Source organism: Molossus molossus, unplaced genomic scaffold, assembly GCF_014108415.1.
Source record: "Molossus molossus isolate mMolMol1 unplaced genomic scaffold, mMolMol1.p scaffold_m16_p_21, whole genome shotgun sequence".
NCBI lineage: Eukaryota > Metazoa > Chordata > Mammalia > Chiroptera > Molossidae > Molossus > Molossus molossus.
Genome location: NW_023425357.1, coordinates 20535185 through 20607036, shown reverse-complemented (window position 1 = coordinate 20607036; position 71852 = coordinate 20535185). Strand labels below are relative to the sequence as shown.

The 71852-nt window shown below is 45.8% G+C and overlaps 1 protein-coding gene across 1 annotated transcript; it reads left to right on the top strand.

The window, feature by feature from the left end:
- The first annotated feature begins 41760 nt into the window (after positions 1–41760).
- Positions 41761–65557, top strand: IRF8 (interferon regulatory factor 8). Its single transcript, XM_036275655.1, has 9 exons — positions 41761–41779; positions 45742–45916; positions 51691–51874; positions 54289–54377; positions 56217–56322; positions 57492–57539; positions 62398–62784; positions 64007–64122; positions 64721–65557. The coding sequence occupies exons 2-9, from the start codon at positions 45743–45745 to the stop codon at positions 64895–64897; spliced, it is 1281 nt and encodes a 426-aa protein (XP_036131548.1). The 5' UTR covers positions 41761–41779; position 45742; the 3' UTR covers positions 64898–65557.
- The last annotated feature ends 6295 nt before the right edge of the window (positions 65558–71852 follow it).

Genomic DNA, 71852 nt, shown 5'->3' with positions numbered 1-71852 from the left:
GAAGGATTGGCTGAGGTGAGGAGGATGAGGAGCCAATGGAAAAAGTTTTGCTTTTTAAAAAAAGTGTAATTTTATTTTTTAATCCTCACTCGAGGATATTTTTCTGTTTATTATCAGTTGGAGTGGAAAAGAGGGGGAGAGAGGGAGAGAGAGGGACAGAGAGAAACATCGATGTGAGAGAGACACATCGATCGGTTGCCTCCCAAACAACCAGATCAGGGCTGGGGATGAACTGCAATCGAACCCACAACTCACTGGTCTGAGGGCGGATGCTCTAACCGCTGAGCAAAATTGGTCATGACTCCACTGTTATTTTTCTTGAGCAGCAGTTCGAGTTTGTGACGTGGCATTTAGGCAAAATGTAAAAATGGAGATGTTATTTTGGGGCTCTGGGTTTTGCTTTTGCTCTTTCCATATGAAGCATCCTTTTGGATGACCCGTTATCCAAACAGGAGAGGGTGTCCTCAGCCATTGGCCCTTTGATACAAATGATTGCACATCCCACGCCACCTCCCTCTGGACGATTGTGGTTAAGCCTTTGTCTCATGGTGACATGGTAGCTTGTGCCATCTTTAGGAGGTTCTGGGCACTTGGGTGTGGCAGGGTGGCACTGTTGGTGAGGGGCTCCCTGGTCACCGCTCACACCAGCCTGACCTTGCTGGGGGCTTTTCCCACTAACTTGGCTCTCACGTCTAAGTATGGCATCTTGGTGGCAGGAACTGTCCTGTGAGGACTAAGTCCCACCTCGGATGTCTTTTGCTTTGCACAGGCTGTTGTGGGGGTGGGGCACAGAGGAGCTGGGTGGGCCTCTCTGCCTTGTCCAGCCTGGGGCTTGCTCAGTGGAATCGGAGGACCTGGCCACCACAGCGGTGAGGAAGGAAGTTGGAGCAGCAGGGTGTGCCGGGCCTTCAAGGAAGCATGCGGCTCGGGGACTCCCCAGGTATGGGCATTTGTGGGGACAACCTCCAATGAGGCAACAACAGCTCCTGGTGGCTGGGCCATGGGGCTGGCGCTATCCACTGGGGACAAGCATTCAGGGGAAGGTGCCAGGCCCAGTCTTGGGGTGTACCATGCTATTTCCGAGGGTGAACAATTACTGCCTGGAAGCTGAGATCTGAGCTGTGCACCTGACAATGGCTTTCCCTTCTTACTCCACGTGTGCCATCCTGTGATGGGTCCATGGAGAACCCTTCTTGCTTCAAGACTGCCCTTGTGTAAAGTTCAGCCAGGTGTCACCTGAACATGAAGGATGAGGGTCAGTGTGAGCATACACAGATGACCAAGCCTGTAGGTCTGGGATGCCCAACGGAGAACGCAGCTTGGAAAGTACATGCTGACATGGCAGTTGAGAACCAAAACCCCTTTTGAGCATGTGATCAAATCCCTCTAATAAGAAGAGAAACTGAGAGTCTCAGGCCATGTGCTGGGAGGGCCGCCATGGTCAGGCTACAGGTCTGGGGGTGGGGGAGGCACCAGGAAAACTATGAAAATTCTGCACAGTGTTTTGCTTTCACTCACCTACATTTAGAGGAATCCTCTGGCAAAACGAAACTGAAATCTTGCTTCCCCACTGATATTCTCCTGGTGACTACTTCATGGACTTGCCCTTGAACTGTAGACTCTGATGTTTTTCCAAGGTCGGCTCTGTCAATGTATAATTTATGTATCATAAAATTCACCAATTTTAAGTGTATGATTTGATGAGTTTTAACTGATGTGTACAGTTATATAACCCTCGCAATCACGACATAAAACATTTCCATCATTCCAAAAGTTCTCTCGTCTCCCATTGTAGTTCGTCTCCTACCTCTGCCCATAGCAACCTGGCAACTGCGCATCTCCTTTCTATCACTGTGGTTGGCTGTTTTGTTTTGTTTTATTTTGTTAAGCCTCACCTGAGGATATTTTCCCAATGATTCTTTACATAAAGTGGGAGGGAGGGAGGGAGAGAGAGAGAGAGAAACATTGATGTGAGAGAGACTCATCAATTGGTTGCCTTCTGCATGACCCTGACCAGGCTGAGGATCAAACCTGCAATCCAGGTACATGCCCTTGACTGGAATCAAACCTGAGAACCTTCAGTCTGGAGGCCAATGCTCTAACTGCTGAGCCAAACTGGCCAGGGCAGCTTTTTTTTTTTTCTTTTTAAAAAAAATAATCATGTATACACAGAATCTTACAGTATATAGTCTTTTATGTCTGGCTTTTAAAACTGAATGTAATGCATTTATAATTCATCCACATTGTTGTACGAATCAGTAGTTTGTTCCTTTTACAGCTGAACACTATTCCAAGGGGGTGGGGGTTGAAGACACCATAGTTTATCCATTCACCAGTTAATAGACATTTGGGTTGTTTCCAGTTATTGGAGACTCTGAATAAAGCTGTTATAAACATTTGTTTACAGGAATTAATGCGTTTTCTGTTTTTGTGGTAAGTACTTATACTTTTGTGGAATTGCTGGGTCATATGGTAATTTTATGTTTAATTTTTAAAGGAACTGTCAAACTGTTTCCGAGTGGCTGCACTATTTTGCATTGAATTAATGTTCCAGTTGCTCCACAGCCTTGTCAGCATTTGGTATTATCAGTCTCTTAATTGCAACCATTCTAATGACCATATAGGGGTATCGATTTGTGGTTTTCATTCGTATTTCCCTAATTACCAATAATGTTTTCATGTGCTTAATTGCCATCTGTATATCTTCTTTGATGAAATGTCTTCTCATGTCATTTAACTGTTTTTAAAAACTGGGTTGTTCGATTTTTTATTATTGAGTTGCAAGAGTTCTTTATGTGTTCTGGATACAAGTCTTTGGTCAGATATATCTTTTGCAACTATTCTTTGTGCTTTTCTTGCCTTTTCATTGCCTTAACAATGTCATTTGAAGAGTAAAATTTTGAAAAATTTGATGAAGTCCAGCTTACCAAATAATTCTTTTATAGTTTGCCTAATCCAAGGCCACTTAGATTTTCTAGGTTTAGCTCTTATGTTTATGTCTTAGATCTATTTTGAGTCCATGTTTATATATGATCTGAGTCATGGTTCATTTTTATCACCTATATGGATGCCCAATTGTTCAATTGTTGGGACTACCATTAGTTGAAAAATTACTGTTTTCTTATTGAATTGCCTTGGCACCTTTGCAGAAAATCAATTGGCCATGTATATGTGGCTCTATTTCTAGACTCTGATGTAATTTTACTGGAACAAGTAAGATTTAAGTACAGTGGTTTTCATGAAAACACTTCCACTTGTTCTTTAACAAATAATGTATTTATCTGGGATGCCAATTAGAATACTGATGTTACTACTCTGAAGACTATAGTTTATTTTTGTGCAACTTTGCAGTGTGCTTTGGCCAAAAGCATTAATAGCTGGGCCCAATTTAAATACTGTAACTTACGGAAACACATGGTCTGAATGGTCTGATGACTTTGAGAATGAGATATAACAATCTGAACTGTATACCTCACACCTATTCCTGTCTTTCTTTTTAAAAAAAAATTTTTTCCCTTTATTGATTTTAGAGAGAGAGGAAGTGATAGATAGAAACACCAATGAGAGAGAACATCGACTGGCTACCTCCTGCATGCCCCCCACTGGGGATCGGGCCCACAACCTGGCATGTGCCCTGACTAGGAATCAAACCAGCAACCTCTTGGTGCATGGGTCAATGCTCAACCACTGAGCCACACCGCCCAGGCTAGTTCTGCCTTTCTTTATCTTATACAACTCCTGGTCAATGAGTCTGCAAGAAAACTTCTGACTCAAACTTAGAAGGGAGCTGCTGCTTTAAATACAGGTCTCCATGTCATTGCCCTTGAGTAGCTTTTCCTAATTTCCAGGAACATCTTAAATGTTCTGTGGTGAGCCCTGGCAGGCTCGACTCAGCACTTAGAGCATTGGCCCAAGGACCAAAGAGTCTCGGGTTCGATTCTGGTCAAGGGCATGGACCTCAGTTGCAGTTTGGCCCCCGGCCCTGGTCAGGGTCGTGCAGGAGGCAATCAATGGATATGTCTCTCTCATGTCAGTGTTTCTCTCTCTCTACCTCTCACTCTATCTAAAGATAAATGGAAAAATATCCTCAGGTGAGGATTAAAAAAAAAATTTTGTGTGTGTGGTTATTCAAATGTCAGGCATGAGGCCACCTAGGTGCATTTCTGTGCTTTTGCATAGTAACGAATACAAAAGTTCATCGGTTGTAGATAATCTCATGTTACACAGCTTGATCATTCTCACATTTCCATCTCACACTGGGACATGCACCATGCAGTGTGTAAGGGGAAATCGTAAAAAAATACTTACAGCCCTGGCCGGTTTGGCTCAGCGGTTAGAGCATCCGCCTGCAGTCCGGAGAGACCCGGGTTCGGTTCCTGCTAAGGGCACATACCTTGGTTGCAGTTTGTCCCCGGCCCTGGTTGGTCGTGCGGGTGGCAGCCACTTGATGTGTCCCTTTCACATCTATGTTTCCTTCTCTCTCTCTCTTCCTCTCTCTCCCTCCCACTCTATCTGTGCAAAAAATGGAAAAATGTCCTCGGGTGAGGATTAAAAAAAAAAAAAATACTTACATTCTCGCCACAGGGAAGCCGTATTTCTATATTCTCATTTAGTCTTGATCACGTGTATAGAAACATAGATGCTCTCATATTCTATTCTACTTTTGTTGATGATAAATCTTATCATATAAGATGTTGTCTAGGGCTTCTTTCTCTTTTATGTTTCAAAGACCGGTAGGAAAAACGAAAAACCTGTGTGCATTGGAGAGTTGATACTTTAACTTGGTAATGAACTCATTCAACAAGCCAGTGACCACGGAGTGTCACGCATAAATGAAAGGGTATTTTAACTCCAAATTACGAGACTGTCTCGGATTGGCTTTGTCCCTGAACTGCTACCGAGATTCACAGAAAGGGCAGGGGGCTGGCATCAGACAGTCTCAAGGTGCAAAACGGGGTCTGTCCCTTTCTTCATTAAACTATTTGCTCTCTGAGTGTCCTCCTCTGATGAGTGTTACCCACACTCCATTTCTAACTTGAATCTTCTGACAATGTTTCCTCAGCTTTGGCTCACTAGGGTTTAAGAAAGTCTGAGCATCAGTTCCGTCTGATACACACACCCAGCAGAGGACAGTGTAGTCTGAGGGCACTTACCCTGTGACCCAATCAGCTGACGCTCTCCTGGAGATGAAGGGGCCCGGAGGGGAGTGGGGACCAGTGGCTCAGTCAGCTGCCCTCCACTGGTCCCTCCCTCCCCTCCGGAGAACCAGGCACACGCCTGTCTCCCTAAGTCTCCTTTTCTTCCGCTTTCTCAGGTGCACAGTTTTAAACTCCCTCTTTCCGGACGTCTTTCAAATCCTGCCCATGCATCTGGAGCAAAACCAGCCTCCCCGCTTCGTTCCACTGATGGAGTGGAAGCCCCTCACCAAGCCCTTTACCAGGCCGATGAACTAAGAGAGGGAGGGGTCGCGCGGAAGCAGAGGGAAGCCACAGCATTGGCTGTGGGGCCGTAAAGATGAGCGCTAACCAGTGACAATGACCACCAGCATTCTTGAAAGTTACCAGATGTGCCCTGGCCAGTTTGGCTCAGCGGTTAGAGCGATGGGCGATGGCCCGCGGACCAGAGAGTCCCGGGTTCAGTCCCGCTAAGGGCACGTACCTCCGTTGCAGTTTGTCCCCGGGCCCCAGGTGGGGTCATGTGGGTGGCAGCTAGTTGCTGTGTCTCTCTTACATTGTTCTTTCTCTGTCTCCCTTCCGCTCTATATGAAGATAAATGCAAAAATGTCCTCCAGTGAGGATAGAAAAAAAAAAAGAGAGAGAGAAAGTTACCAGATGTCCACTGAAATTGACAAAGTGGGTATGCACTTGCTTATCTCCCTCCCATTTTCTCTTTCAGTTAGCACTGAATAAATACCGAGGTAGGCAGACTAATGGCCCCCAATGATGTCCGCTCCTTACTTCCCCAGACCTTCAAATGTGTTAGGTTACGTGGCAAAGGAGAATTAAGGCCGCAGATGCAATTAAGGTGGCTAATCAGCTGGCCTTGAAATGGGGAGTTCATCCTGGGTTATCCAGGTGGGTCCAATATTATCACAGGGTCCTTGTAAGTCAGGGGTTCTCCACCTTCCGAATGCCGCGACCCTTTGATACAGTTCCTCACGTTGTGGTGACCCCCAACCATAAAATTATTTTCGTTGCTGCTTCATAACTGTAATTTTGCTGCTGTTTTGAATCGCCATGGGAAATATGTGTTTTCCGATGGTCTTAGGCGACCCCTTCGAAAGGGTCATTTGACCCCCAAAGGGGTCGCGACCCACAGGTGGAGAACCGCTGTCATGTAAGCGGAAGAAGGAGGCAGGAGAGAGAGTCAGAGGGGCTGTGGCCGATTGGGAGATGCTGCGTGCCGACTTGAAATGAGCCAAGCTGAAAAAGACAAGGACAGAGTTTCTCTAGATCCTCTAGAAAGGAACTCTGCCCTGCCCACACCTTGACTGCAGCCCAGTGAGACCCGTGTTGGACTTCTGACCCCCAGAATTGTGAGATAACAAATTTGTGTTGTTTTAAGCCACTAAATTTGTGGTAGTTTGTTATAGTAGCAATTGAAAACAAATACAGTATTTAAACTTTCCCGTATTCATTTTCCCCTGTTTTGTATCTTAGGCTGCCGACAAAATTGCATGGCAAATTCACTTACATTTTCTTTTGGATTCATGTTAGACTTTCCTCACCATCTCTTATCTCTTTCTTTCTCTCTCTCTTTCTCTCTCTCTCTCTTTCTTTCTTTCTCTCTCTCTCTCTCTTTCTTTTTAACTCAACCATTTTTATTTCACCTTTTTTCCCCTTCCTTACCATCTTAAAGATTTTTTCAAACTAGAAGAAAAACTGGAACTTTGGGGATATAACCTGTGATGACGGTCCTTTCACTGAGGAATAGAATTTCTATAGAATAGATTTTCTCTACTTAAATGCATGTAATAATATGCCATGTGTCACAAAAATTCTTTATGAACATCACTACAATTTATTTCCTGCCAATGAATTCACTGAATGTCCCTGAAAAGATAGTTACGTGCTGGCGAGGAGAGCTGTATCTGTAATTACAGAGGACAGACCCATCAATGTTTGAGTGTTGGATCGGACCTGATTTTGTCTCAGTGTAAGAGTTTTCTAACCATTAAACTGTTAAAAAGCAAACTGCTTTACGAGATGGCAAATTTCTTGTTTTTCTGAAATAACTCCAAGGAGGCTGGCGAGATTTTTGAAGAGGGGATTCCTGCAAGGGGTGGGAAGTTACGTTAGGTCACCCCTACGGTCCTTTCCAACACAAAGAGCAAGTGATTTCATGATCTGGAATCACCTGGAATTTCTTCTCAGTTGTCTGTGCTGATGGCCCAACCCCCATCCCAGCTGCCCAGTTTTCCCAAAGAAACAGATATTAGAGTTGAAATTAGAGCTGAAAGCGTCCTTTGCAATTCAATCTGCTGCTCTTACTCAGGGGAGTTGAAGTGTCCAAGGTCACCCAGCTAGTCAAAGCCAGGGACTGAACCAAGAACAGCTCTCCTGGGCTTTCCAGCTGCTTGAGCATCCCGCTCACTTCCACAATGCGGCCACGGTCGCAAACTGTTCTCGCTATCCAAGTCCTTGCCAGCGTTGACATCGTTTGGGGAGTGTGGGGGAATATGGGGCCAGCTACCACGCCCAGTTTCTTTTCTTACTTTCTTCCTGTCTTGTCCTTAGAGGAGCTTGTCACTCTGATCTTTTTCTGTTACCATTTCTTTTAATTCCCATTTTTAAAAATCCTCACCCGAGAATATGTTTTTATTGATTTTTTTTTTAGAGGGAGACGGGGGGGGGAGAGAGAGAGAGAGAGAGAGAGAGAGAGACATTGCCTCCTGTACTCAACCTCATCTGAGATAGAACCCAAAATCTAAGTATATGCCCTGACCGGGAATCGAACCTGAAACCTTTTATAAGGTGTACAGGATGACACTTCAATCAACTGAGCCACCTGGCCAGGGCTTAACCGCCATTTCTGACAGAGAGGTGGGAATGTGTCTGGTGACTGTCTGGGTCAAGGAGATTGTATGTAACACTTGCTAAGTGCTTTCAACCTTTGGACTGCCATCTCGTTGGTGACGGTAACAGTTGAATACCAGTGGCACAGGCGAAGCACAGAAAGCAGGCAGGAGAGAGAACAGACGGTTGGTTGGAGTGGTGGAATGGGGAATGATTTGCTTTCTTCCTTTTCCCGTTTTCAAAGGTGCTGAGTCATTAATTCTTCAATAATGGAAAGTTGTGAGAAATACAGACATATATGTAGACAGGCTCCATTCTCTTCTTTTAGTTCAGAAAAATGATAATGAGGGCAGAAGGCTGAACGAACGGCTGTTTCATCCACATGGGGGTGAAACTTAGAAAATAAAAGTGGAATTACTTAAGATTGTTTTGAGGTATTAGTCATCGTAGTTAAAAAAGGGAAGTCATGCGTATAACCACTGGAATAGAGCAGTCCCTGTGGGTGATGTAAGCATGTGTCATCACGTTAATTAATAGCTGATATTAATACCAATAAGGCAGATTCAATGAGGCGGCCAGTTATAAAACCAGTATTCAGACATCTGTCTTTTTTGTTTAAACCTCTAAAGCTCACTTAAAAATTGTAGTGAAAAAATGATTTAATTCACAATGACAAAATGCATTAAATAACCTAGGAAAATTTTCACAAAAAATGTCTAGGCGCCAAAATGAAAACAATTGAAGATGCTGTAAAAATGACTTGTTGTTGGATAGAAAGACTTATCACTAAAACTATGTCAATTCTTCATAAATTATCTATAAATTCAATGCAGTTCCAAGCAACTTTCCCATGAGTTTCTCTCTTTTAGTTAAAAAACACGATTATTCTATAAAGTTTATCTACAAGACTATATAGATGGAGAGATGGCCAGGAAATGTGTGTTTTGCTGGTTTCTAGAAAATGTATTATAAAATTTGCATATGATGAAACTCACTTTTTTGGTGTGCAGTTCTTGACGCTTTGACAAATGCAAAGCTGTGTAACTGCCACCTCACCAGGACATAGTTCCACTCCACCCCCAATTCCCTGTGCAGCTCCTTTGTAGCCAGGTTCTCCCTCCACCCCTAATCCAAGGAAACCACAGACCTCTTCTCTCTCCCTTCAGTTTTGCCATTTAAAGGACATCGCACAAATGGAATCATACAGAATGTAATCTCTGTATCTGTCTTCTTTCACTTAATGTATTTGATATTCATCCATGTTGTGTGTAATCAATGGTTTGTTCCTTTATTATTGCTGAGTAATATTCCATTGCGCGGAAATATACCGCATACCACAGTCATATGGCAACATACTATATACCGTACCATTGTATAGAAACAAGCATACCACAGTTTATCCAGTCATCCATTGAAGGACATCTAGGCTGTTTCTGAGGTTTAGTAATTATGAACAAAGCTGCTATACATTTTGTGTACAGGTTTTTAGAAGGATATACATTTTCAATTTAGTACAGTGAGGGTGGACATGTTTGCTTCATTCCTTTATGAGGAGGAAAGCATGTAGTTTTTCAGCATTAAGTATAAAGTTGGATGTAGGTTTTTTGTAGATGTGGTTTATCAGGTTACAGAAGTTCCCTTATATTCCTAATGTGAGGATTAAAAAAAAAAAATCAGGAATAGATGTTAGGTTTAGTTAAATGAATTTTCTGCATCTATTGAGACAGTAATGTGGTTTTTATTTTTAATTTGTTTAAATAGTGGATTACATTGGTTAATTTTCTAATCTAGCATTTCAGGGAGGAACTCTACTTGGTGGTGGTGTATTTCCCTCATTGCTGGATGTGGTTTGCTGATATTCTGATGGGGAATTTTGCATCTGTGATCCTGAGGAATACTGATCTGCAGTTTTCTTTTCTTGTGTAATGTGTCTCTGGCTTTGGTATCGGGGTAATGCTGGCTGCATAGAATGACTTGGGAAGTGTTTCTCACCTTTTATTTCCTGCAAGAGGGTGTGAAGAATCCATATTATTCCTTTATTAAATATCTGGGTTTCTTTCTTGGAGAGTTTTAATTTTCCCTTCAGTTAAGACAGAAGAGATGATTTATGGTATATGTTACATTCAGCCACAATGGAAAACAGAACTAGTCCGAATGTCATAGGTCCAGGGCGAAGGACCAAAAGGGACAGTTTCTGTATGAGCAGGGTGGGTCTCTCAAAAGGTGGCCTCGGAGATCACATGGCATGTATGTCTAGACCCATCGAGAAGTTCTAGAAAGCAGGTATGCAGTCTAACCATCTGTATCAGTGTCCCTGGCCTCTGGTGTCCCTTATTTCTGCTCCCGTGGCCTCCACAGGTGCACAAGCTAGTGGTTCACTTGGACCTCTGTCTCATCTTTCTTTTTTTGGGCTTTAGCCTGCACTCTTGTTTACTCTACTTGGCTCTCATGGTGCAGAGGTTTCTAGAAAATGACACTAAGGCCGAGAGCTCTTGGAGGTTTTAAAACCACAAACTCACTTTAACAGATATGGGACTATTCAGATGATCTATTTCTTCTCATGAGTGAGTTTTGGTAGTTGTGTCCTTGAAAGGGTAGATGAATTTCATCTAAGTTGTCAAATTTAACATAGAGTTGTTTTTAATACTACTTTGTTCTCCTTTTAATATTTCTGGGTCTCTGCATGTAATTTTTATCTTCCTTTTTTTTCTTGGTCAGTCTGGCTAGAGGTCTAAGCATCTTCTCCATCTTTTTAAAGAACCAGCTTTTGGTTTTATTGATTTTATCTAGTTTTTTTTTTTAATTAGCACTTGTTCCTATCTTTATTATTTTCTTTCTTTGGGTTTAACTCACTACCCCCCACCCCAGTTTCTTGGGTGGAAGCATAGATTATTTATTTGAAAACTATCTTTTTTTCTAATATAAGCATTTAACACCTCTCAACTTCCCTCTAAGAACTGCTTTACTGGCATCCAACACATTTGGATGAGTTGTATTTTCATTTTCATTCCATTCAAATATTTTATAATTTCCCTTGTGACTTACTTTTTGACCCAGGGATTATTTAGAAGTATGTTGTTTAATTCCCAAACATTTGGGGGATTTTCTAAATCTCTTTTTGTTGTGAATTTGTAGTTTAATTCTGTTATGGCCAGAGAACATAGTTTGTATGATCTCAATTATTTTAAACTTGTTAAGGTTTGTGACGTGACTCAGGATACTGTCTATCGTGAGGAAAGTCCATGTGCTTGACAGGAAGCTGCATTCTGTTGTTGGATGGAGTGATCTATGAATGTTAACTAGGTAAAGCTGGTTGCTGGTGTTGTTCAGGTCTTTTATATTCTTGGCGATTTTCTGTCTACTTGCTTTATTAATTACCGAGAGAGGAATGTTCAAGTCTCCAAGCACAATTTTAGAATTTGTGTATTTCTCTTTCATTTCTATTATTTATTTCTCCATGATTTTGATTCTTTGCTGTTAGGTGCCTACACATTTAGGATTGCTATGTCTTGATAAACTGACCTCTTTTCCACTATGTATGCTTCTCCTTTATTTCTTTTTCTTTGCTCTAAAGCTATTTTGTATGATAGTAATGTAGTCACTCTAGCTTTCTTTTTAGAAAGTAAACAGCTTTATGGAGCTATAATTCACCCACCCTAACATTCAGTTAATGTATATAATTCGATGCTTTTTAGTAATATCCACAGTGTGTCAGAACAACACCCTGACCAATTTGGTCACAGTTTTGTACTCCCAAGAGAAATCCTATACCCATCAATAATCAATACTCATTCTCTGTTCTCCTTCTCCCCTCCTCTAAGCCCTAAGCAACCACTAGTCCGCTCTCTGTCTCTATACATTTATTTATTTTTGACACTTCATATAAATAAAATCATACAATTTGTGGTCTTTTGTGACTCTCTCTCTCTTTCTTTTTTTTTACTTAGTATAATGTTTCCAGGAGTCATCCATGGTGTAGCCTGAATCAGTACTTCATTCCTTTATATGGCTGAATAATATTCCATTGTATGGACATAGCATATTTTATTTATCAGTTGATATGTATATGGGTTGTTACCACTTTAATTTTTTTTTTTTAGAGAGAGAAAAACATTAATGAGAGAGAATATGGATTGACCGCCTCCTGTATGCCCCCCACTGGGGATTGGGCTCACAACCTGGACATGTGCCCTGACTGGGATTTGAACTGGCAACCTCTTGATGCATGGGTCAATGCTCAGCCACTGAGCCACACTGGCCAGGCTGTTACCACGTTTTGACTATTCTGAATAATGCTGCTATGAACATCCATGTGCAAGTTTTTGTGTGGACATAGGTTTTAATTTCTTTTGGTTGTATACTTAGGAATGTAATTGCTGGGTTATATGATAACCTTGTACTTGACTTTATGAGTAGCTTTTTCTAAATTAGTGTTTTTAGGATATATCTTTCTATTCTTTAACTTTTAACTTATTTATGTCATTATATTTGAAGTAGATTTTTTTTTTTTTTTTGTAGATAGCATATAGTTGGATATTTTAAAAATCCAATCTGATAATCTCTATCTTTTAATTCATGTGTTTGACTATTTACATTTAAGGTAAATTGCATTTAATAATTATTGATATGGTTGAATTTAGTTCTACCGGTTTATTTGTTTTGTTTGCTTCTCCATTTTACATTCCTCTTTCTTCTTTTCTGCCTTATTTTGGAAATTTGAATATTTTAGTATTCCTTGTTAATTTATTTACTGGCTTTTGACTATATTTCTTTATATCATTTGTAACTGGTTGCTCTAGGGGGTTACAATATACACACCTTAGGGCTTTCCACAGACTACTTTGAATTAATATTTTATTGGTTCAAGTACAGTGTAGAAAACTTGCCCTGGCCAGTGTGGCTCAGTTGGCTGGAACATCATCCAACTGAAGGTCATGGGTTCCATTCCTGGTCGGGGCACATACCTAGGTTGTGGGTTCATTAGGGGCATGTACGGGAGGCAACCAATCGGTGTATCTCTGTCACATCAATGCTTCTCTCTCTCTTTCTTTCTCTCTTCCTCCCTCTCTAAAACTCAATTAAAAATGTAGAAAACTTATGACCATAGATATTCCTGCAATTCTCCTATGTTTTACTTGCAGAAGTGTGATATCTACATACATCGAAAAACCCATGAGAAAATGTTGTATTTTTTCTTTCAACAGTCATTCATAGTTTACAGAACCTAAGAAGAATAATTCATTGTATTTACCATTTTCGTTGCGTCTCCTTTATTCCTGAAGTTCCAAGTTTACCTCTGTTACCATTTTCCTTCTACCTGAATAACTTTCTTACCTTTTCCTTTACAGAAGGTCTATGGGCAATGAATCATAGTTCTGCTTTGTTTGAGAATGCCTTTATTTCATTTTTATAGGCTTTAGAATTATGGGTTATAGTTCTTTTCCTTCAGTGCTAAAAAAAAATGTTGTTCCACTGTCTTCTGGCTTCCAGTGTTTCTGATGAGAAATCCCCAGTCCTTTAGATCACTGTTCCCCTATATGTAAGGGATGCCTTTTCTCTGGCTGCTTCCAGTAATTTTTCCTTTATGTTTGGTTTTCAGCAGTATGATTACGATATGCCAAGATGTGGATTTCTTTGGATTTATCTCTTTTAGGAATTTTGTACTTCTTTAATCCATACATTTATGTCTTTCACTAAATATGGGAAGTTTCCAGCCATTATTTCTTTGAATCATTTTTCTGCACCGATTTCTTTTTCCTGACCTTCTGGGACTCCAATGACATGAATGTTAGACTTTTTTATATTGTCCCACAGGGATCTGAGGCTCAGGTCATTTTTTATAATTATTTTTTCTCTCTACTGCTGAAATTAGATCTGTCCAATTGACCTATTTTAAAGCTCACCAATTCTTCTGTAATCTAGTCTGCTATTGAGCTGTGCATTTTTTATATCTGTTATTGAAATTTTTAGCTTTTAAATTTCTATATGATTCTTTTTTTTTGGTTGGTGATTACTGAACTTATTGAATGGCATAAACTATGGCTTGACTAACAAGCATGAAACAAAATACAGATCACATTGTGCATAGGATTTGTATAATGATAATGGATTTATTTGGAGTATGTCTCAATTTGTTTAGCTTAGTGTTTCAGAAAAAAAATGTGGACTATGTAGCCATGATAAATGCCAAATAAATAAACAAACAAACAAACAAATAAATAAATAACAAATGTTTTTTCTTTTCTTTTTAAAAAAATCCTCACCCGAGGATATTTTTACATTTATCTTCAGACAGAGTGGGAGGGGGAGAGAGAGAGAAAGAGAAAGAAACTTACATTGATGTGAGAAAGACACATCGACTGGTTGCCACCTGCATGACCCCAACCGGGGCCACAGATGAACTGTAACCAAGGTAGGTGCCCTTGGCTGGAACTGAGCCCGGGACTCCCTGCTCTGCAGACTGATGCTCTAACCACTGTGCAACCGGCCAGGGTTTTTTTCTTTTCTTTTTGATCTTTTCCTTAGTTATTTCAAAAGTGCTACCATTGAGAGGAAAACTAATCCGACAAAGTTCTAATACATGATGTTTTAAATGGATTCTATTTCTTTGCTGAGAACTTCTACCTTTACTTTGTTCTGAGAGTTCACCCTTCACGGCACATGGTTTCCACGACTGCTTTGAAGGCTGTGATAATTCTAACATCTGAGTCACCTCAGTATAGTTTTTGAGCTTTTGTTGATTCTTTGGATATCAAGTCATTTTGGATTGTATCCTAGACATTTGGAATATTACGTTATGAAACCCTGGTTTCTGCTAAATTCCTCTGGAGGACATTTCTTTTTATGTTTTAGCAGATTGTCAATCTGGTCAAGGTCAGACTGCAAAGTACTGACTTGCCGCCTGTGGGCTGTGGTTCCAAGGGCAGTTTAGTTTCCAAAGCCTCTGCACTCGTAATCTGGTCACTCCACATGTATACTGCCCAGCGGCCAGACTGGGGCATGGGTGTCGGACTACACTGTAGTTCAGTTCTCAACACCTTTGCTTGTGCCTTCAGGTCAATTATACATGCTGCAACTTGGAGGTAAACCCAGGAGTTTGTCCACAGATTCAACACGCGTGCAACTTGGAGGTAAACCCAGGAGTTCGTCCACAGATTCAACACGCGTGCAACTTGGAGGTAAACCCAGGAGTTCGTCCACAGATTCAACACGCGTGCAACTTGGAGGTAAACCCAGGAGTTCGCCCACAGATTCAACACGCGTGCAACTTGGAGGTAAACCCAGGAGTTTGTCCACAGATTCAACACGCGTGCAACTTGGAGGTAAACCCAGGAGTTCGTCCACAGATTCAAAAGACCCCTTCCTCCAGCTCCTGCCTCTCTGGAGGGCCCCCTTCCAGGTACTCCAGCTAGAAAGCCAGGGCGTTAGCCTCCCGGCACTATTGCACAATTCTGGCAGCTGGATCTGCCTCCGGGAGAAGCAACAAGAGAAAAGAGAGAGAGAAATAATGAGGAGTCCCCACCGTCTTTGGATGACCAGGACTCCCTTTCCCAGGCCCTCTGGTGATAAAGAAGGCGCGTTCTCTCAGTGTTGGTGTTCTTTGAACTCAAACCGCGCCGGGCAGCGCCGGGGGAGTGCAGATCTGTGATGGGCTTTGCTTTAGGGCAGGGCCAGGACAGTGAAAAGTAAAAAGAAGAGAGGATTTCTTTCACTTTCTGTCTTTCAGGAGGCCCCCTTCCTGATCCTCTGGCCAGAATAAGAGTTTCTCTTAGGGCTTTTTCTGTTCACACCCCGTGTTGTTTCAGGATTCACTTTCCTATAGTTAGGTCAGGAAATAAGGAGGAAAAAAACTCAGGGAGCTCATCACCCTAACAGTTGTCCTTTGACTTTTTATTTCCTTCCTGAATCCACCTGCTGTTATTGACTTTTCAAAGTCCTCACAGATGGGGAGGGCAGTGTGGGGCGGGGAGGGGGGCGGTGTCTGTGTGGAAGAGGTGAAGGGGCTGAGAGGTACACTTTGGTAGTTACAGAACAGTCGTGGGGATGTAGGGTACAGCGAAGGGAATGGAATCAGTACTATTCTAATAACTACTTTTGGCGCCAGGTGGGTACTGGCAATATCGAGGTAGGGGGAGACACACTTTGCAAAGTAGATGATTGTCTAACCGTGATGCTGAAACTAATACAAAGTAATATTGAAAGTAAACTGTAATTGCAAAAAACAGTCCTCACATACTTGCTGCAGGTGTCTGTTCAGCGTTTGGCTGCAGTCAGGGAGGGGAGAGATGGATCCAAAGTCCCAGGAAAGGTGTCTAAAGCCACACTAATCCAAATCGTGTTGATAACAAGGGAGGAATAAATAGACAGAATCAGGAGAAAGAGAGAATGCAGAAACAACTTACTATCCCACGAGAACCATTAGGGGAAGCGTTTTAAGTCAGTGAGGGAAATTAAGATGTTGAGACAACTGGATGAACATTTGGGATGAAAAGTGGGCTCTATACTCTACTTCCTCTTCTTTTTAAATCCTCACCTGAGGATATTTTTCCATTGATTTTTTTTTTTTTTTTTAGATAGAATGGGAGAGAAGAATGAAGAGAAATAGAGAAACATTGATGTGAGAGAGACACATCACTTAGTTGCCTCCTGCACAACCCCAACTGGGGCCGGGGATTGAACCGAAACCGAGGTATGTACCCTTGACCCAGAATTGAACCCAAGACTCTTGAGTCCTACGGCTGACACTCTAACTGCTGAGCCAAACCAGCCAGGGCTATACCCTACTTATTATATCAGAATAAATTCAGGAGAGAATGACATGTTTATATGTAAAATAAATCCTAGAATTACTTGAAGGAAATTTCTATGAATTTTTTATCATCTTGGGGTGAAGGACTCTTATATGAAAATGACATGAAGTACTAAAGAAAAGATTGATAGATTTGATTCCCTAAAAATAAGAAGGTTCTGTACAGTCAAACAAAAGTACCATTAACGAAATTAAAAATAATGACCCGAGAAAGCATGCTTGCACATATGACAGACAAAGAATAAAGGTACATTTTAAAAACCTATAAAATAATAATAATAAAAAATAAATATTCTAGTTGCGAGCAAAGGACGTAAGGAATAAAAATAAAAATAGATAAAATGACCTGTAATTATAGTGCATGAAAAAAATGCTCAGCCTCACCACGACTCAGGACAATCAAATAACCGCAGCAAGGTGCCTTGTGCTCATTAGGTCGGCAGATCCGCGAGCAGCCTCACTCGGCTGCTGAGAGCACAGGAAATGGGGGCACGCTCATTGCAACGCCGGGGGGAGTGTAAGATTTCCACAGCCTTTCTCCAGCGCAATTTGGGAAAATGTTCAAACACTTCAAGTGCAGCCCTGGGCGGTTTGGCTCAGCGGTTAGAGCGCCGGCCTGCGGTCCAGAGAGACCCGGGTTTGGTTCCTGCTAAGGGCACGTACCTCAGTTGCAGTTTGTCCCCGGCCCTGGTTGGGGTCGTGTGGGTGGCAACCACTCGATGTGTTTCTTTCACGTTGATGCTTCTCTCTCTCTCTCTCCCTCCCACTCTATCTGAACAAAACATGGAAAAATGTCCTTGGGGGATGATAAAAAAAAAACAAAAAACAAACAAACACTTCAAGTGCACATTCTTCGACGCAGTAATTCCAGACCTAGATGTTTATGCCAGAGGATACCTGGACAAGTTCACAAAGGCATGCAGGCTAGAATGATCATCACAACATCGTGTAGTGGAGGGAAACATTGAGGCAACTAGAATGTCCAACATTAGGGGACTGGTTAAATATACTGTAGTTTGCCCACACACTGCGATATTAATCAGCCTTTGAAAAGAATATGTAGCCTTGGCTGGTTTGTCTCAGCGGTTAGAGTGTTGGCCTGTGAACCAAAGAGTCCCGGGTTTGATTCTGGCCAAGGGCACATACCTCGGTTGTAGTTTGTCCCCAGCCCTGGTTGGGGTCCTGTGGGTGGCAACCAATCAATGTGTCTCTCTTGCATTGATGTTTCTCTCTCTCTCTCTTCCTCCCTCCCACTCTGTCTGAAGATAAAAAAAAAAAAGAATATATATATTCTTTTATATGTATATAACATTTTTTATTTATTTTATTTATTAAAATATATTATATATTATATGTGTGTGTGTGTGTGTGTGTGTGTGTGTACACATCTTCAGATACAGTGGGAGGGAGAGAGGGAGGAAGAGAGAAAGAAACATTGATGTGAGAGACACACATCGAGTGGTTGCCACCCACACGACCCCAACTGGGGCCAGGGACAAACTACAACCGAGGTACGTGCCCTTAGTGGGAACTGAACCCAGAACTCTCTGTTCTGAGGGCCAACGCTCTAACTGCTGAGCCAAACTGGCCAGGGCTATATAAATATATTTTATAAAAGATATATATATATTTCCCCTACATCTTGCTGAGTAAAAAAAGAGCAAATATAATTGTTTTATTTATATAAATGTAATCTATTTGATCTTATCTTTCTTTCTATCTATCTCTCCATCACTCATCTATCATCTACCTACCTACCTACCTATCTATAATTTTTCTATCCCTCTAGTCTACCTAACCTACCACCTACATCCTTTACAATAGCGAGGGGTTTGGAAAATGTTAGTCAAATGATGATGGTGTTTATATTGGGGAGTTGAATATCAAGGAAATTTTACTTTTTGTTCTTATGTTTTCTACATTGTGGAGATTGCCTACCAGTATCTTTTATCTTTATAAAAATTAAAACCAGTTTTAATAGGGGGTCACCCTAAAATAAATCAATAGCGAAGCAAAGGACTGAGTAAATGAAAACAAGCAGTTCGTAAGAAATTACATGGAAATTGATTTTTATATTTTGTCTCAATTCAATTGAAAAAATATGTTTTTACTGATTTTTTAGAGAGAGAGGAAGGAAGAGAGAGCTAGAACATGGATGTGGGAGAGACACATCGATCGGCTGCCTTCTGCAACCCCCCACTTGGGATCGAGCCTGCAACCTGGGCATGTGCCTGACCGGGAATCGAGGGAAGACGCTCAAGCCACTGAGCCACAGGGGCCAGGCTCCAGGATTGTTTTATCTTCTCAAACTGAAACTCCGTTTCCATTAAGCTCTAAGACACGTGCACCCAAAGTTAGCCACGTGAGATGCTGGCAGGAAAAAAATTCAATAAATTAAAATATACAAAGACTTCCATGGCAGAGCCGTAACTTGTAAACCAAGAATGTTGGTCCTTCTCCAGGGTGAGGAACCCCATAACCTGCTTGTCAAGATCTTGAGAACTTGAGCGGGGCGCTTTGTCTTTTCGTGGCCCGCAGTCGCCCTTGGGGGTCGTATGACTCAGAAGAAAGCACGTTCCTGGGTCAAGCTCGGCCTCTCCTGGGATGTCCAGGAGGGAGCCTACTTCCAGGAGCCACAGTCCAGGTCAGCGAGGTCAGCATCTTTGGAGCAATATTTCATGAGAAGTAACAAAGAGTGTCACATGTGATTACCCCAAACCAGTACAGAACAGATTTCAAAACACGACCCTGGAGATCCCCCCACCAACACCATGCAGCCTCCCCCAGCCTCCTACCCTGAGAACAATCACAGCGGTCTTCTGGGAGGCGGTTTTGCATCCTTGATGATGGGCGTGGCAGTAATAACAGTTTTTCTAAGGGAGGAACTTGGAACCAACACCCTCAATGTAATAAATACTGAATTGAAAATGAATTAAAGTTTTCCAGAGGGCAGTGAAAACTGAATACACGTTGAAACAGGACCCGAAAAGATCGTAAAAGATGACAGAGTGTCTTGGGATGAGTAGACAGTGCAAAATGGATGAACAGTAAGTGATGATGAGGGGCCAGGCCACATCGTTAAGTTGCCGCTTTTGGAATAGTTGCAAATATCCCTCAGTTTCTCCTGGTGTTGAAGATGACCTCTGACCCCCAGTCACTTCTGGGAAATCGTAGGGACAGTGTCCTACTTTTCTACTCTTTGCTGGAGCACAGGCCCATCGCCCTGTCTGCTCCCAGACTGTGTCCAAGTGGAATGGAGACCCAGCGTGTGCCCCCCAGGGGCCGGCTCGCCGTGGCTTTGTTTTGGGTGACTAGAAGGACCTTGGCTTGGACTTACATAGAAAACCGGCATGCTTTACTTATATTAGTCACTCATATGTTTAGGGCTTATAAGAGGCATTTATAAAAACTGATCATGTTGTATGGACTGTAACCTTTCTTTTCTTATAAAATGTCCTTAGATGTCATGGGGAAGGAGACCAAGAATCTCCAAATTTCCCTAATGATTGCTTTATCACTCACTGAAAAGACCCAGTTTCCTGAGATTATCAGAGCCAGTTCCTAGAGTATAATTTGAAGGCTGCTAAAGGTCTTTCGCTACCCCAAAATACTCCCCTAAGGTGATCAGCTTATGGTCTTGTCACCATCCTTAGCCATTTGTTTGGTTCGAGGCATTAGGTGCCCCCTGAAAATGTAAATTTCTGTTGTTGGTTAGGAGGGTAACTCACTAAGCAGTAAGAGAGAGGGCTTTGGGAATCAGATGACCTGGGCTTCCCATCCCGCTCTGCCCTTCCTTCCTGTGTGACATTGACCTATTGACTTTTCTCTGAAAAATCTGTTTTCTCATCTGAAATATGGGGTAGCACCAATCTCACAGGCTTGCCGTGAGGATTAGATGAGATAATACGTAGATCAGCACGGTCCAGTTGAAATACCATGTGATCCACTGCCTAATTTTAAATTTTCTAGAAGGCACATTAAAAAGAAACAGGTGAAATTAATTTTAGTATATTTCATGTACCCCAGTCGATTCATAAAATTATCAGTACAATATGTGATAAATACAAAATTATTAAAGATACTTCACATTTTTTTTTCTCATACTAAGTCTTCAAAATTTAGTGTATTTTACCCTCACAGAGCCTCTCAGTTCATACCAGCTACATTTCAAATGCTCAGTGGCCACATATGGCCAGTGGCTGCCATATTGGATGGAGCAGAAGTAGACAGGGCCTGGAATGAAGGGAGTGCTCAGTACCTGACGCTGTGTGGACTGTTCTTGGCACTTTCCCCCTTTGTGAATTTGCCGGCTCCATCTGGCTAAGCAGTCAACACTCTCCTGATGGAATGTTACCTGTGTCAGTTTCCTATTGTTATGTAACGAGCTGCCACAAATTCAGTGACTTCAAACAGTACCCATTTGTCCACTCAGTTTTGTAGCTCAGAAGTCCATGTGCACTCAAGCAGGCTTTCTGCTCAGGGTCTCACTGACTGCAGTAAAGGTGTTGCAGGACTGCATTCTCATGGAAGACTTGACTGGGCAACACTGCTTCTAGGCTCACAACAGTTGTTGGCAGAATTCAGGTCCTTGAGGTTGTAGGACTGAGGTTCCTCATTTCCTTGATGGATGTCATCCCGAGAGCAGTCTTTATTCTTAGAGGTCACCCACATTTCTTCTCATGCTTTCCATGTGGCCCCAACATGCTTTGATCTCTGACTTTCCTATCTGCTACTAGCTGGAGAAAACTCTGCTTCTAAAGGGCTCACGTGATTAGATTAGATGCACCCAGATAATCTTCCTTTTGATTCACTCAAAGTCAATTGATGAGTAGCCTAAATTACACCTGCAAAATCCCTTTTGCCATGTAATATAACATAATCAGGGCGCGATGTCTCATCACCTTCAGAGTGGCAGGAATTAGGGTGGGAAATCTTGGGGGCCATTTTGGGTTCTGTTCACATCATAACTACAAGTAGAGATGGATGGAGACATGAGGCTCAGTCTGTGGCGGGCTCTCTTGTCTACTTGGTTTGGATGTCACAGTAAGGTTTATGGGGCCTTTTGAGGCCATGGCTCTCTGGAGCTGAGGGATGGGAGAATATTGACAGGGGTGAAGGCATCTGTAGATCCCACACTTCCATTTGAGCTAGTGCTGGTCTGGCCATTGCTCCAGGACATTCTCTCTTTTTCTTTGAACAAATGATCTTCCCAAGTATTTGACCAAGGCCAACTGGTGACTGATCCTCCTGCTAAGGACATAGATCAGAGGACACTGTGATCTTATGCTAACACTTTTGGTCCTTTTGGGTTTCTGAGGTTGAATGTAGTGGCGCTTGTAGGGCAAGATTACCTTGAATATTTTAGAAACAAAAACAGTCAGTATCTGTCAAAAGGCTGGTCATGCCCGGCCGGTGTGGCTCAGTGGATTGAACAAAGTCCCATGGACTAGAGGTCCCAGTTCCATCCCTGGTTAGAGCACATGCCCAGGTTGCAGGGTTGATCTCCAGTAGGGGGTGTGCAGGAGGCAGCCGATTGATGTTGCTCTCTCACATCAGTGTTTTTATCTCTCTCTAAAAAAAAAAATCAATAAAAACATATTTTAAAAAAAAGGCTAGTCATCACAATCTTTTCTTCCCCGATTGTGAGGATTGGATCCCGTTGCAGGGGGAGGAATACTGATCCACAGAGGCCGTGCAGACTCAGTCTAGGCATGGCTAGAATGAGCAGATCCTTATTGGAGGACCACCTGGGCCTCTTGAAGAACCTGGTGTTGGGGTGCCTGTTCCTTGAAATAAATGTGGTATGATACTTTTGTGCCTTTTACATACAAGTTAAATAGAAGACAGCTACCAGAAATGTTTCCTCTTCCTTGATTGCTACGAAAAGTCAGGGATCTTTTAAAAGTCTGGGGCTATACATTTCACTGACGCTAGGCATCGTGTTCTAGTGTGAATTTCCTAGGAAAGAAGCCTCAGGACATTACGGTGTCTGTGGCAGAATGCACAAATGGCCATGAGTGACAGCCCCTCCCGGGCCAGATACATGGGAGTGACTAGACACGTGGAAGCAGGGTTCCTGGGGTGTCTTCTGTTATCAGATAGGGACAAGCACCAAGAAATCCTCCAGCCCTAGAAGTTCTCCGAGCCCTTCACTGGAGCAGTGGTTTCTTTTTCAGTCCTATGCATTTCATTACCTACATTTCAAAAACGTTATTCTCGACGAGGGGCTCATTGGCCGCACTAGATTGCCAAAGAAGTCTGCTAAAGGCGTTCCTGCGGCTGCTGTAACAAATCGCCCAGACTGGGGGGCTTAAAACAACAGAAACTGCCCTTTCATAGCTTTGGAGGCTGGAAGTCTGAAATCAAGGTGTCAGTAGGCTCTGAAGGGAGACCCGTTCCGTTTCGTGCCTCTCTCCCAGCTTCTGGTGGTTCCGCCACCTGGCGCCTTCCTTAGCTCGGGGCTGCATCTGCACATGACCTTCTCCTTGTGTGTCTAAGTCCTCTTCTTATAAGGACACCCTGAATCCAGGGTGACCTCATCTTGAGAGTCTTAACTTAATCACTCCTCAAAGACCCCCCCTTTCCAAACAAGGTCGCATTCCCAGATCCTGGGGTTTAGCACATGAACATATCTCTTGGGAGGGGTCACCATTCAACTCACTTTGGAACCCATGACACAAACAGGTTAAGCCCTCCTATCCCCACCCCGTGACCTTCCTAGAGGATCACTGATTTTTGCTGTCAAAATCTCACTTTTTCGTGAGTTTTTGCCGCCGTCACTTGCTTGCATTCCTGACTTGCAAATTGAAGATAATGATGCATTTTCCGCCTCACCCTGCTCTTTAGAAAACTTCTGAATGGGATTAAGCTGGGGTGGAGCCTGACAGGTACATTTCTTTTTAACTCTCAAGAATCATCTAAGCAGGAAACCGCTGGATGGAGGTGACTTAAAATCTCTCCCATGTACACTCTGCAGGTGACACTGTTTCCTGGCAGGAGGAAACTCCTACCGCACTCGGAGTGATGCTTCTCAGTTTTGGGCTCCTGTTTCACGTAATCCGGTCTCAAGGTTGACACCCACATGCCCCTGCCCACTGCCACTTCTGAGACACTGGAAGCCGCTGCTGGGTCAGAGCTGGCTGGAGCTTGGCAGCTGACAGACCACTTTCACCCACATGACTGCATGTGGCTGAAATGCCTGTTCCCCTCCGGCTCACATGGCTGTTTCTCTGCTCTTCAGGTCTCAACTTAAATGTCACCTGCAAGATGCCTAACCACCCTCTCTGCCCTGAGGTCTCTCGTATTTTCTTTCCTGTTCCTTCTTTGTTCTCTACTGATGATATCGAAATAGCAAGGAGACAGGCAACCTCAATGTTTTTGGATGACATAATTTAAATTTCCTCCTGTCGAGACCAGAAGAGAGAAGTGAAAAACCTCGGGTGAAAACAGTCCTTCAGTACATGTAGAATGAAAGTTTGGTGACTTGAGCTCATTATAATCCGTCTGAAATGGCACAGTAGCTAAAAGTTGACCATTATCCTGGGCATGACACGTTTCCATCCCCAGACCCACTACCGCTATTGTGAGCTTGTTTTTCTTCGTTGTTTTCTATCGAGTTAGAATTCACTCACCATAACACGCATCGTTTAAAAGTGTACGATTCAGTGGATTTTAGTACCTTCCCAAGGCTGCCCGAGTGCTCCCGCAGAGGCAAAGAGTTAAATTTTTTTTTTTTCCTAGTATGGAATCTGTGTAGGGCTTTCGAAGGCACACGGCGCGGAAACCACATTGTTAAATAATTGAAGGTATGAAAAATTAATATTTGCTGTGCAGGCTCGGCTCGGAGTCTGCACGGAGTCTCTATTCGGGGACCCGTGTGTGAGGAGGAGACAGTGGACGGGGCCCCGCCACGCTGGACAGCCAGCCGCAGGGAGTGTGAGAAGGAGAAGTGCTTCTCTGGAAACCCCCAGGTTCATGGTCAGGGACACCAACCACCCACGGAAAACTTTTCTGAATGACATAATACATTCTTTTATCCTGTCGCCAACCTGAGGCTCCCTGCCCCACCGTCTTCCTAGGGGACACCTCCATCCGTGTCCCAGCCCCGCCCAGCACCTTGCCCAGCACCATCACTCCAGGGCTGATGGAGAAAGCCCTTCTCAGCACGGCCCCCAACCCCTCCCAGTGTGTGCCTTACTCTCCTACCTGTAACTTGGACACCAGCCCCCTGTGACTGCGGCTGTCCCCTGCGTGCTTGACACGTCCCCGATCACACTTCTCCTTATGTGCACCGGGTACCGTTGATTCCAAGAAAGAAACCAGGTTTTCCACCCTCCCAGGGGTCTCTGGCATGACTTCTCCTGCTCGGGTCTTTTCTTCCTCTACTTGTAAAAAGCCATTCTCAGTCTTTAAGGTCCATTTCAAATGCTGCTTCCTCCAGGAAGTCTTTTCTGATCGTTTCAATTGGGGGTGGATGCAATGCAGGGGGTAAGCCCCAATTCCTTCACAGCAGAGAACCCGGGTTGTTCCCTTCCCTTCCATGCCTGGTTGGTGGACTCTCATCGTATCTTAGCTTTTGCAAGTGTACAGTGGGGGTGCTGGGGTTCAGCCTGTCTACCTGCCAGACACACTCCTACCTCCATATTATATGCCCGGGGGTCGACCTGCTGGGGAAGAAGCCTGTGGGAAGGAGTTTCACAGGCTTTTTGGAAGCGAACGGCACAAGGACGAGTTCTTTTTCCCTCTGTGTTCCCACGGCTCGGGTCCTGCTCAGATTCTTCTAACCGCGTTTTCTGCTTTGAGTTACAGCAATTTGCGCACCTGTCCATCTGCCTCACGAGACAGTCTCTAGACTCCTGAGAAAGAAGATATGTTTGCCCTGGCCGGTTTGGCTCAGCGGTTAGAGCGTCGGCCTGCGGTCCAGAGAGACCCGGGTTCGGTTCCCGCTAAGGGCATGTACCTCGGTTGCAGTTTGTCCCTGGCCCTGGTTGGTCGTGCGGGTGGCAGCCACTCGATGTGTCCCTTTCATGTCGATGTTTCTCTCTCTCTCTCTTCCTCTCTCTTCCTCTCCCTCCCTCCCACTCTATCCATACAAAAAATGGAAAAATGTCCTCGGGTGAGGATAAAAAAAAAAGAAAGAAAGAAGATATGTTTCCTCTTCTGTCTTCCTCCAGGTCATTCACCATAAACTGCGTGTGTGACTTTTCTAAACAATTAGGTTGCAAGTCAGTCCTGGTTCAAGGACCAATGCGAAATTCTTTCCTTGTCCTGGATGTGTCCCCTTGCAGTATTTGTCTGGTCTCTGTGTTCCCCCGTGAGTGTGTTGATTCTTGTCCGAGTTTCTCTCTTTTCTACCCGGTTCCCACCTCTGCATTTGTCCTGCATCTGATTTCTGCTTTGAGTTGACTCACTCCGAGACACACTCCTACCTGTACATTACGTGCCCTGGGCTCGACCTGCTGGTGCCCTGGCTCTAGGTTTCCTGTCTTCACCCAGTTTCATTTCTAAATCCCGCTCCCTGCTCTTTTGGACCCTGACGTTGGCAGACCGGCTTCCAGTCTTTCTGGACACCACCTCAAGGAGCTTACAGAGCAACCTCCATGTTTACTACATGTGTGTTCATGTGAACATTTCAGGGGAACAATACACACCAAATGCAGTTTCTCATAAGCTGTTAAACTTTGAAGCATATGAAAAAGAAGAGAGGGCTGGCTTTAGCCCAGCGGTTCCTTCGCATGGAACTTTCACCACTCTTGTCCGCGAGGGTGGTTCGAGACCCGCGGGTGCTCTCCGGCCCTTAAAATAAAAAATAAAAAATAAAGGAAGAGAATGACTCAATGAACATCACCTCCGGTTCTATCAATCTTAACACAATGAGATATTTGCTTCAGCTTAGTTTGATTGTATACAATGTAACAGGCAGCCAAGGCTGTTGGGCTCTTCTCACAGGTGGGTCTCATTTCACTTCCTCTTCACAGGTAACAGCTGCCGTGAACTTGGACCACATTATTCCTGTGCCCTTTTCCGTTTTACTTCTACACGTGGGTAGAGTAAACAACACATAATTCTGTTGAGCATGTTTTCAGACTTTAACTAGATGACATGATATTTGCATGTATTTAGTTTGCAACTTGAGGTTTTGACTCAAAATTATATATATCTTTAAAATTTTTTTCCCTTTATTAATTTTAGAGAGAGAGGAAGGGAGAGGGGGAGAGAGAGAGAAACATCGACTGGTCGCCTCCTGCATGCCCCTCACTAGGGATCAGGCCCACAACCTGGGCATGTGCCCTGGCTGGGAATTGAACCGGTGGCCTCTTGGTGCTTGGGTTGAAGCTCAACCACTGAGCCACACCAGCCAGGCATAGAATTAGATTTTGAAGGTTAATCATTTGAACCGCAGTATAGTATTCCATTGCATTCATATACCACAGTATCCATTCACCTGCTGATGGGACTCTAGTTTGCTTCCATGTCTTCACTGGAATAGACATTGCCCACATATATAGGTACGCTGTGTCTTATTGTGCACACGTGTGAGAATTTCTCCAGGGTCTTTGCCTAGAGGTGAAATTCTTGACTCTTTGAGTATGAGTGACATCACCCTTTTTGGACATGCACAGAGTTTTTTGATGAGGTGATATTAACTTTACACCATCAGCATGTTTAATGCTCCTTATTTCTTTACCTTCTTGGCCCGACTTGGTACCATTAGACATTGAGATTTTTGCAGATAGGAAGAGTATGAAATTCTGCCTCACGATTTTGACTTGCATTTTCCTCTCTGCCATTGTAAGTGAGCATCTTTCTGCATGTTTATTGGCTTTTTCTCTTCTATGAATTATCCATTTAGATAAAAATATTTAAAAGCAGCTTTATTGAGATACAATTCTCATACCATACCATTTTCCCTATTTAAAGTGTACAATTCAAAGGCTATTAGTGTATTCATAGAACTGTGTAACCATCACACAGTCAGTTCTAGAGTACCAAACAGCAGAAAACCCTTACCCACTTTGCTCCAAACTCCTCAGCTCTAGGTAGTCGCCAATCTGCTTTCTGTCTCTACCGATTTGTCTATTTTGGATGTTTCAAATAATGGAATCAGACATGATGTTTTAAGGGCCATCCACATTGCAGTATGTATCAGCACTCCATTCTTTTTTAAAAATTTTTAATGTTATTTTTGTTACAGATGTTTCTCCTTTTTTACCCCATTGACACCCTCCTCCCCATCCTCCCCGCCCCGTCCCCGGCTTTGTTGTCCATGTCCATTGGTTATGTATACATGCATATAAGTTCTGTGGTTTATCTCTTCCCCCCCCCTCCCTCTTCTGAGGGTTGTCAGTCTGTACCCTACTTCCATGTTTATAGGTCTACCCTATTCCTCAGACTGTTATGTTCATTATATTCCATAAATAAGTGAGATCATGTGGTATTTGTTTTTTTCTGCTTGGCTTGTTTCACTTAGGATAATACTTTCCAGGTCCCTCCATGTCGTCTCAAAGGATAAGAGATTTTTCTTCTAGATTTCTGTGTGTTAGTATTTACTGCATTTTATTTTTTATTTTTTTATCCTCACCCGAGGACATTTTTTGTTCAGATAGAGTAGGAGGGACAGAGAGAGAGAGAGAAACATCGATGTGAAAGGGACACATCGAGTGGCTGCCATCCGCACGACCAACCAGGGCCGGGGACAAACTGCAACCGAGGTACATGCCCTTAGCGGGAACCGAACCGGGGTCTCTCGGGACCGCAGGCCGATGCTCTAACCGCTGAGCCAAACCAGCCAGGGCGCCTTTCCATTTTGATGGTTGTTTCCTTTGCTGTCCAGAAACTTTTTAGTTTGATGTAGTCACATGTATTCATTTTTTCCTTTGTTTTTGTTGGCTTAGGTGATGTATCAGTGAAAATTCTGCTGCGTATGATGTCCGAAATTTTGTTGCCTACATTTTCTTCTAGAATTTTTATGGATTCACGGGTCACATTTAAGTCTTTTATCCATTTTGAGTTTATTTTTGTGTAGGGTGTAAGTTGATGATCTAATTTCATTTTTTTGCATGTAGCTGTCCAATTTTCCCAACACCATTTATTAAAGAGGCTGTCTTTACTCCACTGTATGCTCTTGCCACCTTTGTCAAATATTAATTGAGCATATTGCCTTGGGTCCATTTCTAGGTTCTCTATTCTGTTCCACTGGTTCTTGTGCCAGTACCAGGCTGTTTTGAGTACAGTCGCGTTGTTGTATAACCTGATATCTGGTATTGTGATCCCACCTACTTTGTCCTTCTTTTTCAAGATTGCTGTGGCTATTCAGGGTCTTTTTTGGTTCCATATGAACTTTTGAAGTATTTGTTCTAGTTCTGTGAAATAGGTCGTTGATATTTTGATGGAGATTGCATTGAATCTATAGATTGCTTTGGGTAATATGGACATTTAAATGATGTTAATTCTTCCAATCCATGAACAAGGTATATGCTTCCACTTTTTTATATCTTCCTCTATTTCTTTTTTCAATGTCCTGTAGTTTTCTGCAAATAGGTTCTTTACTTCTTTGGTTTATTCCTAGGTATCTTAATTTTTTTGTCGTGATGATAAATGGGATTGTTTTTTCAGTTTCTCTTTCTGTGAGTTCATCATTGGTGTATAAGAATGCCGTCAATTTTTTAACGTTAATTTTGTATCCTGCTGCTTTGCCAAATTCATTTATTAAGTCTAGTAGATTTTTGATGGAGTCTTTAAGGTTTTCTATGTATAATATCATGTCATCTGCAAATAAATACAGTTTCACTTCTCCCTTTTCAATTTGGATCCCTTTTATTTTTCTTCATGTCTGATTGCTGTGGCTTAGACTTCCAGTACTATGTTAAATAAGAGTGGTGAAAGTGGGCATCCCTGTCTTGTTCCTGTTCTTAAGGGAAATGCTTTTAGTTTCTTCCCATTGAGTATGATGTTGGCTGTAGGTCTTTCATATATGGCCTTTATTATGTCAAGATATGATTCCTCTATTCCCATATTGCTGAGTGTTTTTATCAGAAATGGATGCTGGATTTTGTCGAATGCTTTTTCAGCATCTATTGATATGATCGTGTGGTTTTTATTCTTCATTTTGTTTATGTGGTGTATCACATTTATTGATTTGTGAATATTGTACCAGCCTTGCATCCCTGGGATGAATCCCACTTGGTCATGGTGAATAATTTTTTTGATACATTGCTGGATCTGATTTGCTAGTATTTCATTCAGGATATTGGCATCTATGTTCATCAGGCATATTAGCCTGAAGTTTTCTTTCTTTGTAGTGTCTTTTTCTGGTTTTGGAATTAGAATTATGCTGGCCTCATAAAACTAAAAGTCACAAGTTATTATTATTATTATTTTTTGGTACGTGCCCCTAGCAGGAACCGAACCTGGTACTCTCTGGTCTGCAGCCTGACACTCCAAATGCTGAACCAAACCAGCCAGGGAAGCACTCCATCCTTTTTTAAGCTGAATAATATTCCATTGTATGGATGTGCCACATTTTGTTTATCCATTCATCAGGTAATGGACATTTAAATCATTTCCATTTTTGGCTATTATGAATAATGTTGCTATGAACAATTGTGTACAAATTTTTGTATGAATGAATGTTTTTATTTCTCTTGGATACATATCCAGGAGTGGAATTGCTAGGTCATATGGTTACTCTATATTTTATATCATTTGCATATTTTTCTTATAGTTGTTTGCCTGTTTATTTATTTATTTTTTGATATTTCATAGGAATTCTTATAGTTTTCAAGTAACAGTTTATACTCTTTGTTGCATACATCTTCTAGGCTGTGGTCTTGTTTACATTTTCTTTTTTTGTGGTATAGAAAGTTTAAATGTATTAATCATCTCCTTTATGGTTTGTGCTTTTTTGTGTCTTGTCTAAAATATCCTTTTCCACTTTGAATTTATAAAGTTATTTCCCTATATTTTCTTCTAAGAATTTTTACGTGTTGCCTTTTACGATTAGACTTTTAGTCCATGGAATTTTGCTGTGTATTTGTTGTATAACATGAAACTAATTTCCTTTCATTTTCCGTATGGATAGTAAGTTTCCCTCCACCATACATTACGCAGCCCACCTTCCCCCCTCATTGATTTCTTTTTTTTATCCTCACCTGAGGACCTTTTTTCATTTCTTGTTCAGATAGAGTGGGAGGGAGAGAGAGAGAGAGAGAGAAACATTGACGTGAAAGGGATACATCGAGTGGTTGCCACCTGCATGACCCATCTAGGGCCGGGGACAAACTGCAACCGAGATGCGTGCCCTTAGTGGGAATCGAACCCAGATCTCTCTGGACTGTAGGCCGACACTCTAACTGCTGAGCCAAACTGGCCAGGACCCCCCCCCCCCCATTGATTTCTAATGGCTCCTCTACCATATACCACATTTTCATGTACATAGGGGGACAGTGTCTGGGCTGGTCCTGCTGTTTCACTAATTTCAGCCTCTAACAACGTTGCTGTCACATTCTCTTAGTTCCAATAGATTTATGACAAGACTGGACATCTGGTAGGGTAAGTTCTCCAACTGTTCTTCAAAACTGTCTCGGCTCTTTCCAATCCATAAAGATGGTATAGTCTCTATTCAGTCATGTTTTCTTTTGTAACTTCCAATAACAGGGCACTTTCTGGCCCTGGCCGGTTTGGCTCAGCGGTTGGAGCGTTGGCCTGCGGTCCGGAGAGACCCGGGTTCGGTTCCCGCTAAGGGCATGTACCTCGGTTGCAGTTTGTCCCCGGCCCTGGTTGATCGTGCGGGTGGCAGCCACTCGATGTGTCCCTTTTATGTCGATGTTTCTCTCTCTCTCTCTCCCTCCCTCCGCTCTATCTGAACAAAATATCGAAAAATGTCTTCGGGTGAGGATTAAAAAAAACAACAAAAAACAGGGCACTTTCTGGTTCATAGATGGTGCCTTTTGTTATAACCTCACATGGTGGAAGGGGTCAAGGGTCTCCTGAAGGCCTCAACTCCAGATACCGTGACATTGGACATTAGGGGACACACACATTCAGCCCACAGCAGCGTTCAAGAAAATTTATGTGTTGAAATAGTAAATAATCTAATGCAAGCAACCAAAGAGGAGATAAAAGCATAAGAATAGTCTCTAAGGAAAGAAACCTGACATCCACATCTTTAAAAAAATTTTTTTTTCCACTTATTGATTTTAGAGAGAGAGGAAGGGAGAGGGAGAGAGAGAGAGAAACATCAATGAGAGAGAACATCGATTGGCCGCCTCCTGCATGCCCCCCACTGGGGATCGAGTCCACAACCTGGGCATGTATCCTGACCAGGAATCAAACTGGTGACCTCTTGGCGCATGGGTCCACGCTCTACCACTGAGCCACACCAGCGGGACTGACATCCACATCTTGAAAGGGTAAGCACACCTATTCAGTGCAGGGGAGTCTCAGACAGCTACACAGCACACACTATCTGTCTGGAATCCCGCATCCTGCATGAAACGATCAGGTTGTTCATTTACTTAAATCTGAAAAAGAATCCCTGGAAATCATTCCACAAAGAGATCATCTTAAACCTTTCAGGGCCCCGGGAGTAGCCCAAAGAGCTGGAGCTAAGAGAGGAAAGAGAGCTTATGCCACCCCCAGGCTTGGTATGAACTAACGTGACCCTCATACAAACAGAGATTTCATCCACATTCCAGGAGCAGAGCCCGAGGGAGTTGTTTGCACATACCTCTAGCTGGACTCACAAGTGATGATGCATTTGTTTGCATGAATGGGCGAGGAGGGTTAAAAGGAAGAGCTTAAACTATGAAGGCAGCTAGGAAGGAAATGACTAACTCCTAAAGGAAGGTCAGCCATTTGTGTCCCCTCCCCAGTCTCTCCCCCACCAACTTTCCAGTTGGCTCATTTTTATTTTTTTTTGGTCTGTAGAACAACTCTGCCAGGAGAAATCAGGCATTTATTTAGATCTGGAAGAAATTCCAGTGCCTAATTAGTTCAACCCTTTCATTTCCCAGAAGAGGAACAGAGGTGTGAATCATACCCTTCAGCTCCTGCTGCACCTCCATCCCCAGTAAAATGATGTGGAGGATTAGGACGTGCCTTGGACTTAGTCAAGAGCCTTTAGTCTTCCTGGCCCTCAGTTTTCCCATCTGTCCAATGAGGACAGTCCTACCTGTCCCTCCTTACAGGGTTGTTTTGAGAGTCAAATGAGAAGATTTGAGAGCAAGCATTTTGTCACAGAGAAAGCAAACTGCAGATGGAAGTTGCTGTTGCTAGTCGCACTCAGGACCACACGGTGAGTTCATGCTTCCCCTTCATTCTCTGTGCAGTGCGGGGAATCAAAGGCTCTTGCTTTATGTCTTGGCCCACCTCTGTCTTCTGTATTCCTCCTTCAGAGCTAGTTATGTGGCACATCACAGCCAACCATGCGATTACAGCGAAAGAAATGACGACCCAGTGTGAATTTAACTGCCTCGGTTCGGGAAATACTATTCAAAGATCCCTTAGGTGGCAGAAAAGTTGAACTGGAATCACAGAATCTTAACACTGGAAGGAACTTGGACATCACGGATTAAGTAGTGCCTTCTCCCAGGTGACACAAGAACACTTTCTGCAAAAATCTTTCACAGGTGATCCAACTTCCAGGGAGAGGCAGCTCCCTGTCTCCCCAGGCACCTCACCCATTTCACAGAGATTACTGAAGCACCGCTGATTATTAAAGTGGATTGAAGTAAACACGGGAGCAAATCCTGCCCATTGACACACAACTACCACACGCCACGGCAACCTGACATGAAGAGCGCTTACAAAGAAGGACCCTTCCAGTCTCCAGTCTTGTCCCTGAGAACCACTGTAAAGACGGAATTCCAGCAGTCCATTTTAAAAGTCTTTTAGAATCCTCAAATTGTGTTAATTTGTTTAGAGGTAAATAATTATTTAACTGTTAGAGATCAGTTCATTGCATGTCTGAGAAGGTCACTGGGAAACGGATATGGGTAGACCTGTTCAGGAGTATTTGATCTCGCTGTCAAGCGTGCAGATTTGAATCCTGCTGATACAGATTTCTGAATAAGAGCCCCAAGTTACTTGTGCATCTTAAAATTAAAAGTCATTCATCTATGCTACATCAGAGTTTACATTTTTGGTAAACCAGTATATCCTGGCAATAGCCCCAAATATTACTGATATTTTGATCTATGCTAAGGATCTTTTTACTCCAAGAAGCTCGTCCCCTAATAATAAAATTTACATTTGGAAAGCAAAAAAGAAGAATTAACAAATGCTTAAGGCAACTTTTTTCTTTTCATTCAAGTTTTATATGCTTGGACCCTCCTTGGAACATGGTAATGAATTAGATATATACCACATTGCAGGAATTCAATAAATATCCACTAAATGAATGAACAATATGTTTTAAACTAATGCATTAGTATATACACAAATATAGACTTACCTCGAATTTTCCACTTATCTTTCTAGAGTAAAGAAATAGATTGGGGCAATATTAGCAACCAGTAAATTATCATCTAAATCCACCTTGAATACCGAGAACAATCAATTCAATAAAAGAGAAACTACCCTAAGCAAATAGGGTCAAAGTTCACCTCTTTAGAATAGACAGGTTTTACCCAGTTTCTGAATATCTTCCTTTCCAAGGCTCTGGAGTCAGCCCTGATTCACCACCTTGAAGAAACCTCACTTATATTGGAAGATAGCCTCTTAACATGAAAAAATTCACACACACACACACACACACACACAGACACACACGCACATGCACACACACACACATACCCCTCTTGTGTGTTTAACTGCCTGATAAACTGTAGCCATTTGTTGGTTTTGAGTAAACTAATCAATGAATCTTTTCCTTATCTGCCAGGATAAACTGCCAACTTTCTAGTACAAATTGGTTTTCCCAGGTGAATCATGTACCTTCCTGCACCTGTGGGCCCAGGGCTGCCCATGCACATGATCGGGTCTTCGTTCCTGACCTGGTGAAGGAGTATTAGGAGTCTTGGCTTGAGCCAACATCTTTGTCAACTGCCATCATGTTCGTTTTTGTTGTACAAACCTTAAGTGTACAGCAGGATGAATTTCCCACATGTACACACCATGTAGACACCTCTAGATCAAGGTGTAGGACGTTCTAGCCCTGGGAATGCTCCCTGGTGGTTCATCCCAGTCAATTCCTGCCCCCAGCCCCCACCCCTGAGATGACTTCTATTCTGATCTCTATCACCTCAGTGTGTAAAAATAGTGTGTTGATTTTTAAAGGGAGAGGAAGGGAGAAGAGAGAAACATGGATAGGCTGTCTCCCGCAGGCCCCCCACCAGTGATCAAGCCCACAATCCAGGCATGTACCTCCACTGGGATTCGAACCAGCAACCTTTCCATGCATGGGACATCACCCAACCAACTGAGCCGCACCAGCCAGGGGTATCACCTCTGTTCTGCCTGTTCTTGAACGTTGTCAGACTTTCAGGTGTTCTTTTGTGTCGGCTTCCTTCACTCAGCATCAAGTCCGGGAGCTTCATCCTTGTGGTGGAGTGTAGCCATGATGTTCTTTCTGTTGTTAGGTAGCACAGCCGTCCCTCGCCACTTCGCACTTTGACTTTCACGGTTTCCCTCTATCATGGTTTTTTCAAATATATTCATTAAAAAGTTGATCGAGACATTGAAAATGATACAGCGCGCGTTCGGTGGTCTGAGTCAATTATACACCCCTGTATTACAATTACAATTACAATTACAATTACAATTACAATTACAATTACAATTACTGCACGTATGGACTGTAGGCCTATGCATCCGAGCACCCCAGGAATCCTTCAATGCCAGGTGCAACCGCTAGAGTCTGGAACGGATTAACCGCGATAAACGAGGGAGACTGTATTTCATTGAATGGATGGAGCACAGTTGGTTAACCAGGTCTCCAGGTGGTTGATATTTGGGCTGTTTCCAGGTCAACAGTTGGGACTACTGGGGATAAAGCTGCAATTGGGGTTCTTTGATGTGTGTTTTAGTGGACTCCATGCACTCATTTCTTTGGGGATGTATTTGGAAGTGAACGTTCTGGGCTTAGGATAGACATAGGTTAGCCCTATGTTTTGTAAAGCAATTGTACCAATTTGCACTCTAACCAGCAGTGAATGAAAGTTCTAGTTATTCCACATCTTTATGAACATATAGTATGGCTAATCTTTTTAACGTCAGCCGTTCTGGTGGGTGTTTAGTGATATCCTATTGGGTTTCCTTTCTCTTTTTAAAAAAAGTTAAAGTATAGTTGGTATATGATATTATATTGGTTTCAGGTGTTATTGTGGATTTTAATAATTTTGATTACCCTTTTCATATGCTTTTTTTTCTTTATTGATTTTAGAGAGAGAGGAAGGGGGAGAGAGAGAGAAAGAGAAACATAGATGAGAGAGAAAACATCGATTGGCCACCTTCTGCTTGCCCCTCTCTGGGGATTTGGCCAACAACCTGGGCATTTGCCCTGACCAGGAATCGAACTGGCAACCTCTTGGTGCATGGGTCAATGCTCAACCACTAAGCCACACCTGCTGGGCTTCATACGCTTTTTGGCTATTTGCTTGGTGCTGTTCAATTTTTTTTCAATTTTCTTTCTTCGAGTATCACAATGTTTATTGACAGACACATATTGATAGTACATAAATCGGGGCATGAACAGGACTTCATAAGTTAAGCAGATTTAATTTCCATACTCTGACAAGAGGGGCCGATTCAAATTTACTATTTCTTTTGCACTCGCAAAAACCAATTCGAGGCATCAATGATCTCTCAAAACTGATCAGCTTTATGCAAGTAAATCATGTTTATTTAAAAAAGCCTGAGGCCTTCCCAGACTCAAGATAGCACAAGAGATAGAAGTATGGGCCATATACTCTTACAGCAACAGCCACCAATCACCACTGAGACTTTTTGTGAATGACCACGTGGGTAATTAAGTATTGCAACAAGTCAAATATTACTGAGCAAAGTGCATTTCTATGGCAGTCGGTGATCATATTACATTTTCTAACTTAAAAGGACCTATGATATTTGACAGCAAAGAAGAGCCATGTTATAAACTCTCTCTGCTTGATAATTCGGGGTGGAATCTTTTTCTTCTTGAGTCAAAGGATTTCTCTTTTGATGTTCTGGATATGTCCTTTCTTGAAAATATGTGTTGTGAATATCTTCTCCCAGCCTTGGGTTACGTTTGCACTCTTACCACTGTCTTTTAATGAACATAACTCTTAATTTTATTTTATTTATTTATTTATTTATTTTATCCCACCCAAGGACATTTTTCCATTTTTTATTCAGGTAGAGTGGGCGGGAGAGAGAGGAAGAGAGAGAGAGAGAGAGAGAGAGAGAGAGAGAGAGAGAGAGAAAGAAACACCGACATGAAAGGGACACGTCAAGTGGCTGCCAACCTCACGACCAACCAGGGCCGGGGACAAACTGCAACCGAGGTCCGTGCCCTTAGTAGGAACCGAACCCTCTGGACCGCAGGCCGATGCTCTAACTGCTGAGCCCAACTGGCCAGGGCATGTTGATGTGGTTTTAAGCAGAAGGTCTCTTGTGGAAATAAACAATCAGGAACAATTTTAAAAATTGACACCTGTCTGCCCTGGACAGTTTGCCTCAGCGATTAGAGCGTCGGCCTGCGGTCCTGAGAGACCCGGGTTCGGTTCCCGTAAGGGCGTGTGCCTCGGTTGCAGTTTGTCCCCAGCCCTGGTTGAGGTCGTGTGGGTGGCAGCCAGTCGATGTGTCTCTCTCACATCGATGTTCCTCTCTCTCTCTTCCTCCCTCTTGCCCTCTTGCTCTATCTGAAGATAAATGCAAAAACGTCCTCGGGTGAGAGTAAAAAAAAGAAATACATACAATAAATTTACACCTGTCCTTTGTTCCAAGTTGTACTTTCAGGGCACTGGGGTCAAACTTGGGAAGAAGGAAAAAACAGAGAAGCACATTGGGATCCACGTGGCTGACCGAGCTGGGAGCCAGCAGGTCCAACAAGGAGCAGCGACCCAGAGAGCAGATTAAATGGGGACCTTTAACGCTGAAAAGAGAAAAAGAGCTTTCATTCTACTTTTTTTGTTTTCTGATTAAGACAGCACGAGCTCTGTGACCGGGAAGATCTGAGGTTTTCAGGTGGAGAGATCACTGGGGAGGTGCCAAGTAGCCAGGAGGGGCCCCTCCCCTTCCTGGAAGACTCTGCCCGTCACCCGCCATCGTCACGCCTGCCATCCTCTGAATGCTGGCATGTAGCAGCTTCGTCCTTAAGCATGAGCCCTCAGCTCCAGTGAAGCTGAGAAAATTAATAATGACAGGTACACGCAGGTAGCGAATGGCAGGTAAACGCAGCCACCGGCACCTTTGGAATGAGTGTAGCAGGTTTAGCTTGGCAAAAACCCCTCAGCATTAGGAGCATGTGCAGGAAAGAGTTAACACAGCAGGCCTGAGACTGTGGTCCCCAGAAAGACCTGCGTCCAAGGTTGGCCCTCAGCTGATGTCCGGGAACCTGGATTTCGGGAGGGTCCCACCACTCCAGAACCGATCAGTGGCTCCCTGTGCCCAAACCATTTATACAGAAGCATGGATGATGCCGAACATCTGCTTTCCCCCTGGGAGTTTGGGAATCTGAATTTGTGGAAGGCAGAGGGTGCGCATGTGGCAGCCCCTCAATAAAAACCCTGGGCACCGAGTCTCCCTGGTGGGCAACATTTCACACGCGTTATTACAACTCATTGCTTGGGGAGTTGAGCACATCCTGTGTGACTCCACTGGGAGAGGACTCTGGGAGCTGCTGCCTGGTACCCCCAGACTTCACACCATTCCCTGTGCTGATCTTTTCTTGCATCCTCTCATGTCAATAGATCATGGCCATGAGCGCAGTCATATGCTGAGTCCACAAGTCTTCCTAGCGAATTCTGAACCTGGGGTGTTCTCAGAGAACCCCAAACTCAGAGTATAAAAAACAACCCACCTCCTGGAGCACAGACTTCTTGGGAGTGAGTTGACGCCTGTCCCCCCAGCAAACACATTTCAGAGCTCTCTGGAAACCCTCTCGTGAAGCTTGGGCTTGGAAAGTGCAAGGGGAGAGGTGGGGACTCGCAAATGGAAAAGCTCTTACCCAGAAATCCCTTCACCAACTCCCTTACCAAGTCCCACCCTGCCCCCCGCCACATCTCATTGATCTTGAGAGGCAGGGGTGATTAGGTTGAACCATATGAAAGTGCCCTTTCTGTAGATCAAAAACATACCTAAGTTGTGGGTTTGATCCCCAGTTGGGGCATGTGTGGAAGGCAATTAATCAATGTTCTCTCTCACACTGATGTTTCTCTCTCTCTCTCTCTCTCTCTCTCTCTCTCTCTCTTTCTCTCTTCCCCTCTCTCTAACATCAATAAGCATATTCTATTCTTGGGTGAGGATTAAAAAACAAAACAGCACAGTTGAACATTGGCAATTTCACATAATATGATCATCCACACCATTATGCAGATGAGAAAACTGAGGCTTAGGGAGGTTAAATCATTTGCTGAAGGTCACACATTTCTCTAGCCAGAGAGCTTAGATTTGAAGTGAGACCTGATTCCACAACCTGCCATTCTGACTGTGGCCACAGGACGCTGTCCACGGAAATGGAGGTTCTTATTGGACGATGGTAAAACATTAGGTTGGTAGAGTATGGCTTTTCGATATCAGGACGGCCATCTGGACCTGCCGTAGCAGCTACGGGGAGACCACTGGAGATGAAAAGGCAAAAAGTAGGAGAGCAAAGAGTAGAATAAAGAGACATAATATGGAGGCAGGAAGGTGAGTAGGCTGCTGGAGAAATCAGATAACACATCAGACTTAGGAGATCCTGGCAGGTAACTATCAAAGATGGAATGACTAAAGAGACACTTTTTTTTTGGAAGGCAGCTATGCTAACCACTATACCACCAACGCCACGAGACACTTTTTTTTTGAATTGCGTGTCCTTGGCACCATATCTAGCACATAGTAGTTGCTCAATAAATGCCCATTATGTAAGAACAGAGCTAAACAGATAAGGTTAGAAATGGTTTCTAGGTGGCAAGGAATCACCGCACTGAAAATATGGGGTTTCAAGATCAGCTTTAATGCAAGCCCATGCATCGTGAATGATTCCTGTAATGTATATAGTGACACCTACTGCCAATAACATACTCTGTGACTCTTCCACAGCTGACTGCTCTGTATGCTTTGCTCCTATCTTTACCTAAGTGGGGTGTTGTGTGGAAACTTGAGCACTCATCTCTGTGCGGGGACAGCTGTAGGTGCGTACATCTGGGTAGGTTGAAGGGGCATATTTGTGAAAAGATATGAGGAGAACCACACACAGCAGGCTATTTTAAGAACTTCTTACGTCCCAGGCACTCTGAGTTCTGGAAGCTCATCCCACATCCTAACAAATATATTAAAATACTCCCACATTATCTAAATACTCTTAAAGAATTTGACCTTAAAAAAAAACAAAAAACAGTTTTCATAGGAACTTCTTTGGCGACAGGGAACTTAATTTATAATTGCTGTGACTTCCCAGAAATCATGGTATGTGGAAATTCTTACTAAGTGATTTCTAACTCACACGTAGTTATAATGAAATGTTTACCAATAAACATTACAATGATGAAGTTGACACGTTATGTCATGGGGAGCTTTCTTTGAATATTTGTGAGTTTCGAATTTGCAGTGTACTTTTTTTTTTTTTGTAATTTGGGGCCAATACAATTTTTTCAGTCTTAAACACTGTCATAGGTCCTTGAAAAAGGCCCATGGAATGAAACGGTCCAGTAAACATTGCTGCTTGTATATGATCGGCCAACTAGGCACTAAAAGTCCATGGAGACTCTCATTCTCCTCTATTCTAAGATATCCCAGAAGGGACAAGGGCAAACAGCTTTCCCTTCTGTGTCCAGGACTTTCCTCCTCATATCGTCCCCCACAACACTCCTATGTGTACAATAAATGCCGACTAAATCCAGGAAACCGAAGACACAGACACAGGGGGATCCTGCCTCAGCACAACTGATGTTTTCTGGGGAAAATAATTTATGATTAAAATTCCCCTCACTGGACAGTCTGCAGGAACATGTGAAACACTCCTGTTTTTATTTCTGGTCTTCAGAGGACAGTGTTTTGGTTTTCTTTTTTGTTTGTTTTGTTTTTTGTTTTTTAAAAGCTGGGCATTTTTCTACTTTCATTCCGCCACTCCTGGTCAAGTGCAGGCGCCTGGTCATGTAGGATCCCATCTGTAAGTGGCTGGTCCTTTCTGCATTTCGGGGGGACTGTTGGTCACCGCATGGAGACGTTATTCGGGGCTCCATCCGGCTGGGGGATGCCCCCCACGCAGCTCCGGGAACTTTGGCCACACTCAATGGCCTGGGTGGGTACTGGGGATCACTCTGCGGGAACTACCGACTGTCTGCGGGACTGACCTCAGGACCCACATCACCCCCGCCTTCGCCTCCACCTGCGACCCCACCTGGGCCATCTGACGCCCCCGACTCCCCCCACAGCTCGGCCCTTCCCCATCTGACCCCCACCGTCGCCCTGACCTTAATCTGGGCCGGCGGGCGCCCCCGCGGCCCCCCGGGAATTCCAGCGGGCACGCCCGTGCGCGCCCCCGCCGACCCCGGCGCGGACCCCGGAAGACGCCCGGACCCAGAGTCGCCCTGTACTTTCTGCAAAGTGATTTCTCGGAAGACGGCGAGCCAGGCGGGCCGCGCCCCGGCGGGGCTCCGGAGGCCTCCCCGCGACCATTGGCTGGCGCGACCGGCGCGTGGCGTGCCGGGCCCGCCCCCGACCTTAAATGTGCGCGGCGCCGGGCCCCGGCAGCATCTCCCGAGCGCGGCGGGCGAGCGTGGGAACGCGGGCGGCTGCGCCGAAGGCGGGCGGCGGGCAGGGCGCGCGGCGGCAGGTAGGTGGCCTGGGCGGGCGGCGGGACCACGCGGCGGCCGGTCCGGGCGGGCGGCCCCGGTGCCGCCGCCGCCCAGTGTCTGGGCCAGCGCGACCTGCCCCTGCACTGTCTCCCACCCTCTGTCTCCCCTGATCCCAACGAAGGTCCAAGGGGTTCATCATTGTATGGCTGCCCCGAAAGATGGGCTGAGGCTTAAAAAAAAAAAATCTCATTTAAAAAAAAAATCTGATTTGCATGGACGACTTCAGAATGGCTCTTATAATGAAGGGAAATATTTGCCCTTTATTATAAGACCCCCTTTGTCCAACTCAAATCCTACTACGTGGAGTGGTACTTGGAGGGTGGTAACCGTGAACCTGCCCAACAACCAGCCGCGCTTGTGTGGGTCAGTTAGCTTGTGAAGGGGCAGACTGGATTTTTTTTCTTTTGATCAATGGCAATTAGGATTTCTGAGTGGGGTTTGAGGTCCTTTGCTTCCATCCATAGTCCAGTCTCCCCTGGCAAGAAGTCTGTATGGGTTCACAACTAACAAAAGCATTTCGGTGTAAAATGACCCCAAGGCAAAGGGCAGATTCTCTTAAGGTGAGGAGGTGAGATGTATTTATTACCCAGAGCTGTGAAGGGCTTCCTGGCGTGGAAACTAGAGACTGCGTTTTCTGGAATTTTAAACGATTCTCCTAACATACGGGGTGGGGAGATATAGCACAATTTTTTATTTTATTTTTAAAAATATGTTTTCATTGATTTTTTTTTTGAAAGAGAGAGCGAGAGCGAGAGAGAGCGCGATGTGAGAGAGAAACATCGATTGGCTGCCTCCTGCACACCCTCTACTGGGGATCAAGCCTGCAACCTGGGCATGTGCCCTGGCGGTTAATTGAACTTGACTGGTAATCAGAGTGGGACTGCTTAGTCCACAGGACGATGCTCAATCCACTGAGCCACACTGGCTGGGCTAGCACAAATTTTTAAGCATATTTTAGGAGCTGGTCCTTAAATGATGGTCTGAGAGTATCCTTTTGGATTATGGCAGGTTTCCCCATGTAAAGAATGAGGGGTAGTTTAGTCATTTTAGCAAGTTTGGGGTCAGAGGGAGAAATGGCTTTGATGCTTTTGGGTCTCGTGGGGATGGGGGTTTGCAGTGGCCAGGGCAGATGCCCAGGGGCCCTGGAGGTGTGGGAGAAGGTGAGTCCTGCACCACCTCTCAGGCACATCCTGGAATCGGGTTGGTTGAGCCCAGGGCTGCCTCATATCACCTGCCACCTGGGAAGCCTGACCCCCGGACCCATTTATAGGGTGTAGATTAGCTCCAGATAGGACTTAGCCCATAAAGAGAATTATTACCTAAAAATCAAGGAAGAGGAAGTTATAAACATGTGACTGGACTTATAAAATTTTCCTGGCTCAGCAGTTGGTGGAATTAATTTGTTAGTGTTTAATAGATCGTTATGGATCTTCATTGTATTAGAATCTTAGGCTTTTAATGGTGCTTAGAATCTTTCAGGTGATCTCATTGAACATTCAGGCGGGGCTATCCATGTGCTGAGATCTTATAATTTAACCATGGTTTTACTCTGCAGAGTGAGTAAAATAAGGCCCCCTTCCTGGGTGTCTGGATGTCGGGGTGCCTTTCTAGGCCTCAGCTTTTCCTTTTTTTTTTTGAACCAAGAGGGGCTGGATTGGATGTTTCTAAAGTTTTTCCAGCTTTTATATTCAATGACTTCCTCTTCCTCTTAATGTGATCTCTCTTACTTTCTTTTCTTTTCCTTAAATCCTCAAGACAATTGTCCTTAACAATTTCGGGGTTGTGAATCCATTAAAAATCCCGATGAGAAGGTGTTGATCACTGTCTGGGAAAATGCCCCCCTACAAACAAAATATTGCTTTTCATTTCAGGATGCTCCTGGAACATGGACTCTATTTTATGAACCTTGTCCTAAGGGGCTGAGCAAAATGCTGATAAGCAGGAACATAGCTGATAGATCCACAGACAGACACGAACCTCTCTCTTGCGCTCTGGCCTCCTCTTCTTGTCTCCCACATAGCTCCTTTCTCATTTGAGGTCTCCTGCCTTTCCAACAGGGAAGATCCATAGGACTCTGTACCCTGCCAAGTTGTTTTCTGGGGGAGCTTGGTGGTGTCATTCTATTTCTCTCATTAAGTGCTCCTCGCAAATCTGTCTGTATTTATAAACCCGAGGGACTGTTTCAGCATTCTGGAACGCTTGCGATCCATTCACTTTGCCGGTGAGGAGAGCCCCAGAGAGAGATTCAGGTGACTTAACCAAGGTCTAATTAGGAGAAAGCCTTTGCCAGAGTCTCCAGTTTTCAAATCGAAGTCTGACTCCTATTTCACACACTTCACTGTTTTTAAATCCACACCTGGGCAGCTGGGGTGATTGGATGGAAATGTTACATTTGGAGCTCATGGGACCTCACTTCCTTTTCCCCGGGACCTGGACGTCCTCTCTGACCCCACAGCCACCTGCAGGGTAGCTGGAGTTTTTATAACACCCACTTTTTGCCTTATAGACCAGCGTGGCTCTGGATGTGACCATATTCTTGGGGACATTATGTCACTACTGATTGTTTCAGACTTGTTTGCTAAAGAGGTCACATTTTAGAAGAATAGAAATGCTTTCTTTTTTTTTTTTTTTGGGTGGGCGTCTGTCCAACTGCCTAGGGGATTTCCACTCCTGTTCTTGTAAACGTGGGCTGTGAGTTGATACGGCATGTTGCTTTCTCTTTTTCTCTGGGCTGTTGGGTCAGCTGCCTGACCTGGCAGGAATGTGCTTCCAAGGGATGTCTTTGGGCGCCCTGGGATGATGAGGTCCCCCAATTTGGTACCTTCCGGAAGAGACTATTCAGGCGAACTTTGTCTGTAGCCACAGTTGACTTCCTCACACTTGTCTGCTCTCTCCCAATTGGTCATAAGAATTCCTGAGGAAGAAAGTTGGGATAATAATACCAATAACTGTTATTTCGAGAAGTCTTTGAGGTCCAGACACCGTCTCAGAGGCCTTGCACGTGCTGTCTGAGCCCCCACTGCAATGATGCCAAGTACCAATAGTTGTCCCAGCGTTTCAGCCGGTGTAGCTGACACGTCAGTGTTTAAAAAATTCTTTTTTTTCTTTATTGATTTGCGAGAGAGAGGGAGGGAGAGAGAGAGAGAGATAGAAACATTGATGAGAGAGAACATCGACTGACCTCCTCCTGCATGCCTCCCACCAGGGATCTGGCCCACAACCTGCGCATGTGCCCTGACCGGGAATCGAACTGGCGACCTCCTGGGTCGACGCTCAACCACTGAGCCACACCAGCCAGACGACACTTCAGTGTTAATGATGCTCCCAGGTCACCCAGCTGGGAGATGGCAGGATTCAAACAGGACCCCAGCCCTGCCCTTCCCAAACTCATGCTGTTATCACTAAACCAGCTGCGAAAGAACAATCTAGAAGTGTAGTCTGAGACGTTCCTCTTTCTTGGAGACACAGATGTCCAGTTTGCTCACACACACCGGTCGGACTGGGCACTAAGTAATGAAATGGGCTTTTAGAGTGATGGGTGCTCATTGAAGGGACCAGAACATGGAAGCGATTTTTCCTTATCTCGTGCTAAAGATGGAGTGATGCGGTTGCATGTGCCCGAAAGGGACGTGGGGAAAAGCTGGAAAGGGCACAGACGGAATCGTAGCTGGGGCCGGTATCTGGGTGAAGGGCAGCTGCCAAGTTCCCAGGTGACTTTCAGTTTTCATTCAGAGGTCTGAGGTCCTGGAAACAGACATTGGGCTCTCATGGCAGGTGGCCCTGAGCTCTGGATCGGCGGGCTTCCCCTGCTGGCACCTTGTTGCCACCCTCTGATTTTCCTGTTAGCATTCCTTGGCTGTTGAGTACCTGGGGTGCTTGATGAATGAGACATTATTTGTAATTTCTTAGAATTCGTTTTTGTTTCTTTTTTCTTTCCAAGGATGTGTGACCGGAATGGAGGCCGGCGGCTTCGGCAGTGGCTGATTGAGCAAATTGACAGCAACATGTACCCAGGGCTGATTTGGGAAAACGACGAGAAGAGCATGTTCCGGATCCCTTGGAAACACGCCGGCAAACAAGATTATAATCAGGAAGTAGACGCCTCCATTTTCAAGGTAAAGGCTGGACTTCCCTCCTCTGACCACGCAGGGAGCTTCTCTCTTCCCTCACCAGCCGGTGGAGGTGTTGAGTGACAACTTTCTTGAAAAATTAATCCAATTTTCAAAAACAAACATTGAAGCCCTGGCCGGTTTGGCTCAGTGGTGAGTGTTGGCCCTTGGACTGAAGGGTCTCAGGTTCGATTCTGGTTAAGGACACGTACCTGAGTTGCAGGTTCAATCCCTGGCCCTGGTCACGGTCGTGCAGGAGGCAACCAGTTGATGTATCTCTCACATCAATGTCTCTCTCTTCCTCTCTCTCCCTCCCTCTCTTCTATTTTATCTAAAATTCAGTGGAAAAATATCCTCAGGTGAGGATTAACAACAACAATAAAACAAGCAACTCCCCCCCACCAAACAAACATTGATTAAGTGCAGAATGTGTCTTGAGAAACATTCCAGGTAATTTTGCAGCTATTATATGATTCAGTTACTTGGGGATGGTTTTATATCGTGGCATTTTTTGATGAGATTAAGGACACTTCTTGCAAAGTTCTGTTTGGCAGGGTGGGGTCAGCTCTGTGAGAGAGACACCATCTGTCATTACTTTGGGGCCAGGTCATTTGGGATGTCCTGCCGCAGGTGTCTAGAATTAATCTGGCTTCCCTTGAGAATAGCGAGTACCCCAAGCTCTGGTTCTACCATTTGCATCGTGACTGCTGGCGTTGATCGAGTTTGCTCTGTGGCTGGCCTGGCCCCACAGGGTTTGCGTTTTCCTCTCACACAGCCCTGTGAGGAAGTGCTGTCCTTGTCCTTGATCTGTAGAGGCACTGAGAGAAGTGACTTGTCTAAGATCTCACAGCTCTTGAATGATGGAGCCAGTGTTCGAACCCTGAGCCCAGCCCTGAGGCCATGCTCCCAAACCCTAGCAGTACCGATAAACAGAGGTGTCTTGCCGTCACACCTAGATCCAGGCCGAGGAGCCAGGAGCCAGGGCAGTGCAGTGGGTCATCAGGGTCCCCCGTGGGCTTCTCTAAGGCTCCAGAAATGCAGGTTCCACCCCCTGAGAGGTGTGTAGCCCTAGGTCCAGGTGAGCCCAGGCTTCCATTTTTGCAAACCGACACGCCACAAGTCTGACTCAGAGCCCAGGTTGCAAACTGCTGCTGCTGTGTGCCGGTTCTGTGGGCATTTGGGGGCCCCGGGGTAGGGAGGGGAGAGTGAGTGAGCATGGAGGAGGACTGGAGAGGCTGAGCTGGGAGGGCCGGCATCAGACCAGAGACCTTGGATAAATGACGGGAGTAAAGCTCAGACTCGTAGCCAGGGATGACCATCTTCTGACACAAAAATCCAAAAATGACTAAAGACCATACCTTGACCTCAGCGTGGAGCATAAGTAGGTCAGAGTTGGTTTATAAGGCATTTCCGTTCTTTCTGACGTTTGCAGTGGGGCTACACATGTAGCAATTCTATTAAATGTCACCTGGAGTTGCAGGTCTCTGAGACTCTGATGCGTTGCCGGCCCTCTCCAAGAAAAGGGGGCACGTGTGTGGGTGTTTTGCACTCACCTCCAAGGGGTCCCACCTGGCCTGAATGTCCAGCAGATTTTTTCCCTCAGCAAGGACCCAGGTCAGGAGCCTGGACTCTGCCAGGTTTGCGAGCTGCTAGTGTTTCCTTTCTCCTTCTGGCAGGAATGTGGATTCCTCTCTTGTAGAGGTTTTTTTACCTTTAGCATTATGGTGAGCTTCTCTTGGGAGTGACTCTAGCTAAATTTAAGCAGTGCTCAAGGTCCATCTATCCATCCAAAGTCAGCTGGGATAAGCCAGGGTTCCTCAGCGTTGGCACTGTTGACATCTAGGACCAGATGGTTCCTGTTGTGGGTCATCCTGTGCACTGGAGGACATTCAGCAGCATCCCTGACCTCCACTGACTAGATGCCAGCAGCACCTGTCCCCCCAGTGTGACAACCAAAAATCCCTCCGACATTGCCAGATGCTTTCTGGGGGTGCATTCTCTCCTTCCACATTGAGAACCCTCCTAGGAGCCGACCATGGCCAAGAGGAACAGATTTAAGCAGAAGTGAGGGGTGCACAGTCGCAGGTGGCCCATCAGTAAAACTTGTTCCTGGAGGAGAGTAGGCGGGGCTGGACCAGGAGGCTGCATAACCCTGGCTGGTGGCTGGCTGGTGGAGCTGTAGGGCCCGTCCCTTCACACTGCTCCCTGCTTCAGCTTATGCTTGGGGGGGAATGAAATAAAGCCCCAGATTTATACATCTTATGCAATGTTCTTCATGGCCGTTTCAACAGCGTTGAGAAAAATGTGCAAGATTCCCAATGTTTCCGTTGATTACGCAGTCGCTCAGTGTGGCAATCTGAAATGAGTGTACAATCTCAGCAGGAATGGGGGTGGGAGGGAGACACGGGCACCCACCCAGAGCTGGGTGGCCACTGGAAGGGCAGACCCTGGGCTGGCGAAATACAGGTGGGAGGAAGCCATGCAGAGCTTCCCTGAGTGGTGCTAGCTCACGCCGTCCTCTGGGGGGCGCATCTCCGCGATGCCCACTGGATGGGTCGGCTGTTGGAAGAAGCCAGAAGGCAGGCCTCGGTGAGATAGAGCCAGCCTAGGGATCTTCCCGGGAAGCGAAGAACCTTTCAGTTTCACACAGTCAAAGAAAACCTTTTCAAAATCTATGAGTTAAGAAAACCAGTCTGTTTCCTGCCGTAGTAAATGGGTCTGAAGGAGCTACTATGCCGGAGATCCTTCATTGTCCAGAGGCGTCATTCTGAGGTCAGCTTCATGGGGTAGACCAGAGATGGGAGATTGGAAAAGACATTTAGCTCAGTTTGTACCATCCCTGGGTATACCGATGAGGCCTTGATATCGGCTCATATTTATTTTTTACAAAAGTGTTTTGCCTCCTTTTCATAATGTTGAGGGAGGAACTCGAGTTGGGGGTGGGGTGGGGGACGATCATTCATTGGTGGTTTTTCATTGACCAGGCATTGTGATGGTCCTGAAGGGGTTAGGACTTACTTAGTAGCACAGATATTTCAAATTCAGTAGGCCTTTGGGGAAAGAAAATAGCCTTTGATTTTTAAAACACAAGATGGGACAATCATGTTAAGTCAGGAAGGTGGTCCCGGGTTCAATGCTGGCTGCTGCTGAGAGCCGAGGACCTTGCGGCCGGGAAGCACAGGCTGCAGCGGGGACTCAGAATCCCTGTTCTCTGTAGGGTTAGCTTTAGAGTCCTGACAGCTCTCCCAGCTGGGTATATTTTAGAGCCAGCCCGAGAACCCTCAAAAGGAGTCAGTGCAGGCTGGAAGAGGGGTGCCTGGTGCCAGCACAGGGCGCTTCCTGCCCATGGGCCCCGCTTTGCTTTATGATGTCTTGGCTGCTTTCATGAAGTGAGTGTGAGCCTTCAATAAACCAGTGGTTATGACAGTACCCTGTAGGCTGTGCAGTCTGGATACGTACGAGTTGGTCCTAACAGTGCCCCCAAATCCATGCTCTTCAAGGTCCATTTGTTATATGGATTAGCCCAGTGGTTTTCAAGAGTGTGTTTGTGTGTGTGTGTGTGTGTGATGATTTTACCTTCCTGAGGACACTTGGCAATGTCTGGAGACATTGCTGGTTGTCACAATGGTGGTGGGGGTGTTACTGGCATCTAGTGGGTGGAGGCCAGGGAAGCTACTAGACCTCCAGCCACACACAGAATGATCTGACTCCAGCCCTGGCTGGTTTGGCTCAGCAGTTGGAGCAGCGGCCCTGTGGTCCAGAGAGACCCGGGTTCGGTTCCCGCTAAGGGCATGTGCTTCGGTTGCAGTTTGTCCCCAGCCCTGGTTGGGTCATGCGGGTGGCAACCACTTGATGTGTCTCTCTCACATCGATGTTTCTCTCTCTCTCTCTCTCTCTCTCTCTCTCTCTCTCTCTCTCTCTCCCCCTTCCACTCTATCTGAGCAAAACATGGAAAAATGTCCTCGGATGAGGATAGGTAGAAACAGTGATTTAATGCGATACATATTTGAAATTACTGTTCCATGTGTACATGGTTTGCCCTTACATTTCTCTGATGTAGTTAATATATGATTGGAAAAAAAAAGATTGTAGAGAATTGAAAACCACTTACTTTTAAACATCTTTTAAAGGGGAGTTTTTCATCAGTGTCTGACAAGGAAATGGCCGCTCATGCTCATTAGTAGGAATGTTCTAACAGGTTCTTTGCCTCGAACAGAGATGTAAAATCTGAGCTCTGGGCATTAATGGTGAAGGGAATATTGACAGTGAATGATGAGATCCTGTCTTCTCTGAGAAGAAAGAAACCAAGACTATTTTAAATGGAGCTGTGACTTCTAGGGGAGTTTTGGAGTTTCTGGGGGTGTGGCCTCCTGGGCACCTAAGTCAGAGTGACTGGGATGCTGGCGAAAGAGGCACAACCACAGACCTAACCCACACCAATGGATGAGTCTTGAGGGGCAGGCCTAGGAAGCTGCATTTCATGAGTTCCCAGGAGATTGTCATCAAGCTTGAGGACAGCTGTTGTTTAATCCCATACTGTCACCTTGGGAAGGTTGTCCCTTGGCATTGCATTTTTCCTGAGTGGGATTGAGAATTCCCTCTAGATGTGGTATTATTTTAGGTTGGAAGATGTGTCTGATTTTACCTCATGCCAAAGGTTATTTTCACCTGACAGTAGTGACCTGATCAATGTGTGCTGTATTTTATTTTGTGGTGCGTACCCCTAACGGAAACCGGACCCTGGACTCTCTGGTCCGCAGGCCGATGCTCCAACCACTGAGCCAATCCGGCTAGGGCTGTATTTTATTTTTGAAATGAAAACTATGCCCATTCACATTAAAAAAATTTTTTTTTATCCTCACCCGAGGACATTTTTCCATTTTTTGTACAGATAGAGTGGGAGGGAGAGAGAGGAAGAGAGAGAGAGAGAAACATCGACGTGAAAGGGACACATCGAGTGGCTGCCACCCGCAACCAGGGCCGGGGACAAACTGCAACCGAAGTACGTGCCCTTAGCGGGAACCGAACCCGGGTCTCTCTGGACCGCAGGCCGACGCTCTAACCGCTGAGCCAAACCGGCCAGGGCCCATTCACATTTGATTTTTAAAAAAAAATTATGCCACATTCTACATTTGCCTTTTAAATTTCCAGCTTTGAATCTTTGCTCCTAGTTCAGAGTCTAAGGTTTAAAGAGGTCAGAAAACAGAGCTATGAAAAAAAAAAAAACCAAGAGAGAGGTAGAACATTTCATAGCATTTTAAACAGTGCCCTGGGGAGGTGGGGGGAAGGTTAGACTAAATGCCAAAATGCAAAACAAAATGTCTATTAAAAGCATGGCAGTGGATGATCACACTCAGAATTTTTGCAAATGTTTCCTTTTCATGCTAAATTTTCATGCTAGGGGTTGATTAAAACACACACACACACACACACACACACACACACACAAATTATTCTTTGTTTTGAACATTCTAGTGAAACCATGTGCACTTCCTCCTTGAGCTACTTGACCTCAGGCTCCTCCTGGCTCTCTGGTCCAGGGAAGGATTTTTGTGGGGGTGCCTGGCCTGAGCTCCAGTTTCAGCTCAGCTGGCAGATCTTGGGGGACCCCTTCCTGGCCTGGGTTTTTTGTATATCTGTCGAAGAAAGTGGTCTGATTGAGGTCTCTGAGCCCTGAAATTCCTTGAATGAGAGTTGCTGGCCCAAAATGGCTGTGGCCTTGGATGTCGGTGCTCGAGGGGCTGGCTGTGTGTTTCATGAGCTGCTTTCTCTTCCTTCAGGCCTGGGCAGTTTTTAAAGGGAAATTTAAGGAAGGGGACAAAGCTGAACCCGCCACATGGAAGACAAGGCTACGCTGTGCTTTGAACAAGAGTCCAGATTTTGAGGAAGTAACAGACCGGTCCCAGCTGGACATTTCCGAGCCATACAAAGTTTACCGCATCGTCCCAGAAGAGGAGCAAAAATGTAACTATCCTTCATGGGCACTTAGAACAACAGAGGCTGCAAGGCCCAGGCTTGGGGGGGAAGCCGCCGCCCACAGGGTCTGGGCAAGTGGTTTGAGCTAAACAAAATAGTTCTGTCCTTTGTATAAGCAGATTCGGAGATCTCTTTCCGCTGACCTCGCCCACCAGCTGCTGACCAAGTGGCAGCTTCCAGCTGAGTGAGAGGTGGCGCGGATGGAAGGAAAGGGTGGGGAGGTTGGGTGGCAGCCAGCTCTGCTGACCAGGAGCGAGTTGGAGGCTATCCCTGGGGCTCAAGGATGAGGTTGGGCAGCAGCAGGGATCCTCGGACAGCGTGGAAGGAATTTCTTTTGTTTTCTAGCAATCTCAAAGGAGGCTAGGGGAAAATAAGGTGGACAGAGAAGGGATGGCCGATGAGGACAGAGGGTCAAGTTCTCGAGTGAATTTGTGGGTGACGGCACTGTTAGTTTCATTGCTACGGCTCAGTATTGTTAGATCCTGATCATTGTTTGGGAACGCAGGATGTGATGATTCCTGAAGTTTCTTCCAGTTCTAAAATTCCAGGAAAGCATCTGTGAAGAATTTAATGCAGGGACAGCAACGGTGTACAGAGCATCTCCCAAGGCCTGATTCCCACGCTCCCGTCAGACATCACTAATCAATCAGGGTGCCTGGAGCTCAGGTGGTGCACGATGCAGCCGCTAGGGATCCGAGCTGGCCCATGAGATAAGCCCGCATTGCCATCTCTGGTTTAAAACATTGTCAACACATTGATTTTCTTAGCCGTTAGATGTAGCGGTTAGAATATTCTTTTCTGCTTGGGAGAAGGCCAGTAAGGTCGGAAAGAAATAGAAGTCTCTGGTTAGAGCTATGCAGAAATTCTGAGTTTGAGCCCTTCCAATGTGGGAAGGTTAAACAAGTTGATGTGTAGTTTAAAACAAGTTAAAATTGTGACCCGAAGAAATATTTAGTGAGCCTGGGTCAGACAGTTGTGTGACTCCTTGAAGAGGGAACCAGCACGATGACAAAGACTGTTCGACAGAATATGACACGCTGGCATACACGGCCAGTGAGGGACAGAAGGCTGAGTGTCTGACCTGGCAACACAGTGGCCCCGGGGTTATGCTTTCTGCTGGTCATTTGTAGCTGAACTGCCTGTAAATTCATGCCTGGCTTTTCTGAGCCTGAAGCCTCAATGAGGGTCAGTACTACGTCAAACAAACTGAACTTGCCCTGGAAAATGAAATCGCCCTTAGGGAAGACCTCTTGGGTAATCCTCTGGGATGGCTTTGAAAGGCCAGTCATCTTTCTGCCGTATTTCCAGTTTTGGATATTGTTTTTTTGTCATCACAAAGTAAATTGTGATGTGAAGGAATAGAGAAGTTTCTGTTACTCCCCTGCCTCCCATGATCAGCCGAGCTTGAACTGGCAGATGACCCCAACTTGTTTATATATAGCGTGGGTCGCAGCCAGCATCACCTGCGAGGGTGGATGTTCAAGAAGCAGGTTCTCAGTGGGGGGGCAAAGGAACGTTGTATTTGCATAAAACCTACATGGACCCACCTCTCCTCTGTCCTTCAGTGGTTTGCAAGCTACATGGGGGTGCCCCACCTGCCCCTATTTCCCTCATCAACAGCTTCTAAGCGAATTCTGGAATCTACCAAAATGGAATAAAAATTCAGTGAGGATGAAACAATAGGCCAATTCTGTAGCTCACTGGGACTGTTGAATTCCGATAAACAGGTGTTTATTGGTTATAATACATCTCACACTGATAGTCTTAATGAGGGGAGTTTCTGGCCAGAGAAGAGGTAGAAAAGCAAGGAGGAGACCAGCTGGGTTTAGAGTGCTTGTTGTGGAGATGCTTGTGTGTCTTTAGTGATTCCCGGTGAGCTTGGGCAAGTCTTTGTGGTAGGCTGTGTGTGTGCGTGGTGTGTGTGTGTACGGGTCACGCGTATCTTTGGAAAGGCCAAAAAGACATTTCCTGCCAATTAACTTAAAAAAAAAAAAAAAAAGACTGTAACCTTTAAACACATTTTGTCAGGAAACCTTTGCGTGTCTTCGAGTGCCCTAGCTTGTGAATTGAACCTCTGCAGGTTGGTAGACGCCTGGTGTAGAGGGTGTCTGATGTGAATACGTGTTAGATCTCTGCAAACAGAAGGAAGAGACCCAAGTGCTCTTTGTCCTCCAAGTGTTAGAAACAACAACAACCAACTTCTCCCTTTTGAGTCTGCTGATCAGATGACTGCAGAAGCATGGGAAAAAAATTTCAAGGCCTTTCCCAAACCAGGGAAGACAGTGACTTTTATTTCTTTCAACTCAGCATTTACAAACGAACCACTGGGCATGGCCTCAGCGCCGATTGTGATGCCTCAGTGGTTTGGTCATGTTTTGTCCTGCTTGTCTGCTTTTCCGTAGGCAAACTAGGCGTGCCGACTCCTGGCTGTGTGAATGAAGTCCCCGAGATGGAGTGCGGTCACTCCGAAATTGACGAGCTCATTAAGGAGGTACGTGGGGGCAGCGTTTCCAGAGGTCGGGCCTGACCGCAGAAGCCGCGTGTGTCCTGCTGAGCCCTGGCTTTGCTCTTGCCCGCTCAAGGCATCCAGAGCTCGGGCTCTCCCAGCAAACCTTGTCTCTGCCCTGACAGAGGTAGGCTGTGAGGACTGGGCCACCTGTCTGAAGCGAGCCTCCCCGACGGGTCAGCCCCTTCACCTGGTGTCTGCTCCTTAATCCCGGGGGCGGGGCAGAGTGCTTGCTCTGTGCTGGTGATGTTCCCTCAGACTCTGGACTTTTCGTGTTTAAGCATTCCGAATGGCAGTCTCCTGTAATGCATCATATGTCTTCTTGCCTTCGGAGTAGGCTTCAGCGAACAAAATGGAAGCTTTCCTTCCTGCTTGGGTTGTCCCTTGGCATCGTTATTGTCCCAGCTTTCATGGCCGGTGGGCTGCCCGCCTTCCACACACAGCTTTTCATCCTTGATGGGTTGGAAAACCATATAACCAAGCTTTTTAGAATTGTAGGTAATACAATACCTACAATAGGTTGTAAGTAAAGGCTTAATGCGGCCTCAGGCAATGGGTATTTGAATACCAGTTTAAGCTATTTGGATGCCATTTTCTTCTACCTTTATTCAGCCTTTTAACTTTTTTTGTTGTCGTTGTTAATTCTCACAGGAGGATATTTTTCCATTATTGTTATTATTATTTTTTGATAGAGGGAAAGGGGGGTGGAGAGAAACATTGATGTTGAGAGAGACACATCGATTGACTGCTTCCCACACAACCCTGACCAGGGCCAGGGATCAAACCTGCAACCCAGGTACATGCCCTTGACCCAGAATTGAACCTGAGACCCTTTGGTTTGCGGGCCGATACTCTAACTACTGAGCCAAACCGGCCAGGGCTTAACTGTGTTCTTTATGGCTATTACAAGGACATTGCATAGCTAAAGTAAGCCTACATGGCCCTTGTGAAAGGTGATGTGAGTGCTATATAAAAGGAGGGGATGGGGGGAAGAGACAAACCACAGAACTTACATGCATGTATGCATGACCAATGAACATAGACAGCAAAGCTGGGGATGAAGGTGGGGGGAAGGGGAGGGAGGTGTCAATGGGGGAAAATGAGAAACATCTGCAACAAAAACAAATTAATAAATAAAAACTTAAAAAACACAGCAATGCTCGAATCCCTGGGAGCAGCTTGGCAGTCAGAAAATGCAGATAACAAAATCCAATCTACTCTAAGCTGCCTGACTTTTCTAAAGCACATGACAGCTATTACGTGTCTGGGTGGTCTTTGGCAGCAGATCAGCTGAATTTCTGGCTTCGTGCCACTCTAACAAGGTCCCGTTTTCCATACGAGGCGTTTCTGCTGACTCAGCGAAGAGAGTGCAGTAATTGGACTGGTGCACCGGGATCACGGGAAAAGCAGATTTCAAAAACGTTTCCTAACTGGATCTACCAACCTCCTTTAAGAAATGGGTCAGCGATAGAAAGTCTAGACATGGTGCATTGAATGAGATTCACGACAGCACGGCAGAGTCCATTCAGAGTCAGGGTGCGTTGAGGTCCTGGACCTGGCATCGGGCGGTTTCATGTAAAAGGCCAATCATCTTATTAGGGGCCCTGAAGAGGCTAGTCATTCAGTCGTGTGACTTGATCACTAAGCCTGCTGGATTCTCCTGGATCTTTCAAGGTGCAAAATAAAACTTCCCATCTGTCTCATGAGCTAAAGGTGACAATAAGGCTTTGGTTAAGCATGAGCCATTCATCTTTACAACACCGGGGTGCTGCTTTGGAAGCCTAGTGACGCCCCTGCTCTTCTGTCTTGTCCCCAATCGCGCAGCCTTCTGTGGACGAGTACATGGGGATAGTCAAAAGGAGCCCTTCCCCACCCGAGGCCTGCAGGAGTCAGCTCCTCCCAGACTGGTGGGTGCAGCAGCCCAGCGCAGGTGAGCATGGGAGCCCCGGCATCTCCAAGTGGTGTGGGGATTGGATTTGTCTGAACGGCTCCAGCCTTATAGCAGCTGGGGTGGGGCGGGTGCGGGGGTACTGCTGTGCTCCCTATTTTATTGAAGGTAACTGATCCCAGAGAGGTGGTCCTTGCCGGCAGAACCCAGCCACACCCTTAGCCCCATTCACCACGGCCTCCCCGGAAGATGCTTGTGTCCTTCCCACAGGAGGTGTCGCGTTCCCTTCCCCTCTGGGAAGGTCAGAGGGGGAGGGAGTGCACTGAACCTCTCCAAGACCAGAGTGGATTCACAGCTCTGGGCCACGTTAGGTCTGCTAGGTCCACCGTCCAGTTTCGTCGGACATTAGGGACTCCTCAGAGCCAAGCACAGCCCAGAGAGGCTGGAGAGAGCAGGAGAGCCCGGGGGTGGACAGTTGCTCACTAAAAACCCTGGATTTGAATCCCCTGTCAAAAGTTCCATATCTTATGTGAGGCTCAGTTTGCTCATCCAAATAATGAAGACGCCAGGACTGGCCCTGCAGGGTCCTGAAGCTAAATGAGGGGTTCACCTTCCACCCCCTCCACTGCTTGGAATGACCTTCCCTCCGGGAACCTAAGCACCTTTACTTCCTTGCTTGGCCTCTCCCCCACTGTCCCCTGTGGGAGCCCAGGGGGTGATAGCTGACCTAGTGGGCCTCAAAGGTTGCCAGGGGGTGGAGTGGTGTCAAATCAGGGGCCCTGAGAGAGCCCCCTCTTCCTGTCCTCAGCGGCACCCCGGAGAAAGCTGGGTCTGGCCCGGGCTCCCTGTGAGTCAAGCCCTGGATGGTGGGCACGCGGTCCAGCAGTATTTTTGGAGCAGGCCTTCAGGGGGAAGGAAATGTGGCCCCACAATGTCACACTGACACATGGTCAGAAATCCCACAGCACAGAGGAAGTCTGCCCCCTCCATGCCGGTGGGGTTGAGGTCTGGCTTTCTGCGTTTATGAAACACGGGTCGCCTCGCCGAGAGGGAAAAACACCGAATTCAGCGGAAGCCTGTGGCAGGGCCTCAGGAGCACGCCATATGTAGCTTTTTAAGAAACTTTTGGAGAGGGGGGAGCATTTGGGTTGCTTCCCCTGAACAAAACCGAGTCTGGCTGGGTCTGAATCTGCTTTCTGTTTCTCCGGCAGGCTTGCCGCTGGTGACAGGGTACAGCACCTATGACGCGCACCATTCAGGTACGACGCGCTCCGGGCCGGGCGGCGTGGGGGGGCCCTTGGAAGACAAAACTCGCAGGACCTGTGTGGGTTCTTGAGGGCCCCTGGATGAGCATGATCGGGTGTTGGAAGTCGGGCCCCTGATTCCTCCTTTTTACTGTTTGGTTTGGAAGTGAACCAATGGCTACTCTTTTCTGAGCCTCTTCTCAGATTGGACCAAGAGCCCCTTGTAGGTTTAACTATAAGGGAGACAGAGTGTGGGGACAGACACACTCAAGGCCCAGCTCTGCCCCTGTCATGTGACCCCAGGCAGAGTAATTGAACCAGACGGAACCTCAGTCTTCTCATCTGTAAAGTAGGAAGAGTAATAACAGCTACCTCGTGGGCGTGTTGTGAGGATTAAACATAGTGTGATTAAAACTTTCTGGTGGGACATCAGTATGGACGTCACCGGTGTCAGTTTGTTTTATTCTCTCCCACACCTCAGTTTATAATAACAATAATGGTGGTGATGATGATGGTGATGGTGACAGTGGTTTTGATGGTGATGGTGATGATGATGATGGTGATGGTGATGATGATAATAATGGTGCTGACATTTAGTGAATGCTCACCGGGTCCAGGATCACCAGTGAGACTTTCATGGCCTAATCTCATGATCGCTTCCCACCGCCCCTAGGTAGGTGTTGTTAGTGTTCCCATTGCACCAGCTCAGAAACCTCTGGTCACATAACTGGTGGACCACAGAGCTGAGGTGTGGCCCCAGGCTGTCCCATCCATGCTCCTGCCCCTCCAGAAGACACAGGTGGCTTCTGTGCAATGTTGTCTAATTACGTTGGGGACGTGGACCGCATTCCTGCCAGTGGCCCCTGGAATTGACATTCAGGCTCATGATGGTGTCTTCAGCGCATAGGAAGCCGGTGTCTTCCCCAGCAGTGGCCGGGTCTGTGAGGAGGGAACAGCCTGACTCATCAAGATGGATCACGTGACGTTGGGACCGGGATCTGAGCCTCCTGGCACACAGAGAAGTGTCTTGCCCGTGGCCCTCACGGGATGAGTGTTTTTGAGTGGCAGAGGCAGGTTCTCACCCAGGCAAGAAACTTTTAAAGCAAACAGTCGAGCTCTTACCCACAGCACAGCCGCCTGTGAGCTGCGGACTGTTACAGCTCCGGCTTCACAGGTGAGGAAACCGAGGACTAGAGGTGAAATCGCTCACCTACGATCACACAGCTCGTAAGCCGGGTTGCGGGGTTCAAACCCGGGCACCTGGCTTCAAGTCTGTTTTTAGATTTACACCGGGAAGCTGCATGGTCACCAGAGGCCCAGCTCCCGGAGGCCCTGGGTCATGGGACTGAGCCTTTGACCTGGTGAGCCCTGGGCTGTGGCCCAGGGAGTCTGCTGACCAGTGCTTCCCGAGGGCAGGAGAGGAGCCAGGCTCCAGGCTGCGGTGCCTGGGTGGGAAGACACGGTCTGAGGAGGAAGCTTCCTCTCGCGATTGCAGAGCTGTCTCAGCCCCTGCTTCCTGCAAAGAAAATCCTACAATATTCCTCCAGAAGTTGTGAACTTCGGTACCTCTGTGCAGTTCACACAACCCCACCCCTCATGTACACAAGTTGTCAGGAGTCCCCAGTTCTCAGCCTGGCAGGGACAGGTAATATAATGAGTGAAATGTCAGGAGAAAGACAATAGGGAGTGGCGGAGACTGTGGCAAAGTGGAGGGGCCATACTCCTCTGGGCTGCTTGTAGTGGTTCCTGCCCTGTGGACCTTCAGACCCAGCCAGGCTCGATTTTTCCATTTTTTTAGAGGAACCAGAGGTCTGGATTTTTAGGTGAATTTTTCCCATATAAAAACTTGGCAGCAGATTTGTGTCAATAATGCCCCATTGTGCTGGGGATCCAAACGGGTCTGTGCCTGCCTGTTTGTGCTCTCAACTGTATGTATTTGAAATAATTCGGGTAAAGGGTGGTGTTTGAAATGGACAGTGTGGCTCGGCGCTTAAGAACACAGATGTGGTGCCCTGGCCAGTGTGGCTCGGTTGGTTGAGCGTTGTCCCGTGCACCGAAAGGTCGCCGGTTCAGTTCCCGGTCAGGGCAAATACCCAGGTTGTGTGTTTGATCCCCGGTCAGGGTGCATATGGAAAGCAACTGATGTTTCTCTCTCAACATCGATGTTTCTTTCCCTCTCCCTTCCTCTCTCTCTAAAAGCAATAAAAAGATATTGGAAAGAAAAAAGAAAAAAAAAGAAAGAACACAGATGTGGAGCCAGCCTGCTGGGGAGGGAGTGCATCTAAGCTCCCCAATTAGCAATTGTGCCATTGATAAGAAGCACCTTAACCTGTTTATGACTCAGTTTTGTCACCTGGAAAATGGGTATAATTATTAGTAATTTGCACGGTGTTGACATCTGCTAAGTACAAATGCAGGCTCATTCAATCCTCACAGCCACCCAGTGAAGTGGAAATATTATTACCTCCACTTTGCTGATGGGGAAACTGAGGCACAGAGTGGCGACGCTGCTGCCCCAGGTCACACAGCTGGGATAATGCATCAGGCAGTGGGCTGCAGAGTGTGTGCTCTGTGGCCAGACCGCCCCCTGGCAGGGCTGTCCTCGTGGGCGAGAAGCCGTAATGGGAGCAGGACAGGGTGGCGGAGGGCCTTGCAGAACTGCAAAGGGCTGGACTGAGCAACCGGAGGCCCTGATGAGCGGCTCCTGCTCTGCGGGTCTCCACTGCTCGCCTGTAGGGTGCAGCGAGTCATGGCCCAGGCCCTGCTAGCTCGAACCTCCTTTGAGCCTACGCTGTCCTACGACATTAGGGTCACTAGGGCGGCCCTGCCTGGACATCTCTGGAACACCTTGTCTGGGCTCCCTCTGAGGCAGTCAGTTCACATGCTCATGAAACACTAGTGTGAAATCAGGCGACAGCCATGACAGGGCAAAGGGGCAGAGTGGTGACAGTCATCTGGAGTGTTCCATTCATTTGGGACAAAGTGCAGAATTGTTTTGGAGTGAAGGAAGCAGACTGTGTCAAGGCATCAGGTGACGCGGGCATTGCAGAGTTGGAGGGTGGGAAGATGGTAGGGGTGGTAACGAGTTGTGGGGTCGGATGCTGGTGCTGCTACTTACCTGCTGGGTGACCCCACCTGGGCCTTAGTTTCCCCAAATATCAAATAGATGAGTTGGACTGGAGCCCCTGCAGCTGATTCCCAGTCCTGCTTGGTTCTGGAATGCCGTTGAACTCCAAGGTGGGAGAAAGCGGACCTGGGGAGAGTAGTGGGCATCTTAATATTTGACTGAGCAAATGTTTCTTGAGCAAAGCCCAGCAGCAGGGTCCAAGGAATTATAGGTGCAGAGCAGCATTATTAACCCAGGTGAGTTAGGCGGCCACCCACAGGCTGCCCCTGACAGCTGTGCGGGTGTGCACTGCACAAATCTAGGGGGCACCACGGAGTTGAGCAGCTCACAGCCCATGTGGCTCGAGGGGTCAGGCCCGGATTGGTATTTAAAGGTTCCCCAATCTCACCAAGCTCTCTGATAGTACATGTCATTCTCCAGGTTTAAGGCTGTTAAAACCCAGATTTTTTTTAGGAGGATCCCTACATTTAGCTTTTGTCTTTACTCCTACCTTAGTTTAGAGGTTCCCACACTTGGAGCCCCACCTTCACACTTGGTTTTCATATCTGGGTACCACTTGGACTATTATTAACATCCTGTTTTTCTCTAAATCTTACTTTTTAAAACTCACATTTATTTTAGAAGCATTTTATTTTATTATTATTTTTTTTCATCCTCACGTGAGGACATTTTTCCATTTTTTGTACAGATAGAGTGGAAGGGAGAGAGAGGAAGAGAGAGAGAGAGAGAGAAACATCGATGTGAAAGGGACACATCGAGTGGCTGCCACCCACACGACCAACCAGGGTCGGGGACAAACTGCAACCGAGGTACATGCCCTTAGCGGGAACCGAACCCGGGTCTCTCCGGACCGCAGGCCTACGCTCAAACCGCTGAGCCAAACCGGCCAGGGCAAACTCACATTTATTTTAAATGGGGGCCTCCCCTCACTGCCTGGAAAAGGAAAACCAGGGTCACTTGCTGTAAGTAGGAAGTCGGAGATCAAAGCAAATTCATTGAAAATCAGATAGACTGTTTAGAGATTCTGGAGATATTGCCACCTGTCCAAGGCTTAGAACCCCTTTGGTATAGGGGTGGTTGTCAGGATTAGGTGTTAAAGATCCATCAGCACCTAAATGAGGCTTTGTTTTGAGGTGGTCAGAGATTGAGAGAATAGATATACATACATTATGCCGTGTTACCTAGATATATAGCTCTCTGTTCTCTAGAACAGTGTAGCCTGTTGTCTACATTCATAATGGAAGGATATGCGAGATCTGAATTTGTGGGCTGTGAAAATAAAGATATAATCTTTATTTTATATAGATTATAGCCACAGGGTCCCTGGGTTTCACATTAAGAATCGATGTTACTTATTTACAACATTGTATCATGTGTAGTGTAACATGGGACAGGGCCTGTGAGGCGGAACTAGTTGCCAAAGAAATGTGCTTGTCAAAACCTCATTACTCTCAGGATGACTGGTGAATGGTGGCAGCTGCCAGCCTTTCCCAGAAGTAGGGAGAGCACTAGAGTAGTTTTCTAGATTCTACATCATTGGTTTCCTTAGTAACTCTGTGTGTTTATTCATGCTTATAAAATCATTATTTCTAGAAAGGGTGCATGAACTTCCCAGAATGCCAGAAAGATCCTGGGCACACAAGAAGCTCCCCCCAGTTTGGGAGGAAGATTCTGGACGTCTGCACAGGAAGGAGCAGGGAGCTCCCTTCCCCTCAGCCCCCTGACCTGTCCCCCTTTTCCCCACAGCCTTCTCCCAGATGGTCATCAGCTTCTACTACGGGGGCAAGCTGGTGGGCCAGACCACCACCACCTGCCCGGAGGGCTGCCGCCTGTCCCTGAGCCAGCCGGGCCTGCCCAGCGCCAAGCTGTATGGGCCCGAGGGCCTGGAGCTGGTGCGCTTCCCGCCTGCAGACACCATCCCCAGCGAGCGGCAGAGGCAGGTGACGCGGAAGCTGTTTGGGCACCTGGAGCGCGGCGTGCTGCTGCACAGTAACCGGCAGGGTGTGCTGGTCAAGCGGCTGTGCCAGGGCCGCGTGTTCTACAGCGGCAACGCCGTGCTGTGCAAGGACAGGCCCAACAAGCTGGAGCGCGACGAGGTGGTCAAGGTCTTCGACACCTGTCAGTTCTTTCGAGGTCAGTACCGCCCTCACCTTGCTGCTGGGATCTTAAAGATCCTGCCTCCTTTGCTGTGGGGACATGTAGGGACGGGCCAGAGGCACGGCTGCGGCAGGGGCACCCCCTGCATTTGATTTTTTTTTTTTTTTTTTTTTTTAATCCTCACCCGAGGACATTTTTCCATTTTTCACTCAGATAGAGCGGGAAGGAGAGAGAGAGAGAGAGGGAAACATCGATGTGAAAGGGACACATCGAGTGGCCGCCACCCACATGACCCAACCAGGGCCGGGGACAAACTGCAGCCAAGGTACATGCCCTTAGCGGGAACCGAACCCGGGTCTCTGTGGACCGCAGGCTGACGCTCTAACCGCTGAGCCAAACCGGCCAGGGCTGCATTTGATTTTTGCTCTGCACTTTTTTTTTTTTTTTTCCTTTATTGATTTCAGAGAGAGAGGAAGTGAGAGGGAGAGAGAGAGAGCTAGAAATGTGGATTGGCCGCCTCCTGCATGCCCCCCACTGGGGATTGGGCCCACATCCTGGGCATGTGCCCTGACCGGGAATCGAACCAGTGACCTCTTGGTGCATGGGTCGATGCTCAGCTACTGAGCCACACTGGCCGGACTGCTCTGCACTTTTTTTTCTGAGTGATCCTGGGGAAACCTCTGTGCTTCGACTCCCCTGCTTGGAGAATGGGGGGTGCAGTCCTGCACCTTCCTTGCACAGCTGCTGAGAGCATGAAGGAATTTAGCACCTTGCAGCTCTGCTGCGGCCTATCTCTACACCCTGGGAGCTGGTTAGAACGCATTTCCTTCCTTTATGCCTGCAGGGTCAGAAATTGCAGCTTGGCCAGGTTCCAGGAGTTTGGTGTGTGCTGACCTTGTAAACACAGCCCTCAGGACAACACCCACACACTGAAGTGCTGCACATCAGCTGTTGTTATTCTGTGAGGCATATAAATAGAATCTCACTGTGTGTGTTCCTCCTAGAAGGTCAGGGTATCTGAAATCAATCAACTGGGCTGTCTGCCGTACTGCGTGGGAACCCTCCTCTGTGCTCCCAAAGCCCTCTGTTTCTCTTCCTGTTACAGCCAGGAGCTAGTGTCACATCTCTCCTGCCACCTGGCCTGAGGACTCCTGGAGAAGGGGCCCTGGAAAGGTGGGCACGGTGGCATGTGTGAGCTCAGGTGTGAAAGCACCGAGGAGCTGCGAACACCGGCCCCTTCCCCCTCGTGTCTTTGCAGAGCTGCAGCACTTCTATAACAACCAGAGCCGGCTTCCCGACAGCAGGGTGGTGCTGTGCTTCGGAGAAGAGTTTCCAGATATGACCCCCTTGCGCTCCAAACTCATTCTTGTGCAGGTAAGAAGAGGCAGCTTCAGAGCTTGTGGCCAGATCTCCCAGCCAGTGCATCAGGACCCAGTTTATTCTGGCGCTGCAGAACAGGCAGCAAAGACTAGGGTACTCCATCGTGTGCAGAAGCAGGCCTGTTGCTTGAAGCAGCGGATTCTTGCCACCTCTGAACCATCTTCTCATGTTCCAGGACTCTCACAATCTGTGTCTCCCCTGCCTTTTTTTTTTTTTTTTTTTTAGTTTGGTTGGTTTATCAAAATCAAAACCTTTCCAGAAAGATTCCGCCTGGCCTTAAGGTCTAAGTGACAGATTAGGGTTTTGCCAGCTCATATTTAACTCTAGTCAAAGGAATGAAGCTCTAATGGTGGAATTCTGGACACTGGCGAGCCAGATTGGGCCAATACTGAGAAAGCATATATAGGAGTCTTTGTAGGAATACCTCTTGCCCTTTCTTTGCATCTCCCTATTCTGGGTGCATTCATTTGGAACTCGTGGAGGTTCTAAATGCTGCCTTTGCACTGGGGTAATCAAAGACCCTGACTAGGGTCAAAGGAAGTCCCACCTCCCTTCCCGCCGCTCTCTCTGACCTTGTGCACCATCCCTCTAGATTGAACAACTCTACGTCCGGCAGCTGGTAGAAGAAGCTGGGAAGAGCTGTGCTGCTGGGTCCATGATGCAGGCCCCTGAGGAACCCCAGCCAGACCAGGTCTTCCGGATGTTTCCAGATATTTGTGCCTCCCACCAGAGACCCTTTTTCAGAGAAAACCAACAGATCACAGTTTAAGCCTCTCTTGGGCACCCCGCCCCGTCCACATCTCATGTTTCATTATTACAATTACTGTTGTAATTATTTAAGGATATAGATCCCTCTGACCTGGGGTGGGACTCCTCACTCTGCTCTTAATTTAGTAAGGGCATTCTCCGAGGACTCGTTAATGAGACTAATTAAATCATTTTCTCTATTTTCCCCTAATTATCATTAGTTGCTATGATTCTTCAGCATTTTGGATAATTGAGATTTCCAAAGACTTCTATTCAATTTGACTAGCACTTAGTTGCTTCCAGGAAAGAAATTTGGATAAGATCCACTTGGGAGTACAACAGTGCTTTTGGTCTTTATCTTGTTATAGCTGTAGATATATGATTTCATATGCTTGATTCAGGGTTTAATACCAACCTTCCTTTAATAAGGGAAAGCAAAGCTTTTGGCTTGTTTGACGAATGTATATTCTCCCCAGAATTTGGTGCTAGGAAGGCATTTCCATTACCAGATAAAATAGTGTGTTTTTATCTTCATACAATTAAAGTTTTCCCTTTGGCGCTTTGCAGCAGAAGCTTAGAATTAAATTTATTTTTTCATTTCTGTAATTAGGTTATCCCAGATCCTTCTCCGTTTTCTTCTTTCTAAATGGCTTTAAAATTATTTTAAAACCATTGTCCATTGTCCAACTGTAAACTGCTTTGAAACTTTTTTTTTTTTTTATTTTTATAAACCACAAGTTAAAAAAAGATGAGCATTTTGTATGAGTGTTTTGATTGTGCCCGCATTCGGTCACTCCATAGTGTTGAGAGTGTAGGCGTGGCTAAAGGGCCTTGGGAGATTTGGATGATGTGTTAGCCTGTCACCACTACTCAGGTCATGGGACGGTCTGTGGCTGGGAGGATGCCTTCCCCCATCCCTACCACTCCCCGAGGCTCACGACAGCCCTACCACACACCAAATTCCTCAACGGAGCCTCCAGTGGGATTTCAATGGAGAAGTCCCCGTTATAGCCCTGGAAGAACTGACTCTACTTTCTAGCAAATAAAATGCATTTACTACCCACAGTGTGTCACAATGTTTACCCTAAATCCTGATGCAAACCAAAAGCCAGGGGCAGAAGATGGAAAATTGCCTGGCTGAACGGCAAGGGCAGGTCACGTCCCCTCACTGACCCGTCAGTCTGCAGTAGACCGCATCTCCACAGTCCCGTTAAAACCACTTTCACCATTATAAAGCACTTGGACTTTGTTTTTCTAAATAAACACTGTGTTTTGCTAGATTGGGGTGCCTCTTGTTTGTGGGTCCCGTGCTGCACCGGGACTGGCAGAGATGGGCACCCACGGTGTGTGTCGAGCGCCTGCCCCTCTTCTTGGTGGTGCAGTTTGTGGATCTGGCTGTGGGAATCCCACCGTGAGTACAGAAATCAGGCAGGTTTGGGGGGTTGGGAGAGAGCTTTTGCTTTGCTTCCAGTCTCTTGGGAGTGGGGAGAAGAATCTTTTTTGTATCCTTTTCCCTTTATCACACAGCCTGGGTCACCATCATCCCTCACTAGAATCTCACAATGGAAGGGCAACAAGGGGCCTCACCTGTCAGCCCTCATTCAGAGAAATGGGAGGAGTTGGGATTTGGGGGACAGTTTGCCCCAGCTCAGCCAACCTGGTGGCCTTGTAACTACAAGAGTCTCTGATCCCAAATTGGAAAGGCCAAAGAACGTGGCCATAGTGCTAGTCAGGCTTAATCACGATAGGGCCATTGGATGTGTCTGAACTCACGTGAGAATATAGGAAAACTCCAGTAAAGGTAGCTTTCCTCGTTTGGCCAACAAGGTGAACATTATGTTTTTAAGGATAACAGACCTATGTATTTTCTAAAATTTTGTAAAGTAACAAATAGGCTTTAGTTTGTAGCTCAAATGAATGTTAAAGTACACATCTTTAAGTATGTTTTCACTGAATTTTTTAGAGAGAGAGGAAGAGAGAGAGAGAGAGAAACATGGATCAGTTGCCTCCTGCACGCCTCCTACTGGGGATCGAGCCTGCAACCTGGGCATGTGTCCTGACCGGGAATTGAACTGGGACCTCTCAGTCCATGGGACGATGCTCAATCCATTGAGTCACACCAGCCGGGCAAAGTACACATCTTTAATATGCTGAATGAATATTTATTTTTGTATGCATTTAAGAAATATGTTGATCTCCTTTATTCTTTATTAAAATAAAAGTACTCTCACTCTTTTTTTTTTTTGGTTAATTCTTACCCAAGGATATTTTCCCATTGATTTTTAGATAGAGTGGGAAGGAGGGAGGGAGGGAGGGAGAGAGAGAGGAAGAGAGAGACATCAATGTGTGAGAGACACATCGATTGGTTGCCTCCCACACAGCTGGGGATCGAACCTGCAACCCAGGTATGTGCCTTTGATAGAGAGGCAAACCCGTGACCCTTTGGGCTGTGGGCTGGTGCTCTAACCATTGAGTAAACCAACCAGGGCTAAAAGTGCTCTTTTTAAAAGCTAATGTGTGCTCCTTTTTTTTTTTTTTTTTTTTAAGACACTGTTAAATACTTTATCATTTTCACCAGATTCTAGGTACTTTAAAGAGGGAATTAAAAAATAATACTGCACTGTGATTTTAAGAATTTTTTGCTTGTTTGTTTTTTATTCGTCCCCAGAAAAATAGCAAAGAAGTCTGGAGACTTACAACTCCTACAGAATTTTCTGGAGAAAACTTGGGGTCACACCATGTTTTTACTAAAATCTGAGGGCCTGTCTGGGTTTCTGTGAGCAGACTGGCGACTGCAGAGGGTGTGGAGAAAGGAAGAGTTTGGCATCGACATCACTTCCTGGAAGCTCTGGAAATGACCTGGAGGAGGGCTACCTGGGTCGGGTTGACCATATGTGATGGGGCTGAGTGTCCTTCCATTCACACACGTACTCACTGTGCTAGGTCCTAGGAATAGAGCGGGGACATGAGGGACCCAGTTTGGCAAACATGGAGATTACTTCCAATTTGATGGGGCATGCCTTTTGAACAACCCAGGACAAATTGCCAGTTGCAGGGAGGTACAGGCTCCGGCCAACCCAGGTGGAGAGGTGGTACCCAACACGTTCGTCTCCATGGTAATGGCCATTACCTTGCAGCCTCAGCCAAACCCAGTGCCCCTGGGGATGTTCTTATTCTCAGTCTATAGACAAGGAACCTGAGGCACGGGTCCATGCTTGACTGTGGGTCGTTGGCACCCAGGGGGACAGCTCAGTCTGGGAGGCTTTCTGACAACATCTTGTTGCCGAGTTGAAGCCAGCTAGCCACTAGCACCATGTGGAAAAGGCAGCAGCTTGGCATATCATTGACTTTCTTAGAAATCTTTGCAGTGAGTCACGTTCATTCCCGCAAGCTGCAAGTAGGAATTTTTTTTATATGCAAGTCTGTGGATTCATCTGTCCTGTGATTCAGGGCCAACTTGATACAGTCTGCTTCTCCCCAGAGCTCGACACCCTTGTGCAGATAGTTGACAAATTCTTCCCACTCAGCACCTTACAGCAACCTCGGAGATGCGAGGAGGGAAGTCAGGGTCACGATGCCTCAGGTATAACTAGAAGTTCTAGCAAATGCTGTTAGGACCATAGATGTGAACTAGCTTTTGAGATCCTGACTTTTCTCCAGGACCTGAAGGTCAGCCAGTGGGAATAGCGGACGAGACATTCTGGAAAACAAACAGCCTTCACATTTTGTATTTTAGAACATTTTAAGAAATTAAGATATTTCAACTAGCGCTTTCCAAGTGCCACTTAGTGCATTCACTTTGGCAAACTACATCTGGAATGGGAAATTTTTGTTTTCTTTGCAATGTCCAGATGGACTGAGATGACGACCCCAGGGGTAAGCATCCACAGGCTCTGCTGGGCCCTGGGAATCCTGGGAGAATCCTGCTGAAGGGCAGGCACCCCAGTGTACTGTGGGGGCAATTCTCTCCACAAAGAGGCAATTGTGGGAACTTATTTGTGTGAGTGACTCAGAATCTCCACAATACAAAGTTTTGCAACCCAATTACTCAGAAATATTTAGAAATTCTTTCTAAAGAATGATCTATAATTAATGACTGTCACAACTTAGTGGGCTGAGAGTGGGGGAGGGGTGTTTTCTCAGTGGAAAGACTGGCTGCTTTTACTCAAAGTAGGAGGGAAGCAGCAAGCGTCTTGACCCACTCATAATCTATACCTCCCTCAGGGACAGGTGCGCTGCACACCAGCGTGTTAAGAGGTCTTGCTCGTGGTCAGCAACTAAGTTAATCCCGTGTTTCCCAAACGTATTTGCTCTGGTGTTACGCCTTGCAGTGTGTCTATGGATGCATGCTGCCTAAGTGTGCATATTTCTTCCCCGCTCTCATTGGCCTGCCTTTCAGTTTAGATAGAGTCTGCCAGGGTGGGGATGGCTTCACTCATCTCTTTCTGTGTAACAAACTACCCCCAGTGGCATACAAGTATTTTATTTTGCTTATGGATTTTGTGGGTTAGACTTTAGACCGGGTCCAGTGGCGTTGGCTTTTTTCCTCTGTTCCTCAACGTCTGCAGCCTTACCTGGGAAAACTGAACAGTTGAGCGTGACCGGGGTGCCTGGGGGTGGGGGCTGGGAGGGTTGGAAGGCTGGGCACAGCTGGAATGTTGATACGTGGTCTTGCCATGTAATTTGGGCTCCCTCACAATATGGCGGCCTTGGGGAAGACCAATAGGAAAAGGGGAAGCTGAAGGGCTGTTTCTGACCCTTAGCATCACTTCTGGCACACTCCATTGGTTGAAGCAGTCACAAGGCCGCCCAGATTCAGGACAGGCAGAGACCCCACCTTCTGATGATCAGCGTGTCAAGGAATCTGCAGCCATGTTTTCAAAGTGGCATGGGGTCCCAGGGCATCTTCTCCTTTGCTACTCATTGTATATACCTTTTAAAATTCTTCTGCCCTTTCCCTGCAAGTCCTGGCTCCTTTCTGCCCTGAATCCTTGCGTCCCGGACAGGTAGAGATTTTTCTCCCTCCATCTTGGGGAACACAGCGCTGGACACCTACCTTCTTCAGAATGTAGCCTTTTCTTGCTACATCCTGAGAGTACTGATCACTTCTCAGGGCATGACTCTGATGTGTCACTATGTGAAAAAGATTGCTGTCCCACCACAAGTGAAGGTGGGCATACAGGGAACTTTCCAGTTGGGGTTAACTTTGGCTGCTAAGGTGAGAGCCCCTTATGGAGTTTTCGCATTTCCTTCCATCCTTCTGTTCATCATTCAGCACGAGGCAGGGCCACCCTCCCCTCCTCTCATCCCCAAATCTAAGGCTCTTCCAAAATTCTGCAAGATTATGCCATTGGTTTTGGTTAAGCGCGGCCCAGGTTGAACTCACCTCTAGCGGAGTGGAAGAGGGCAGGTTAGTAAAACCCCTCATGTCTCAGTTTCCCCATTTGTGGGCTTGTTGTGAGGACTCCATGAGTTAACACAGGCAAGCAACTTAGAACAGTGCTTGGCAAAGAACCAGCAATTTATTAACACAAGCTGTCATTCTTGAGAAGCCGTGCATGGTCTGGGTTTGGATTCCCCCAGAGCCATTGCCAGGAACAAGGATTCCAGGACACATCTATGTGGGAGGTCATCTCAAGAAAGGCTGGTAGGGGAAGGGGATGAGCCAGTGAAGGTGCCTTAGCAAGCTGGTGATGCTGCTGGACTTCGGGAAACCATGAGGCACAGCCCGCAGAGCTGGCCCCCAGGGAAGAGGGAACAGGATATTCATACACTTATCTCCATCAGTTATTGGGTAAAGGCTTCCCCGGGGCGGCTAATTACTTGGTACTTCTGGCTCATCTCATGTGCGGGAAGAGTGAGCTCTGGCGGCTAGAAAAGCCTCGGCCCCTGACTCAGGTGCCAGCAGCTAAAAGTCATCTGCTCCATAAAGTGTTGCCTCCGTTATCGAGAGGGAGAATGTGTAGCACCAGAGAGCGGCCTCCAGACCCTGACAGTCCACAGTTCACTTCCCAGCTCACTGCTTATTAGCTGTGTGTCCTAGAGAAAATCACTTACACTTTCTGTTCCTCAGTTTCCTTATCTATAACACGGGGGTGATAATATTACTTATTGTGAAGATTAAGTGACTAAGTAAGTACAAAGAGCTTAAAGAAAGCAGTACCTGGCCCAGAGTAAGTGCTAAAAAAGTGTACAGTATTTAGTTCGGCCGGTGAGGCTCAGTGTTGAGCACTGACCCATGCACGAAGAGGCCACTGGTTCGATTCCCGGTCAGGGCACATGCCCAGGTTGTGGGCCTGATCCCCAGTGGGGGGCATGCAGGAGGCGGCCAGTCGATGTTCTCTCTCATTGATGTTTCTTTCTCTCTCTCCCTTTCACTTTCTCTCTCTCTAAAATCAATAAAGGGAAAAAAAAGTGTACAGTATTTATAACTTATGTAATTAAATTACTTTATTATAAAATATCGATGCCATAAATGATTAAATTTTTATAATTATGTTAACCATAAACAATTTTACAATTATTTAATAATTATTAACTACTTAATAATTTGATATGTTATATACTTATATACTTATTTGGTTATCTTTCATTATAATTATTTAACTTTATAATTACATTGATAATTTAATTAATTATGTAATTGAATGATTTGTATTGTCATATAAATTTTAATTATGTAAATAATTAAATACATGAGTCCCCCATTATCCTTAGGGGATACGTTCCAGGACCCCTAGTGGATGTCTGGAATCTCAGATAGTACTGAATCCTACACCTACATGTATTTTCCTATACATATGTATTCATGACAAAGTTTAATTTATAAATTAGGCACAGTAAGAGATGAACAACAATAACTAATAAAATAGAACGATGATAGCGATATACTGTAATTAAAGGTATATGAGTGTGGTCTCCCTCTCGCTGATAACCCAGACGGCCCTGTGACTAACAGGTGGGTAGCGTCTACTGTG

Bases quoted from the DNA above. Each gene is read 5' to 3' on its own strand.
- IRF8 (XM_036275655.1), top strand. From the start codon at position 45,743: ATGTGTGACCGGAATGGAGGCCGGCGGCTTCGGCAGTGGCTGATTGAG. The intron at 62,785-64,006 runs GTCAGTACCGCC...GTGTCTTTGCAG, and splicing joins CACCTGTCAGTTCTTTCGAG to AGCTGCAGCACTTCTATAAC. The intron at 64,123-64,720 runs GTAAGAAGAGGC...CCATCCCTCTAG, and splicing joins CCAAACTCATTCTTGTGCAG to ATTGAACAACTCTACGTCCG.